This window comes from Vicia villosa, linkage group LG5, assembly GCF_029867415.1.
Source record: "Vicia villosa cultivar HV-30 ecotype Madison, WI linkage group LG5, Vvil1.0, whole genome shotgun sequence".
Lineage (NCBI taxonomy): Eukaryota > Viridiplantae > Streptophyta > Magnoliopsida > Fabales > Fabaceae > Vicia > Vicia villosa.
The window spans coordinates 96,326,858-96,398,946 of NC_081184.1; the positions used below are offsets into that span (position 1 = coordinate 96,326,858).

Sequence of the window (72,089 nt, forward strand, 5' to 3'; positions counted from 1 at the left end):
ATAATCACAGTATCAAAGATCAAGCTTCACAATGGTGCTCTTGATTGATGATTGAATGCAATTGATGTATGATCTTAGGGTCAAAAATTGGGGTATGACAGGTACCGCATTTCAAGCTCTAGAAATTGCAACCGCTATCACACTACCAGTGGAGAAGATAAGGAGGGTGGTGACATCATGGAAGGATCTACAAGACACAGATACTAAAGGATGGGGCAAGCTACCAGAGGTGTCAGAGAAGAAAGACCGCTCAGGGTTAGGATACCAACCCACCAAGGTCACAAGCATTAAGAAAGAAGAACGACCATTTCCCCCAATAATGCAAACTTTTGTAACTGGCGGGTATGAACATGTGGCTATGGTGTCCAACCAGGATTCTCGAGAAGGGACGTCCAATTTCATTCGAGAAATCAGGCCAGGAGAACAGCTTCAGAACTGGACAAGCCTGGAGATACCGGAGATAGTTTTCATTTCAAAGTAATTTGCTTTTGTGTGTTTTATTTCCCTTTTTAATAAAGAAAAACAATAACGCTCATGCCTCGCCCGAAGCATAGAGCTAGTTTGTAAGGGCCCCATTTACTTTCAAGTTCGAAGTTTATTAATAAAATTGTCTTTGCATTTTGGTATTGAAAACATTGTCTTTTCCCGCATTTATTCCTTTTCCATTTCTGAAAATGACAAATAAATTTCTTGCACAAACAAAGCACGTTCACATCTGCATACTAAAAGAAAACAAAACATAAAACATGTGCAGATCACCTTCTGACACCACCGATAATAATACTGCTGAGACTCTATACAAACTCGAGGTTCTCGCTAATCAGGCTGAAGAAGGGGATGAGGAAGACGATGAACTTTCGGAAGAGTTGTCAAGGTTAATGGATAAGGAATCCAAGAGCATGCTCCCTCCACAAGAGGCCATTGAAATCATAAACTTGGGAACGGATGAAGAACCCAAGAACATTAAGATTGGGGCAACGCTAGGTAAGGACGTAAAAGCAACGCTAATCAAGCTCCTCCACGAGTATGCAGAGATTTTTGCTTGGTCATACCGTGACATGCCGGGGTTGGATACAGACATCGTGGTACACAGGTTACCTCTCAAAGAAGGGTGTGCGCCGGTCAGGCAAAAGCGCAGAAGGGTTCGACCAGATATGGACAGTAAGATTAGGGAAGAGGTGCTCAAACAGTTCGATGCCGGGTTTCTTGCTGTAGTTGACTACCCACCATGGATTGCAAACATAGTGCCAGTTCCTAAGAAAGACGGGAAGGTGCGCATGTGTGTAGACTACAGGGATCTAAATAAAGCAAGTCCAAAAGATGATTTCCCACTACCACATATAGATATCTTGGTGGATAACACAGCACAAGCTTCGGTGTTCTCCTTTATGGATGGGTTCTCCGGATATAATCAAATCAAGATGGCCCCTGAGGATATGGAAAAGACCACCTTCATGACATCTTGGGGCACCTTCTGCTACAAAGTGATGCCTTTTGGATTGAGAAATGCAGGGGCAACATACCAAAGAGCCATGGTCACACTATTCCATGATATGATTCACAAAGAGGTCGAAGTATATGTAGATGATATGATTGCCAAATCCGGCACAGAAGAAGAGCATATTACAAATCTACATAAGTTGTTCGAGCGCTTAAAAAAGTACAAGCTAAGGTTGAATCCGAACAAGTGTACGTTTGGTGTAAGGTCGGGAAAGCTGTTGGGATTCATTGTAAGCCAGCGAGGTATAGAGGTTGATCCTGATAAAGTAAAAGCCATACAAGCGATGCCCGTTCCAAAAACAGAAAAAGAGGTGCGAGGTTTCCTGGGCCGATTGAACTACATCTCAAGGTTCATTTCACATCTAACAGCTACATGCGAGCCTATATTCAAACTACTCAGGAAGGATCAACCTATCAAGTGGAATGACGATTGTCAAGTAGCCTTCGAAACTATAAAGAACTACTTACAAGAACCACCGATACTTTTACCTCCCGTACCCGGAAGACCGCTGATCATGTACCTCACAGTACTTGAAAGATCTATGGGGTGTGTACTGGGGCAACAAGATGAAACAGGCAGGAAAGAACACGCTATCTACTACCTCAGTAAGAAATTCACGGATTGCGAATCTCGGTATTCACCATTGGAAAAGACATGTTGTGCCCTAGCATGGGCCTCCAAACGTCTAAGGCAATATATGCTGAATCATTCCACATGGCTAATATCGAGAATGGATCCTTTAAAATACGTGTTCGAAAAACAGGCACTCACGGGTAGAATTGCAAGGTGGCAAATGTTGTTGTCCGAATACGACATACAGTATGTAACTCAAAAAGCAATAAAAGGGAGTGTATTGGCAGAACATCTTGCTCACCAACCCCTCGAGGAATACCAATCTATGAAGTTCGACTTCCCCGATGAGGATATTATGCTAGTAAGAGACTATGAAATACCAGGACCCGACGAGGGACCCGAACCGGGTTTGGTATGGAAACTCATGTTCGACGGTGCCTCAAATGCACTAGGACATGGCATAGGGGCAGTATTGACATCTCCCGATGACCGGCACTTACCCTTCACCGCAAGACTATGTTTCGACTGTACCAACAACATTGCAGAATACGAAGCATGCATATTGGGGTTAGAAGCTGCAATCGACCTAAGGATCAAACTCCTTGATGTATACGGAGACTCAGCATTAGTAATCCATCAAGTCAACAAAGAATGGGACGCTCGAGATGCAAAACTAATCCCATACCGAGACCTTATACTGGAGTTAACGGCTGAATTTGATACAATCACTTTTACTCATATCCCGAGGGAAGAAAATCAAATAGCTGACGCGTTAGCGACACTTTCCGCCATGTTCAAAGTGACTTGGCCAAACCATGAACCACGAATAACGGTTAGACACTTCGATGAGCCTGCCTATTGTCTCACGATTGAGGAGCAGTCTGACAACAAACCATGGTACCACGACATTAAAAAGTACATGGAAAAACAAGAATACCCGGAAAATGCCTCAACAATTGATAAAAAGACACTGAGGAGACTTGCATCCAAATTCTTCTTAAGCGGAAGCATCCTGTACAAAAGGAACTATGATTCAGTGTTGTTGAGGTGTGTAGATAAAAACGAGGCCAAGGAGATTATCAGGGAGGTACATGAAGGAACCTTCGGAACTCATGCAAACGGACATTCAATGGCTAGAAAAATACTGCGAGCAGGGTATTACTGGTTAACAATGGAGGCCGACTGTTTCCAATATGCAAGGACATGCCATAAGTGCCAGATTTACGCTGACAAGGCACACGTACCTCCAAATCCGTTGAACGTCTTGAGTTCACCATGGCCATTTGCAATGTGGGGAATTGACATGATAGGAATGATAGAACCAAAAGCTTCAAATGGGCACCGATTCATATTGGTCTCCATAGACTACTTCACCAAATGGGTTGAAGCTGCCTCTTACACCAACGTGACGAGACAAGTAGTCACTCGGTTCATCAAGCATAATATCATATGTCGGTATGGGGTTCCAAGCAGGATTATCACCGATAATGGGTCGAATCTGAACAATAACATGATGAGGGAGCTGTGCGAGGAGTTCAAGATTGAACACCACAATTCTTCACCATACAGGCCTAAAATGAACGGCGCTGTCGAAGCTGCAAACAAAAATATCAAAAAGATAATACAAAAGATGGTGAAAACATACAAGGATTGGCACAAAATGCTTCCCTTCGCCCTACACGGTTACAGAACCTCGGTGCGTACATCTACAGGGGCAACCCCCTTCTCCCTAGTCTACGGTATGGAAGCTGTCCTCCCAATCGAAGTGGAGATCCTGTCACTAAGAGTCATAGCTGACACAAAGTTAGAAGAATCGGAATGGGTAAAAACTCGTTTTGATCAGCTTAATCTCATTGAAGAAAAGCGACTGACAGCTTTGTGTCATGGACAACTCTATCAGAAAAGGATGAAAAAAGCGTTCGATAAGAAGGTCCGACCTCGAACCTACAAAGAAGGTGACATTGTCCTTAAGAAGATACTGTTACCTCGACTCGACGCTCGTGGAAAATGGACACCTAACTACGAAGGTCCATACATTGTAAAAACGGTGTTCTCAGGAGGGGCATTAGTCCTCACTACAATGGATGGGGATGAGCTACCGCACCCAATCAACTCAGACGCGGTCAAGAAGTACTATGCCTAGCAAAAGCAGGATTACCGGACATAAGCCGAAGGCAAACTACGAAGGATAAGGGGTCGTGCAATCATCTACTTCTGAAGTCGAAGGATTATTGGGGCCCTCGATAACAAAAAGGCAACGGCAGTATTAATATCATTTCTATTTGTCATTTTCTTTCTTCGCATTTCTGTACACCCGCCAATTCAAGGCAATATCAATAAAATTTCCTTTTTTGCATACTACGCTTCATTTCTAATTTCAGTACCATTTGCAAAGGATAATTTATTTTTATAAACTTTAACATGGATTTAACATGAGAAACTTGCAAACTTGCAACACAAAAGCAAAAAGACAAAATCTCCGGAAGGCTACACACACCTTGCACTGGTGTTACCCCAGGTTGATCCTTTCACAAAAAAGAGGTCGGCAAGTCATTCGAATACGAACTGAGCCAGAATTCACAAACAATTCAAAAGAGATTAAACAAAGGCAATGGGCGATAAGGAGATGAGTGATAAGGAGATAAGGTGTCGGGGTTGTCATACATACATCATTACATACATTCATCAGTATACATACAATATATACATGTGTAAGCATTCACACATACGCATTATACAAACAACAGGGGCATGTGCATAACGCATAAACATGATGCATACGCATTTACAAAACAAAATTCTACATAGGTAAATTTCGCGACAACACTCGCGGATAACCCTATTGGTGGTACAGGTAAATTCTGCGATAACACTCGCAGATAACCCTGATAACATAGGTAAATTTCGCGATAACACTCGCGGATAACCCTATTGGTGGTACAGGTAAATTCTGCGATAACACTCGCAGATAACCCTGGTGACATAGGTAAATTTCGCGATAACACTCGCGGATAACCCTATTGGTGGTACAGGTAAATTCTGCGATAACACTCGCAGATAACCCTGGTGACATAGGTAAATTTCGCGATAACACTCGCGGATAACCCTATTGGTGGTACAGGTAAATTCTGCGATAACACTCGCAGATAACCCTGGTGACATAGGTAAATTTCGCGATAACACTCGCGAATAACCCTATTGGTGGTACAGGTAAATTCTGTGATAACACTCGCAGATAACCCTGGTGACACAGGTAAATTCTGCGATGATATTCGCAGATAACCCTGTCGGTGCAGGTGAACTTGCTAGAATTATAGCAAGCAATCCTATTGGGGTCCACAAACTACGGAAACTTACTAGAACTATAGTAAGTGGGGGTTCACAAACTACGAAAACTTACTAGAACTATAGTAAGTGGGGGTTCACAAACTGCAGAGGCTTGCTGACCATAGCAAGCCAATTACACAACCAACAAAGAGTCCTCGCTATGTAAGACTCAGGCCTTAGCAGGACATTTCACTTCACTCATACTCAAACTCAAGGCAAATTTAAGGGTTTTCCAGTATTTAATAACTCTTCGATCTAAACGACGCGAGGTCCATACACTCTTGTCATTCGATCCAAGGTAATTAAATAGGGGCAGCTGTCATACCCCAAAATTTACCTTCCACACTTCTCTCATAACAAGGTTTAAGAACAAACCCCAAAAACCTTGCTCATTCAAATGATCCAGTCAACTGATGCAAACTTAAAGGTCAACTACAATCAAAGCATGATCCAAACCATAATCATTGGGCAAACATCAAGTGTAGGGATGCATAACCACCATTTGATCAAAGATTGATCATGATTCCATTAATAGAAACTCAGAGATGAACAAATGCAAAAAGGTTCAAATTAGGGTTTCTTAGGAGAAAGTCAACCCAACTTTGACTGGGCATAACTTTCACATGGAACATCAGAAATTCCCCACTCAAAGCCTATTTTGAAGGAAATTGAATTCTCTACAACTTTGTGTCTCACAAGCCAAGGTTAGAAATGCTTCATTAAAGAGATACAAAGCAAAAGATTACAGGTCGTTTTCAGGCATCCTTCAAAAGCAGTTTTTTCCCAAAGAGGATATGATCAAGATAAAAGCTCCAAATGAAAAATATGTTCCAAAGTGGCTTGTAGAGGACCTCTTTAGGTTTCTAAAAAGTATTAGAACTCCCTCATAGCTTAAAAATTGAAGGAGATGTGCTTGATCAAAGTCAGATGATTTTGAGGGACTAAAGGTGAAATAAGAAGGCAAAAATTGAGACTCTTGCAAATGGGCCTACATTCTATGACCCAAACTTGGTCCACAAGCTATCCAAAACATATGCCATAAATTATATCATTTTATTTGATTTTACATAATTTTATTTCATTTAAAATTAATTTTTAATGATTTAATTAAATGAAAAATCAAATATTTGATAGAAAGTATATTTTGGGTGATTCTCAATCAGAGTTTATGACCAAATATAATCATATTTTCGTGCATAAATTAAATGGAAAGAATTGATACAAAACAAGCCAAGTTTAGTAACTTAAAAATCAAGAAATCAAATCAATTTCTCAAACATGGAAAGATTTGATTCAAAGGCTTTTTGATTCTTTTCTTGACCTAATTCTATTCTCCTATAAGTAGACAACATAAGCCAGTGGACTGGGGGTCGGAAAATCTGCAGAAGAGAACACTTGCAAGAACATAAAAATTCTCCAAGAAACTCAAGATCGGTTTCAGAGAATTAGGGCGTTTCAATCCAATTTGAAAGTTGCAACAGCTTCGTTGAGAGATTAGGAACGTGTCTGAATACTTACGCGTCATCAGCACCCCCAGAACAACCTCCTATAAGCCGAGGTAGGTCCTTTAAAACCTTGTTTCGATTGGCACGATTTATGCATCCATGTGTTGATTTGCTTATGTTTTATGGTTTGTGTGATGTTTGTGAATGTTCTTGTGTAATTAATTGGATTTCTGGGCATTATATACTGAGCTGTCATTGTTGACCGAATAGAGTTTCTAGGGTTGTAATTGGGGCTTTCTAATAGTCGTGAAATTGAGTCAAATTAGTAGCATGAACCGATTCGTATGATTGATACGAAGAGGATAGGACAGGTGCGCCATATTTATGTGTTGGTATGTCTTAATCGCTATTTCCCAGGTCCCCATGGCTACGAAAATTATCGTAGCTAAATCGCAGCTGATATACGCAGGTTTTTGATGTCTTCTTGAGGAAGACGATGACGTGTTTCCTTGTTATTGGGTCGTTTGAAAATTCGCGCGTGTTTCCATGCGATGTGCTGTTTATTTTATATATTATTATGAAGGCGTTTCTTGAACGCGTGCAGGCCCCAGTTGAGTTGGTAAAAGGGGATTTGTGACCCCAGGGACGTGGGTTCGATACCCAGCGTCCTCTCTTATTTTTTTTCTTTGATTTTCTTCCCTGATTCCATACAGTCTCAACCATAAGTCTTACCATGATCCCTCAAAATCTGACCATTAATCATCCTTTCATTCAGATCTGACGCCCCTGGTTGAGCCTCCATACCATATGCCCTATTAACAACCTCATATAATCACAACCTAATTAACTAATTTGTTTAATTAATATAATTGTTTGTTTAATTAATTGGTTCTCATATTTAATCATAATAATTATATTTGGTAAAATAAAAAATATATTTGATATTATTATTAAAAATTATAATTTGTTATTCGTGCCGATTAAATCGATTAATCGCTATGGTTAACAATATTTTTAATTAAAATGTTATTTAATTAAATAAAAATTGATTTCTATTATTTGGTTAAACGGCTGCAACTATTTTATTAGTTGTGGTGATTAACCGTTTTCTCCTCGATTTAATTTGTTACTCTTTTTAATCGAATCAATCGATTGCGAGGGGTAACAATGCATATAAAATTCTATAAAAATTATTAAAATATACCTTAATTCATTATTAGTGATAATCGAATCAATCGATTAAAATTGATAGTGATGCAAATTTCAGATCTTTTAACTATGGTGATCAAATCTATTGATCATTGCGGTTAATAGTGCCAAATCGGGGTTGTACGCCCACACTTTCAAATAATTCTCAAATCCATCCAAAATTACAAATTATCAAACTACGATAGGCCATTCAAAAAGCCTCTAAAAAACCATATCAAATCAAATTCAAACTTTAAATGGCGTACAACCCTTCCCGAACTACGTAGACTCTGATCCTCCCTAAGGAGGTACGTAGGCACTTGGCAACAAGGCGAGTCCCCCTCTTCAAAATCTCAATCATGTCATTATAATTTTGCTTGCCACATTTCTTTACAAACCCTGCCATGCAACCCTAATCTTTGATATATTAGCCTTTAGGAAAGGGCTGAGGGTGCCTAACACCTTCCCTCAGCCTGATTATAATAACTTACCCTCAATCTCTTATCTGTGTAGGGTTTCCTATTCGCCCTTCAGAATAGGTGGCGACTCGAAAGCTGAAATTTTTAGGCAGGTTGCTACATGTATATTGTATTATGGTGTGGCTGATGTAGCATAACTTTTTCTTTCAACACTTAGTGAACAAGTAATGTGTATTTGTGGTATGTTCTTTGCATGCCTTTCACGTTGCAGCATAATGCATGGTTGTTTCGAGTAAAAACTGATGGTAGACACTACATATTACACGCATGCATGCTGCAAGAGAAATGCTTGGCCTGATACATTCTCAACACAAGTTACCTGTGGTGCCAACATTATGAGTTTATATCTCTAGCCATGAGTCACCATTGGCTTCAAACTTATGATCAATATAGAGAGGGTATGGAACTGAGAAGGTTTGATGTTGAAAGTGTCTCGAGAAAACGCTTATGAGTGTGAGAAAAATAGCTATGAACTCCTGGGGTCATCACAACCAAGGTCCTGCGCGCGTGCCTTGGGGTTATGATCGTGCCCTTGTCAACATGTGCCTTGGCTAGGGCGCTACTTTAGTGACTTGTATCTGGTTCCACGCAAACCCGAATTCCATGATTTTTGTCTCGTTGGGTAGAGGACATAGGCTATAACATGTTCACGCTAGAAGTAGCCCAAAAGAATCCCCACGTTTCTCTAAAATTTGCTTTAGATTCGGCATGCCACATGTTTGACAGAATGCCTCGCATGTGCCTTAGATCCTGGCCCTTGTCTTTGGTCATGAGTATCTTGGCAAGGTTATGACTTTAAGACCATTTATCTTGACAACCACTTAACAAAAACCCAAGGTCCCTAGTTTATTGGATAAAGGACATGGGGAAGAGTGTTTTGATACCAAACTTGAGTTCATGAAATGATTATAACTCTCTAGAACTCATCTTGAAAGTGGCACGCCATGTGCTTGATCAATTGCCTACTGCTGCCCAGAGAACTTGCCCAGCTTTTTGCCTCGTATACAATGAGATTTTGCCAACTTCTTCCTTCAATAACTCTCAATCCATATGTCATATGGAAAAACTCCCAACTACAACATTGTAGAGGGCCATGAGATGGACATTTTTGGTGTTGAGCTTGTTTTGATTTGAGGCTTGTATCCACGTGTAAATTAGGCCCAAAGTCAACTGCTTGACTATTTTTCAAATCCTCAAATATTTTTCTAAGTGTTTTTTCTTTCTATTTTTGGCAACTTCACATTTCAACTACCATTCCCAAAATGGAAATTTTGAATGTTTCTTGATTTTATTTATTCCTTTGACTTTCTTTGACTGATTTTCCACCAAAAGTCAACATTTGACAACTGACTTTGACTTTGACCAAAAAGTCGACATTTTCTAATTTTTCTGATTTCCGATGAATTTCCCGATTAATCTGCTTCTGCTCTAATTCTCAATCAGCTTTCAACCAAATAAACTCCAGTGAATGATATCTCTTCAAGACAGCCCTATTTCACGTCCACAAACATCTCCTGATTAAATCCTTGAGCTTTGGTTTGGAGAGAATAAAGCCCTGATTTTAGGAATATACTGATGGAAATGATCCTCTGTAATCAGACTTCAGACCCTTTCTTCTGAACCAAGAGATTTTCTCAATAAGAGCTCTTTATGTCACTTTTCTTGAACAGTAACTATGATATGGATGAATGTAATGGATAGATGGCCTAAATGAGGTATGCACATGAATATGGTATGAGAGCCAATTAGGGAATAAATAAGTGGGCAAATTTTGGGGTGCGACACACATTAAGGGGCACGTCTTTCAAATATTGGGGAAATTAATACGAGGCTCGATCAAAAGGAGTTGATTTGAAATAGATCATTAGATTGAAATCATTCCAAGAGTCATTTAATCAAGGGGCATGGTGCTGCGAATTCAAATTAGTGAGGCTAGCCATCTCAAGCGCATACTACGGTAAAACTACGTCCAAGCTCATATCAAGGCAAATCTCTGCGAAGACCTAATAATTGGGGCAAGACATACTACGAAGGGGAAAGCTATCCTCATATTTTTTATAATCCCTAGTGAATCTCTCTCCTACATTAGCAATCTTCGAGTTCAAAACAAATATTGGGAAATCATGCTAGCATAACACCCTCCCATTGTCAGTAACCCTACTGATTGTTCATTTCCTAAACCATACAATTTAGAGCATTTTGGTAACCATACCGTCGTCAATAACTTTACTGTTCACTCATTCCAATCACCTGATTGAAGTCTTCTGATACCCTTACCGTTGTTCATAACCTTTCCTTTGTCAAAACGCTCTTGTTGTTACCCGGTAACCTTGTCGATGTTTTACACCTGAATATGTTTACCTTTCCCAATCACTTGATTGTTTTTCCCCGGTGACTCCATCGATGTTAGCAACCTTGCTACCTTTCCAATCACCTGATTGATGTCTCCCGGTAACCTTACTGATGCCAGTAACCTTACTGAGTGTTTATTTTCCAATCACCTGATTGATATTTTCCGGCAACCTTACCGATGCCAGTAACCTTACTGAGATATCCTTCCCAATCGCCTGATTGATGTCTCTCGATAACCTTACCGATGCCAGTAACCTTACTGAGTGTTTATTTTCCAATCACCTGATTGATGTTTTCCGGTAACCTTACCGAGGCCAGTAACCTTACTGATATACTATCCCCAATCGCCTGATTGATGCTTTCCGGTAATCTTAGCGATTCTAGTAACCTTACTTAGATATTCCCCCAATCATCCAATTGACGTATCCCGGTAACCTTACTGATGATAACAACCTTGCTGTTCATTTCACTTTTCTATCCATCGAGTTGATACTCTTCTAGTAACCCTACTAATGTTGGTGTAAAATCTAATTCCAGTTTGGTAGTCAGTTCTCGTCTGACTGTTACGTCAAAATCCAATTCTCGTTTGGTAGTCAGTTCCCATCTGACTGTTATGTCAAAATTTGATTCTCGTTCGATAACCAGTTCTCATCTGGTAATGTTCCAATTCCCGTTTGAAATCTATCATTTAATCTCCAAGCTTCTGGTCAAATTTTAGGTCTTCCGGTATTTAATAACCTTTCGATTCGAACGTGCGAGAACTGCGTACTCTCGCACCCTTCGATCAAAGAGTAAATAAATAGGGGCAACTATCATACCCCAAATTTGACCCACTAAGACTTGTCCCTTCTTATTGGCACATCATTTAAAATACGTATGTATTAAAATATATATGTATATAAGTGTGATCAAGATTATAAAATGCATGTATACTTCAATTCAATCTCTTAGGCTTAGCATCCATAAGATGTGAGGTCATTAGATTTTATTGATTAAATGAGGGTATGCATGGAGTAAAAGTGTGTATTTAATTGGGCTTATTATTCATAAAATATGAGGCCCAATTTCAAAATTCATAATTATTTTTAAACTTGGGTTTTATAAACTTTCTTGGTTTATTTACAATATTTTGGATTTTTGTAATTATTTGTTTAAAAATATAATAATTTACTTGTAAATTATTTATATATTTTTAATAACAAATATTAGCTCGTCTTTCATATGCTTTCAATTGGTTTTTTATTTCAAATAAATAACATAGCACAATTGGCAAGAAATAAGGCTTGCAAGTAAGAAGTCACAGGTTCGAATCCCTCTCTTATTTTTTACTAATGACAAAATTTTGGCTTTTGGATATGGGTTATTTCCTTTTATGGATTTTTAACCTAATTTCCATCTCTATAAAAAGGGGTCTTGGCAACCATAAAAGGGACCTTTTTCCCACTTTCACGAAGAATTTTCTAAAACACACATTTTATTCCTACGCTTTTTCTACGCTTCTCTTCTCTCTCAGAGGGTTTGCCTTAGGGTTGTCTTGAACAATCCTAACTCGCCGTTGTCGATTAACTGACAACGGCCGACAAACCCTTTCCCTTTTTTTAAACTCAAATCCCTCAGCTCAAACTCAAACATTTTTTGGCCAATGACTTCATATGAGGCCTCCCTTTTTTTGAAACCTTTTTTTCAAAACCTTTTGGCCGATGATTATCTATGAGGCCCCCCTTTAAAAAATATTTGTTTTGGCCAATGATGAATATCTGAGGCATCTTCTGTTGAATTTTAATTCTTTATAATGTTTTTTTAATATTTTAAAGGTTTTTGGCCAATGATGATACATTGAGGCCATTTTATTTTTGCTACAATTTGGTTTACATGCCTTTTGACATCTGGATATTGTTGTCTCGATTTGACAACGGCCCTATCAAAACCTTTAAGGTTTGCTATATTTTGTTTTTATTTTGGTTGTATTTTCTTTTGCTGTATTTGGTTTAGCCATGGTCATTGTTGTCTCGATCTGACAATGACCTTATCAAATCCTTTGAGGTTTTGCCCTTTTGGCCAATATTTGGCCAACCCCTTTTATTTTAAATAAAATAATTTTTCTGCTAATATATAATAAAAAACTTTTTTATAAAAACCTAAAGGCTAAATGGGTCCCCTTGAGTACAAGGGAGACAAAGGGTGCCTAACACCTTCCCTTTGCCTAATTAACCTACTTACCCAAAATCTCTTATTTTTTAAGGGTTTCTCACTTGCTAAATAAAGTGGGTGGCGACTCCGTTTGAACGTAAATTTTTAAGCCGGTTGCTACAATAGAGGCTCCCCCTGATTGGGTAGCAGTTTAACACTTGGATCCATAGGAGTATCAAGTGGTTTAATATTCAACAACCATGTTTCTTCCAAAGTATCACCAAGCCATCTCTAGATTGGGTCGCCTCAATTTCTAAGAAGTAGTGGAGTTTATCAAGATCTTTTGTTTGAAAATGATTCGAGAGATGTTGTTTCAACTGGAGTATTCCCTGCTGATAGAATCACCCTTGGGCAGAGTGACACTAAAACACAGAATGTTCAACTTCACTATGGACCATACTAAATTGTTGTACTACAGTGCTGAATCTGCCAAACTAAGCTCTCGGAGATTGCTTAAGACCATAAAAGACATGTGTAACCTACAAACCATATTTGAGGACTCCCCCTGAGCAGCAAACCCAATTGGTTGCTTTATATATACTTCCTCTTCAAGATTACCATGTAAAAAGGAATTTTTGATGTCAAGTTGATGAAAAGGCCAATGTCGAATGATAAACTCCTTTGGCTATAGACGAGAAGGTATCACTATAATTCTACCTAAAAACCTGAGTGTATCCTTTGGCTACCAAGCGAGCTTTAAATCAATCGATCTTTCCATTTAGACCAACCTTCACTATATAAATCCAATGACAACCTACTAAAGATTTCCCACGGGGTAAAGGAACCAGTTCTCAAGTACCACTGGTTTGAAGAGCACACATTTCTTCAATCATTGCTTACCTCCACTCAGGGTGAGATTATGCTTCACCTAGAGTGTTAGGAATAGAAATATAAGACAAAGAAGACAAACAAGTATACTGCAAATGGGAAAGACAATGATAACATAAATCAATATAATGTGGAGAAGGATTTCGTGTTTGACGTATACCTTTTTGAAGAGCAATCGGAAGATCGGACTCAGGTTGTTGGATTGTATCCAATGATGGCGAAGGGGTCGAAGGAGAGTCTGCAATGACCTTAGGAACATGTACTATGTCAAGGATAGGTACTACCTCAAGGATAGGTACGACAGACGTGGGTTGTCGACGGTGATATGTTTGAAGTGGGCGGGAAGTTAGGGGGTCTACTATAGGGGTTTCTAGTGGGCCAAGTTCCCTATAATTATGGGCATAATGGAATATGATACTTCCGGAAGAGGTGTGGGAGTACTTTCCTGAAGGGGGTCTGGAGTTACTTTGTTGAGGTCGAAATATGGAACAGACTCGAAGAAGGTAACATCGGTCGGTATGAGGTATTATTGTAGAGTATGTGAGTGGCAACGATAACCCTTTTGAGATTGATGATAAACAAGAAAGACACACTTTAGTGATCGAGCTAACATTTTATCAAGACCGTGGGAGAGATTGTGTACAAAACACGTAGACCCGAAGACTCGAGGAGGAATTGGGTGGATAGGAGAGTTTAGAAATAGGATTGAATGAGATATTTATTATTAAGGCCACATGAGGGCATGCGATTTATGAGGTAGCATGTCATGAGAACTGCATCCCCCAAAAAATATGATACGACGTCATAGATTCGGAGCTAAGCTAAAAATGATTATATTTTATTAATTTACATCTTGTAGTTATCAGGGCTATGGCATGAAGAAACTTGCGCCATTGTTTCTAAAGAGAATCCAAGAGTAGGCATTCGTCATCCTGGCTCAACTAGAATGTTGGCTTCAGGAGTGGAAGCTCAAATAGTGAGTGTGGACACACAGAAGCCACTCCCTCCAAAACAATTAGGAGAATTGTGGGTAAGAGGACCCAACATGATGCAAGATAATTTGTCATTCCATGCAACATTTATATAAGTGCATAAATTCGAAGTCCATTTCCAACATTATATTTTTCCATATGAAAAATTTTCTATACAAATATTTCAGGTTATTATAACAATCTAGAGGCCACAAGATTGACTTTAGATAAAGACGGGTGGGTACATACAGGAGATCTTGGATATTTTAATGAGAATGATCAACTTTATATTGTCGAGTGGATCAAAGAAATGATCAAATACAAAGGTTTCCAGGTATGCAATAAAAAATGATATCATGTTAATTGTATTTAACAAATGTTCCACAATTTTAGTAACTTAACTCATTAATGGTAATTTTTTATCCTCAGTTTGAGTGATTATTTTCTTATAATTTTAATTTTATATGTGACAATGATTTTTAGTGATCACGAGTTTCACTCTAAGTGATGTTAACTAGGTTGCGCCAGCAAAACTTGAAGGTCTTTAGTTTCTCATCCTGAAATACTAGGTGATGTTGTCGTCCCGTGAGTAACGCATGCATGACAGTTTAATTTTTGACATACTATCATATTGTTATTGTTAATTCATATTTGAATTATTTATTTTCTATATATTTCCTAATGATGAGGCTGGTGAAGTTCCAATTGATTATGTTGTTCGTTCGCCCAATAGTTCACTAACTGGGGAAGAAGTTCAGTAGTTTATTGCTAACTAAGTTATACTCATTTGGATAATTATATATATGTTGTGTGCATTTGTCAATCATTACTCATTTTTATACTCATTTACAGGTTGCACCATTCAAAAGATTGCGAAGGGTGACATTCATCAGCAGTGTTCCTAAGACAACTTCAGGAAAAATTCTGAGAAGAGAGCTTATTGTGAAAACACGGTCCAAAATATAAGATATTGCATATTCTTGTGGCAATATTTATGATAGAATGCAATTCCAAAATGTAAATAATATTAACTTCGATAATTAATAGATCAAGAAACCTACATGCATGTTTGAACATTAAGAAAGTATACGGTCTCAAACAAGTTAGTGATAGATGGCATGAAAATCTCACTACTTATCGATCACACATGGTTTCTTTCAAGCTCTATTAGACTGATCCCTCCTTTTCAAATGGCAAGTACTCAACTTTCACAACTTTACTTCTATATGTGGATGATGTTATTCTTTATGGAAATTCTTTATAGAAATTTTCCCACATCAAGAACATTTTTAACTCTTCTTCAAGATCAAAGATTTAGACATTTTAAAATCCTATCAAGCCTTGGAAGTATGACTGACAGTCAAAAACTCTAGCAACAGAATGTCTCATTGCCAACAAAATTATTTCTTATATAATTTGTTAGTTGATTCTAGTTTACCATCATCAAGACATCTCTCAACTGTATAATCCTTTCATAAACTTCACAATGATACCAACAAACTCTACCTTAACATTCCATCATATAGATGTCTGACGTCTCAATGGCCTACTCTTCTACCAACAAAGGACTCGTCCTGACATGACCTTCATCACTCATGATTCAACACTATTTTGCATCCAAACCCACAACTATATCTATCAAAGTGCGTCATATAACTAAAGTGTAAATAATACACTTTGCATAATAATACACATGATAGTCCAACCATAATTAAATTGAGAAAAATCTGATTTGAGAAAAATATTGACAAAAGGATTAGTCTGATCCAGTTTAACTTTATAAGAGATTAAATTTATTTGTTTTTTTTGGAATTATTCTAAACTCGGTAGTTTTTGTAACGTTCGGAATGAGTCTTCACTAAAATATATATTAATGTTTTTATTGTAATTTAGTGACTGGAATAATGTTAAATATTTACTTCTCCAGTGACAATTTAAGAAGAAGAAAAATGGAAATTTGTTCAAATTTGTCACTAAAATCACCCACTCAATGTCATTGAAGTTAGTCACATTTTCATTTGTTATGGTGGTCACTTTTTTAATTGCTAAATTTCCTTGACCCAATTCGATATGAAATAATAGTAACCGATATTTTTACAACTTAAAAAAGTTGATTTGTACTTCGGATGCTAAAGTTAATAGTGACTGATTATTATGCTTTTGTGACAAAAAATGAAATATCTAAAGGATAATTGTATTTTGTCTTTTTTTTTTTAGAAACCGAATATCCTCTACGTACAATTGCAAAGACTAGTTTTTTGAATTGAAGAAGATCATATTAAAAAATTCTATTTTAAAAAAAAATTACTCTGGTATAATTTTACCTATTTCCATAAATATCTATCTAACAATCCTTTTATGTTGTAAAGATTGTGAAAATATATTTGGTAATTGAATATTGAATAGGGGATACAAATGAATGCTTGTCTCGAAACTTATATTAAAATGAAGTATTAAAGAATCGATGAGTCAAAATATGAGATTGTTTAGAGGGCTATATAAAACATACACATAATTTTTTTTTGGTACAAAAAACATACACATAATTTTTTGAACACGTGATTCTCAAGAGAAAATCATATACTGTATTTAAAGTACTTTTAGAAAGACAATAAACAATTTTCCACTTATTTCAATTTTTCTATTTCAATATTTGTCCTGCAATTGATTCAAAAGATCAAAGAATATAGCTAAAAGTGTAAGAGAAATGATTATTTTAACAACATTCACTATGACATTAAAATACAATTATAATAGAAAATATAGAATTGTCTTTGACTTAACTTTTAAACGCACAAACAGTGACCATCCACACATAATGGTTTTCCATGAAGGTAACAATGAGTAGTAAAACATTGGAGTGTAATAGTACAATTGAGACCTAAAATGTGAAACAAGAATAAAAGATTTTTATTAAAAGTGATAAAAAGATTATGTATAATTCAAGAAGGAAACATTTGAAAATGGTGAAAAAAAAGATTACCTTTGGCATGAGTTGCAACAAGAAATAGAGAAAGTGAAATGACCATAACATAAACAAATTTGAAAATTGTAGTCATATTTTACTTGCATCAAACAAACACAACAATTCTATTACTTTATATAATATGAAGAGTTAAATGCTCTATGTGCTTCAATTAAATACTTTGTAGAACTTATTAAATTGCAAGACACCCTTTGAAAATTAGAACGATTATTAAATATCTCTTGAATATATTGATATATTGTTTTTGTCTATTTACCTTGCTTAATTGAACACTTGATTTTAGTAATGATATCACATAAAAACATTGTTTGTCTTTTGAATAAATCATTATTTTTAATGACTTATTATTGCTACTTTTTATGAAAGGATTATTGTTTCTCTTTATTTGTTTATTGATAGACCATAAAATTTATAAATCATAGTTTTTTTTTCTAAATCTAAATGCATTAACAGAATAAAGCACAAGATGTGCAAACATTACACCAGTTCACAACCAAACTGTCAGCCCCATAGTAACTACATAAAGATCAATTATAAAGAATAAGCAAATGGGAAGAAAACTGCATATAACTCATAACTAGGGGAAAATGCCATAAGGCATACTCAATGCACCAATCTTCAATAACAATTATCCATAATCTGCACAAATATAACAACATAAAACCCATAATGAAATGAAGCGACACAGAAACCAGATCCTGCCTGATTAGCCAGCGGATACGCATCACCACAACAAGAATAAATCCACACATCCAAGCCTACAGTAGCCTGTTTCCGGTTAAAAAAATGAAAAGCAGCAGGACCACATCAATCGCCTTAACTTGCAGTAGAACACAACTTCTGCCAAACCAAAGCACCTCATACCATCACCCTCATAAATGACCAACAACAGCAGACAACAAATTAACAAACGCCCAGTTACTGTCGAATGCTCGAAATAAGACAGATCATCAACATTAGAAATGGAGATGCTGTTATTGAATAGTATTACTTCCGACAAGATCCCAAGAAGTCAGTTAGAGCTTCCCATGATACACTCTTTTGGATATGCTATCCAGTGGTTGAGGTCGTAGTTGAAATCGACCACCCTACTCTTGATCCACTTCCAAGATAGCAATTGAATATCTTTAAAGATTGCTGATTTTTCTCTACCAATATTCATGAAGATCTTCTCATTTCGATTCCCCCACAGTGACCAAACACACGTGAACCAAATTACGGTAGTCATCTCTGAAACGATTTTTCCACCACTAAATAGCCCGCGAAAGTGATATAAATTTTACAAAACACCATTGTGAAGGACAGTGGATAGATTTAGCCATCTTAGGACCTCGCTCCATGTAAACGAGGCTATCGGAAATTCGAAGAAAATGTGAGCAACATTCACTTCCTTTCCGCAGCCGAAAGAACATGAATTTTGAGATGCAACTAAGATGTCTCTTTTGATTAGATTATCCCTAGTCGGAATTTTATTCAGTAAAAGTCTCCACACAAATGTCGACACCTTAAGAGGGGATAGATTGTACCAAGCAATTGCACAATCCTTATCCTCATTATTACTTAAAGCTGAAATATTCAAGATTGATGAGTAAGCTTCTTTGATCGAATATTTGTTATTGGACCACCTCCACCTATCCTTGACATTTTCCTTCAATTTGATTTTTCCTACCATATCTCTAATAAAATTTTCTAGTTATTATTACCCAACTCCAAAGGACTAGTCCAGTTCACGATCCACTCCCAACCACCTATATCACTCCTAATCAAATCGCTCACGGATGCATTCTTATCTACAACTAATGAGAAAAGATTTGGGTAAACGTCTTACATCCTATTTCCTCCTAACCAACAGTCATGCCAAAACAAAGAATCCACTCCGTTTCTGACTTCTTTGGACATGTTTTCATCAAACCAAAGTGACTTAAAGCCCCCAACCCCATTATCAATCGATTGGATGTCTCTCCACCAAAGTTAAGTAAGATTGTCGATACTATATGAACCTGTACCATTTATCTTATACTTAGACTCTAATATTTTAACCCATAACTTATCTTTTTTCGTTAATGATCCTCCCTCTTCACTTGCCTAATAAAGCTAAATTGAAGGCCTTTATGTTTTTTAAACCCAACCCCCCTCTTTCTTATCTCTACATACCTTGTCTCACTGGACCCAATTGAATTTTTTTCTCTCTACTCAACCACCCCATAAAATTTTTTTAAGAGAGATTCAAGTTTAGATACAATACTTTCCGGAGCCCTGAAGAAGGAAAGATAATAGACTGGGAGAGCATACAAGACGAATTTCAAGAGAATTATACGTCCACCAATTGAGAGATGGTTACTGTTCCACGACGTCAGCCTGTTCCTAATTGCGTCTACCACCGGTTTCCATTCACCCACCCTCCGATGATTGCAACCAATAGGGAGCCTTAGATATTTGAAAGGTAAAGCACCAACTCTGCAGTTCAGCAACCCTGCTTCCTCATCTAACCAAGACTAGTTAATGTTCACACCTACTAATGAGCTTTTATGGAAATTAACTTTAAGACCAGACACTAGTTCGAATAATTGTAATATTGCCTTAATCTCCCATATGTTCTTCCAGCTTCTGCTCCCCAATACAATTGTGTCGTCAACATGTTGAATGTGTGACACACTCACCTCATCATTCCCAATATGATATCCTTCAAAACAATTCACTTGAACACTTTTTACCATCATAAGATTGAAACCTTCGGCAACTAAAAGGAATAGTAATAGAGACAATGGATCTCCTTACCTCAAACCTTTGCCGACCAAAATTCTTTGGTGGGACTTCCATTTACTAAAATTGAGATTGAAGTGGTATGCAAACACTCAAATATCCAACCTCTCCATTTTTCATTGAATCCCATTCTCTCCATGACGTAGTCAAGAAAACTCTAATCCACCGAATCGAATGCTTTTTTACCTCTTCTCTTAGCATCATCTACCACTTCATTAGCAATAAGAATGCAGTCCAATATTTGATGCCCTCAAGAAAAGCAAATTAGGTTTCGGAAATGACCTTATAGACTACTTTCCTCAATCTGTTAGCAAGCATCTTAGCTAGAACCTTATGCATACATACTATTAACGAAATTGGCTGGAAGTTGGTCAATTTCGTCGGGTTCTCAGACTTAGGAATTAGGGTTATCAAGGAATTATTCACTCCTTAAACCAGCCTACTGTTTGAATGAAATTCTCCAATAAGCCTACAAAAGCCACCTTTCAAAACCTCCCAAAATTCTTTGATGAACCCAAAGTTAATGTCGTCTGGACCAGGACTCTTAGAACTATCACAATCCCATACTGCCCTTCGAATTTCTTCCTCAGAAAAGACATTTTTTAGGCAAGCATTATCATTCGCCTCAATTCTTTTGTACTCAACATCCCTTAGGATTAGTCTGCTTTCATTGTTGCTTCGGAGCATCTTGGAAAAATGCTAAAAAAACTTCCTGTTTTACCTCCTGAACTCCTTCTAGATTTGCATCTTGAGTCTCCAAACATGTAATCTCATTGATTTTCCTTCTATTTACCACACACCTATGAAAGAATCTTGTATTCGTGTCTCCTTCTTTTAGCCTTTTTTTCTAGAATTTCGCCATAAAATACTAGCCTTCATTTTTGAAAGATCAAACAATTCAACTGAAACTTCTCTTTTAGATGAAATATCTTCTAGAGATAGAATTGACAATTCATCATTCTTGTCCATCTCATTGATTTTATTTTTTGGTCTCTTCAATTTTGTTATCTAAATTTCCTATGTGAGATTTGCTCTAGTCTTTAAGGTTTCTTTTTAATATTCCACCCAAGCCGGATGTAACTACCGACCGCATACCAGAAGGCCCCGCAGTTATGGATGTTACAGTTCTTTAACCCAAAACAGCGGGAGTTACGGTGATTCTCTCATTATGGATGGAATCCATGGTTACTCTATTAATGAGGGTAATTATAGCTCCAGCAGCTATAAATAGGGCTCCCATGTGAGGAATAAGAAAGACGTATATTTTCTCGAGCTCGCATCAGCTGTGCTGCTCAAATCCCTAAAGCTAACACCACAGACTCCTGTGTGACCTTGCCGGAATCTTCTTCCAGGAGGTAATCAAAAGTGTTCTACAGGAACAAGTATTATGTTACTTTTTTTATGATTTCTCAAGATGTACTTGGATGTTTTTATTGAAAGATCGTTCTGAGTTGTTCAATATTTTAATGAATTTTTATTTTGAAATCTCGACACAGTTTGGAAAAACAATTCGCATTTTACGCAGTGACAATGCAAAAGAATATTTTTCTGATTGTTTAACTCTTTCCTGCAGTCCAAAGGCATCGCTCATCGACCAAGTTGTCCCCATACGCCTCAACAAAATGGTGTTGCTGAAAGAAAACATAGACACATTGTTGACAGTGCTCGTACCCTTTTGCTAAATGCCAATATACCTCTAAAGTTTTTGGGTAATGTTGTTCTTACTCCCAGGTATTTAATTAACCGAATGTTATCCTTTGTGTTAAATGATCAGTTTCCTCATTCCCTAGTGCACCCTACAAATCCCTTATATGTTTAACCCCTCGTGTCTTCGGATGTACTTGTCTTGTTCATGATTTGTCCCCAGGTAATGATAAAATGTCTGTTTGTGCTATCAAATGTTTCCTGGGCTACTCCCGCGTTCAAAAGGGATATCGATGTTACTCTCTGTAACATCCCATATTTTCCATTTATTAATTTAATTGAAATTTAAATTAATTATTTGGAAATTCGGTATTTAATTGGATTATTGGGAAAAATTGCGAAATAATGTTATTGGGCCAGAGTTGTGGTTTGTAAAGAGAGGGTGTTTTTTGTTAGGCCTTTTACTAAAGTTTGGTCTATTTTTCATAAAAGAAGGAAAATAGAGGAAATTAGAAAAATAGAAGAGAAAGAGCACATTTGGAGAAAGGAGAAGAACGTGAAAGAGGTGAAGAGCACAGAAAGGGGAAGAACCAAACCAAGCTCTAAGGTAAGGGGAGACTCTTCTGATTAACCTCTATTATGTATTCATGAGTAGTAGGATTGATTTGTATGTTGTTGATTCGATTGGGATATGTTAGATTTTGGGGTAGAATTGTTCATGGAAGTTCTAGAATTGGTCATGGAAATTAATCCCTAAATGGATTAGAATTGGAGAAATTGATGCAATGATGCGTTTATAATTGTTGTGTTACGTATATGTATAATTCATATGCTTTTTGGATGATTTTCTGTTATTTTGAAAGATGGAATTTTGGGTAAAAGGGGTGAATTTCGTAGCAGCAGGAAGCTGCAGAATTTTTTATTCTGGGTGCAGGGTAACGAGATACCCAGTTATGGTAACCGGTTACCCAGTCACATAGAGGTGTAGAAAATGCAGTTTTGAATGGGGTAACGGGTTACCCAGTTATGGTAACCGGTTACCCAGTCAAACAGAGGTCTAGAAAGTGCATTTTTGAACAGGGTAACGGGTTACTCAATTATGGTAACCGGTTACCACTAGAGCTTTTGAAAAAAAATTTATTTTCTAAAATTCATAACTTTCAAACCGTAAGTCTATTTTGGTCGTCATTTTGTGCGTTGGGAAGGTAATTGAGTACTCTAACTAATAAAATGGTTTAACAGGCAGTGACCCGATTTTATTTTGAAAAGCTTGATTTATTTCGTTTATGGCGTGTTTTGTACATTGTGTGCATGATTTAGTTAATGTGACAATGTGGTGATGTTGTAATGATATAACTGTGATTTGACGTTATATGTGGTGTGAATTATATATGATATAATTGTGGATGGTGTTGAAACTGAATATATCGTTCGATGTTGCTTTCGGTAAGTTAATGGTGATGACATTGTTCATTGTGATCCAGTGGTGATGTTGTGACAACATGATTATAATGTGATAATATGGTTATGATATGATTGTGTTGCAATTGTAATGATTTTTGGAATGAGGTGTGATTGTTTTGAATGATGCTGATAACATGTACATACTTTATCGGTGATGAAAATGGTGAGTTATGGTGAGACGATGCGGTGCATCGGATCGATGATGTTATAAGTATGTTATATGTGTGCATTCATTCATACGCATTTTGGTGATGGATCCCGGTGATGTTGTGGATCAAATAGTGGGCATAACTCCCATTGTGTGGAATTTATACCGGTTGGGCTGTATCTTGGCGATGAATAGATCAGTCGGATGGGTTTAGCCCATGTATGGTACCACATGCATGTAGTTGCTTTTGCATTAGGATGTATGTATGGTTATAACATGAATGGAAGATGTTCAATGTTATAACTTGGTGTAATTGATTTAATTGATGTGTTTGGTGCATTATTATTGTAAACCTGAATATATTCAATTGAGTGGATAATATGCATGATATCTTGTTATTTGTGAATTTATAACGTTGATTAATTGCGAATGAGACTCACCCTTACATGTTGATATTTTCATATTAAGGAGTAGTGGCTCATAGCTCGGTGAGGATAACTTGTAGAGCTCATCCATTAGTTGGTGTCGTGTTAGTCATGCTCTGATAGTGTAACACTGGGAACGATTTAGTTTAGAGTTTAATTTACGTACTCTATTTGATGGTTTTGATTTTGATCAATTACTTTTATACGGTGATGCGTACTTTCCGCTGTGTTAAACATTATGTTGTTTATTTGATGAGTCGTTTCTAATAATGCATGACAGTTGACACATGTTTGGTTTAAAATGAATTGTGGCACCCTTGGTTGCATGTTCTTACTCTAATTATTTTAATAATTGTCACGAGGGTTTAGAAGGGTGTTACACTCTCCCTCTATATGTTGTTTCTACACGTTTGCATATGTCACATTCTTTGAGGACATACCATACTTTCCCAACTCAGGTGTCCTTGAAACTAATTTAGACCAAGTTTTGCCGATTCCCCACTTTGAATCATAATTAAGGTGTTGGGGGCTGCAATTAAGGCTAGCCAAAGTGCTGCAATTAAGGTGACTAGGGGAAGACTGCAAGTAAGGCGAAAAATCCAACACACCCCTCACGCTTGGGCCTCAATGAGCCCGAAGCATGGACGATGCCGGAAGTCCAACAATGGATCTATGATAGACTCTGATACCATCTCAAAATTTGGGTTGGGCCTAACTCATCCCTACAAAACCGGCTTGTAAGGTGAGGAGTGCCCCCACTTATAAACACAACACATGCCATATCTCTAAGCAATATGGAACTAAATCCACCCCTTCAAAGCCAACACAATTAAGGTGTTAGGGCTGCAATTAAGGCTAGCAAAAGTTCCATAATTAAGGTGACTAGGGGCAAACCGCAAGTAAGACGGAAAATCCAACAATTATTATTTCCCGAAGGTTTTGGTTATAGTATGCATGTTATGTATTTACCCTTATTAAGAAACATAGATAAAATAGGAACATATAGTTAAGGTTCGGCCTATTTGTCATATCTCTGTAGCTCTTTGTGTAAAAGCGTAAATAAAGGCACATCTACATTTTATGGATGCGCCATTTTGCTCTAAGCATGGGGGTTGGTTTAGATTATTGTCCCTAACGCCCATTAACAACAACTTTACATTCCCCTAAGCACAAAAGTAAGTTAATAACATTATTTCCATTTACTTACTATAACCATTATTATTTCTAAATAATTTATTTTAATTTTTAGATGGTTTAGGTTGTCAGCTCGTGGAATGAGTTACAACAGTTGTCCTAGACACTACATCACTCAATATCGAAATCTCTTGGATCACTTAACACCAAACTATGCATTGCCACTAAACTAAACATTTCATAATAATTTATTTTTAATATTACCATTTAATAATCTAATTTACTTTTCCTCTACAGTTTATTTGGAGGTCATATTTAGGACTGAAACATTATCATGAAATCAACGAAGAAGATGCAACTGTTTGGACGACGTACACACCGATCATTAGGCTTATCATTATGGATATGCACCATAGTGATCGTGTGAAACTGCAGTTCGACATGCATCAACAATTCCCAGATCCCCGACGTGCCTCGTACAATGCCATCATTGTAAAATTAATGAACAATGAGCCTTTAACGATTGGAAAGACTTCGCTAAAGTTGAGTGTCGTAAATGGAGGCATTGTTGTCAACGAGTCTTAACGGACACTATCATGCCAACCGAATCTAGAAAAACTAATAATTATATGACTTGGTACACATCGGTTACGATTGAGTTTTTCACCAAATATAAGTATTTATACGACTCACACCAAACCACTTAAACACAAGAAACTTCAAAGTCTAACCAGTCACAAAATTATTAGACCACTTACTCACAACTCCCTACCCAACAAAATTACCGACCCATAAACACTCAAATCCACAACCAATACATGCCAGCCACCTAACCACAAAACCAAGAGCATACCCAATACCACCACCAACAAGATGCTTATCATCAAAACACTCATCCATATTCCACCAACACATCATCCTACCATATCCGAAACACTCAAGGTACATATAACACCAACACTTCCTCCTACCACGGCCAAAACGCCCAAACATTACAACATTGAAACATGCAACAAAAATATATCTATCAAACACCATAACAACCGTTTTTTCCTTTCTTCAACGAATCATTCACACCAGTGTCGTCATTCATTCAACCATGCCGTCTCTAGTAACCCCATCAACACAACCCAACTACATCGGCATGGGTCACAAACTCAGTTACGGCAGCGCGTATCGTATACACAAGACTACTTATAAATGCAAGAACTTATTAAGGAATCTGGTAATGGTGTGAAACCGGTGGCATGTATGACTAACTCGATCGTCATTATAAGTGTTAAAAATATTATCGTATGTAATTATATTTAAATTAAATATTAATATTTTTTATTCATTTCTTTATATAATTTATTGTTTTAATTAAAAAATACACTGAGGCGTCAGATGAATTGACGCCAACTCTTTCTCTCTTTATTTTTAAAGGCATTAAGGCAATCGTCAATTCATCTGACAATAACTCTACGTTCCATTTTTTTTTAAGTTGATTACTTTATAAATTAATTAGGAAAGTGGGTTATTTAAAAGAATTAATTTAAAAAATTAAATTATTTAAATAAAAAAAATCTAATTTCGATACCTAAAGACAATGAAAATTTCAAAATATCCTAAAAATAATCATATGAATAAAACTAAAAATCGTTCGAAAAACACAATTTATTCAATTCAATATTAGTGAAATATTTTTTTCTCATGAATTACCAACTTCGAATATGTAAAATGTTCCCATTTTTTTAAATGTTTTACACATTACAAGTCGGTTAATTCAAAAAGGAACTAAATTAGCACACTTTTTTTGGGTGAAACTTCTAAGAACCATAGAGGGAAGCATCTCTCAAAAAAGCAAGAAAAAGCAAAAGATAGAAACAATTTGGCCATATCTACAAATAAACCAAACATGCCCATGGAGGTCCAATCCAATTGAAGTTAGACGGTAGATGAGAAGAAGAAGAAGAACACAACAAAACACCCTTATTTTTTACCTAACTACAAGAGCCAAGAAGTTTCTTGCTCTTTGGTCAAATCAACATAATCACAAACTTAAAATACATTAAACCATTTTTCTTATTAATTATATCCTAACAACACATGCCAAACTTAAAAACAAAAATAAAATTGCATTAAATAAGATTTCAATGATGAGTTTTTAATATTAAACTTTATGACATTTGTTAACATTTTTATTAGACCAAAGATGCTTTTGAACAAAGATGAAAGAAAAAAAAAAAGTTAACACTACTTAATGCGTGTGGGTCCCATTTGTTTTCCACACAAGAAATACACGCAGCATGTTCATCTTTTGCCACTATTTATGTACTATAAGCGTTACTCACACACACTCACACAATAGCAGTTACAAAAACAAATCACTATTCTAAATCACTCTCTTTCTTCTTCCTCCAACAATGGCGGTAATCATTACACATTCACTATCACTTTCTTTTTCTTTCTGTTCCTGTTTTTTTTGTGTAATAATAAAATGCTTACTCTTTTTTTTTTTACAGAAAAAGAAAAATAAGGGAAATGGACAAAACAACAATAACAATGGAGCAACCAAGGAAAATGGAGAAAACAACAACAACAATGGAGGAGGAGGAAAAGAAAATGGAGAAAACAACAACAGTAACAATAACAACAACAACAATAACAACACTAACAATAACAACACGGTGTTGAAAGTCTCAATGCATTGTGACGGTTGCGCTTCCAAAATCATCAAACACCTTCGTTCCATCAAAGGTTTCATTTTTTTTTCTTATACTCTGTTTTTTCTGCTACCATTAAGACAAAACCTGATCTAAGGTTTTTGTACGTTTTCAAGGTGTGGAGGCGGTGAAAGCAGAGAGTGAGACCGGAAAAGTAACGGTCGTCGGAAAAGTTGACCCTGTGAAAGTGAGAGATAATCTCGCGGAGAAGATAAAGAAGAAAGTGGAACTCATTTCTCCACAGCCAAAGAAAGAGAACAAGAAGGAAACGGAAACAAACAATAAAAACAATTCCGATGAGAAAAAGAAAACCGACGAGAAAAAAACCAATGAGAAAGAGGTTCTGTTTTTGGTTTTGTGTTCATCAATCATTTTTATTTTCTGTAACTGTTATTTTGATGATTCTAATTTGATTTATGTTTAATTAAATGTAACAGTCGGTTACAACTTCTGTGTTGAAAATGTTGCTGCACTGTCAAGGATGCGTTGATAAAATTGGGAAGATTGTGTTGAAAACTAAAGGTGAGTTTTTTTTTGTTGAGGTTTTATGTTTTTTTTTCTGGTGAATTTGATTTTAAGAAATGCTATTTTGATGAATGTAGGAGTGCTTGAAATGGGAGTAGACAAGGAGAAGGATACTGTGACTGTGAAGGGTACAATGGATGTGAAAAAGTTGGTTGAGAATTTGCAAGAGAAGCTTAAGAGGAAAGTTGAGGTTGTACCTCCTAAGAAAGACAAGGAAGGTGGTGGTGGTGGTGAGAAGGAAGGAGGTGGAGGTGGAGGTGGAGGAGGAGGGAAGAAAAAGAACAAGGGTGGTGGAGGTGGTGGTGGTGATGGAGGAGAAGGTGGAGAGAATAAGAATGAAGGGGGAGAAGTTATGAAAATGGAGTATATGATTCAACAACCCTTTGGATATTATGGTTATGGAAATGGAAATGTGGAGGGGTATAATGAACAAGTTTACCTAAATCTGTTACATAATCATATGCATACTCAACCACCACAAATGTTCAGTGATGAGAATCCTAATGCTTGCAATGTCATGTGATGTGAGTTGTCATTATGTCAGAACTTAATTTCATTCAATTCAATATGATGGATGGTGATGAATGATGATAACTAGTCTTTTGGTGATTCCATGAGGCAGGGAAAAAAGAGGGTAGTCAGTGAGTAACTAGAGTCGTTTTTATTCTTTTTCTTTTATAATGTTTTGTGCTATGTAATGAAAAGTTTTGTTGAAACTAAATTTAAAGAATACAGTTGACATCATATGGAAATACTCTCCAATTTATGAATTTTCTTTTGTTAGCTTACATGAGTAATTTTATATTATTAATAATGAATCTATTAGCTTCTTAAAAAATGGACCAAGATGACGAAATCATCGGGTTGTTTTTATATTAAAGAATAAATTGTGGCTAATTTACATTACAATGATTATAACCAATGTTACGGCTTATGAAGCACATAAACCTCTATAAGTAGGCATGGTATGGTATCTAACATGTGCACCTCTATAAGTAGGCATGATATGGTATCTGACATGTGCACCGACACTCGACATGTGCACCGACACTCGTACGACATGTGTTGGAAAAGTCAAACAAGTGTTAAAAAAGTCAGACATGCTTCCCAAAAAATTTGTTTTTTTTACTTCGACATATTTTGAATTGGTATCTTATCTGATATCTATATGACACTCATATAACATATATTCAACATATGCCCGATATTTCATACAAGTTCTCTTTAAAAAAAATATATTTTTGTTTTCCTCGATATACTTTATAATTTTTTAGACAAATCTCATACACGATTAAAAATGTTAAACTTGTATAGAAATAATGTTATAATGAAAAATTAAAGATATTAATTTTGATTAGAATATTTTTAATTCTTTTGATATTGGATGAATAATTGAAACTTATATCCTATGATATATATAACGGTGTCGATGTACTAGATTTATGATATATAGATGTCAGAGTGTCTGTGTCCGTATAATGTTGCGGTATCCATAATAGAGTCGTGCTTTGTAAATTACGATATGCGTGGCTACAATTGGTTTTTGAAACCCAGGAATCTATAATTATAATTTTAGTTTTGGTTTGGTATTGTTGATGTCTTCCCACCAATTTGTTCTTGAACTTGAGGAAGGAAGTTGCTGACAATGTTCCTAAGAATAAATGAAAGAAAAATATTTGGGCATTGAGTGTCGTTATTAGGTGTGTTGTATTGTGAATTCATCCAATCAATGTGTTGTATGTTGGTGTACTCATTACTCACTAGGCTTATTCTTTGCAAGTTTCTTCTCTGTCCTTTGGTTTGGTACCATTTTTATACTAATTTGTATTCTGCATCGACCAGAGTCATTGTGCATTCGTTAGTGGGTTTCAAATCCGTCCTTTCCAACACCTTTAATTTTTGTCCTATATGTTAACTGATTTTCTTCACCTACCCTTTCCAACTTGGCCATTTCTTCTTTAATTCCAATGACCCCACGGTTATGCTAGTACTTGCCTTGTGAGTGGAATTTCACTAGGGTACTAGGGCTAAATGTTTGGCCTATGGTATGAATTTTATTGAGTTACTAGGAATTGTTTTTTTTTTTTTTACAGCAAAACAGTATATTAGATGACAGAAATTAGAGGAATTACATAAGTTATGTTTGGCTGAATTGGGAGATGCCCCAACCATGTTCTACAACCAACAATTTTTGATAGCTTAACTAAACTATAAACAACTTAATTAAATCTACGATTAACATAACATAAATAACTTAATAATTTGAGTCTTCCATATTAGACACGAATTCCTGAGAATCTTAGATGATAAGATTAATTGCAGCTATTATCGATTTTGAACTAACACATTTTACCAATACTTCGGCTAGAGAGATTACGGTGACATTGTTTCAGTTCAGATGTTTAACTATCTGAATGCTTCAGTTAGAGTTGGGTCTACACCTATCTCTACGACAAGATGAGAGGATAATTGAGTTGGTTTGTCCTATGGCAACCAAATTTCATTTTGTATAAGATTTAGAAGCTCGGAGATGATCATGTTGTTTCTTGTAATTTTGGGAATAATTTCGCTAATAAATATGGATTCCTCATAGTCTCGGGCCAAGTCAATGGGGGAATCCTGACAGCTCCTCTCCCCACTAATATTTTCTTTTCAAATTCATTCATTTTTTACTTTTGAATGTCTTTGATGTTGTTTCGTTCATGCTTTATCTTGAACGTCGCTGATATTTCCTTTTCAAATTCATTCATGTTTTACTCTTGAATGTCATTGATGTTATTTCGTTCGTGCTTTATTTTGAACGTCGCTGATATTTCCTTTTCAAATTCATTCACATTTTACTCTTGAATGTCTTTGATGTTGTTTCGTTCAGGCTTTATCTTGAACGTCTCTGATACTTTTTTTCCAAATTCATTCATGTTTTACTCTTGATTGTCTTTGATAAATTGTTTCGTTCATGCTTTATCTTGAACGTCTCTAATATTTTCTCTTCAAAGTTAAATCATGTTTCATCTTGATTTCCTTTTATTCTCTTGCGGAGTTCTTGTTTCTTTTCCTAGTTTCTCCAGCAATAGTTTATCTCTCGTGGCGCTATATTCCCCACAGAGAATCGAGTCTATTTCATATTATACCAGGCAAAAACAAAAAGTCTATGCATTATTTTTCATTTGCATATGAAGGACAATAATTGGGTCCTTATGTATTGAATTACCTTTCGCCATTGATACCATGAAGACTAAAGTCTTTCATGTTATTTGGCTCGAGATAATTAAATAGGGGTATCTGTCATAGCCCAATTTTTTACCCTGAGATCTCACCCCATTTACAAATCCGCCTTTGCATCGTTTTAAAGTAAAAAAAAATCGAAAATCGCATTTCATGCATTTTCAATGCCTCAAACGTATTTTTGAATTATTCTATTGTCTTCAGAATAAAAGTTTGGGTCTACAGGTTGACCGGTAAAAGCGATTCGACATTGTGCGAAAATTAGAAAGAAAAATATTTAGAGTTTTGATCTTTAAATGTCTACTTTATGAATCTACGTTTCACGTAGATCATGTTGGTGTGTTCGTTTTATTTTTCGGTGCAGTTTGTAGTCATATTTTTTTCATTAGTGTCTGTTTAACCGGGTATTTTAAAAGTTAAATTTTGATCATTTGTAGTCTTTTTTATTAATCTTTGTTGCGTGTAGTTTATTTTATTTTTTTCTGATTAATTAGGTGTTTGTTTTTTATCGTTTTTTGTTATTTTCGGTCCCATTTTTTATTCATAAAAAATTAAAATTAAAATATTTTCTTCTTAATTTTATTTTAATCTTTTATTTATACTAACATTTTTTATTAGTTGTATTTGTCATTATAGCAGAAAAAACATGAAAATGTTGTACTTTTAACTTGTTGGACTAAGTTTATTTTTATATAAAGCTAACAAAAGTTGTACCTTTAGCTTGTTAATTAAGCTTACTTTGATTTTATTATCCATTTTTTCCTCTAAAACTCATCACAACATTGAATCTACACCATTTATTTGAATTTATCAAAGGTCCACAATGTTCCAAAACCATTCACATGGAATCACCAACTTGCACCTCATTTTTCTTAATTCCTAAAACTACTCTTTTTATAGCCTATAAATAAAGTCTTTCTCATTCACAAATGAGACCATGAATCATTCACTAAACTAAGCTGAAACTCTTCATTCTTTCTCTTGAATATTTTATTTTAAGTTATTTCATTCTTATTAAATAGGTAGGCTCTTATGCTTGTTCTTTATTTAATTCTATTACATTATTACTCTTGCTCTTTTTATTTAATACCTTAATCATCACTATTTTGTATGAAAACTCAATTGATTTTAAATCAAGAGTTGAAAAGTGTTCTTGAACCTCCATCTCCATCTTCTTCTTTTTCTATTTTTCTTTTTGGATCAATTGGACTTTGATGATTCATCTTGTTCAATTAAGTATGGATTAAGGCTTGATGAACTTTCATCATTTCAAATCTACTTTAAGGTGGTCATGAGATTACTTTGATTACTTCAAGTGTCATTTCTTAAAACATATAAGGATACATACATTGAAACGCTTCCTTGAAGCTACATTGGTCCCAAATATTAATCATTAACACTAATTGTATATTGTACTAACTTTACTCTTAATGCAATTTATCTTGTACATTGCTGGCCATGACTTGGAAAATGATTCTCTTTGAAAAATAGAGTGGAAAAATATCGTGCGTTGGTCTCTATTTTGTCAGTAATCTATTTCCAAAACAAAGTGGCTGAAGACAGAGCAAGTCAGAGTTACCCTCATAAATCCAGTGTTTCAGACAAGACATATCCTCCTTGTTGCTGATTAGTCACTAGGACTTGTTTCTTTCTGTTTGCAATTTCCTTGTTTTGTATTGTGTGCTGCATGGAACTTTGTTTGTTTTTTAATGTTAATTTTAATGAAATGAGCATTACAAATTTGAATCAATCCATTTGCATCCATTGTGCACATCTTTATGGTTTTTCTTTCAAAACCCAAAATATATCTCTCATTCACTTTCTTTACCAAACTTGTACTTATGCAAAGATTAGAGGGAGAATGATGAAAACGAAATACCTAAATTGCTAAATGGTATACTTTCAAATAAAACTTTACCGACGTTTCTTTCTATACGAAAAAACCCTTAATTTTAAACCTGGGGCAGGGTAGTTCTCATTTAATTCTATTGTACATTCAATTTCAAGAAAATCATTCAGTATACCTTTCAATAAAGGTTGCAACTACAAGTTTTCCTTCGCACACATCAAAGAAGTGTCGAAGATGTTTTACAAATCAAAAGCCAGGATGGTTTTCATCAATCATTAAGCTAGGAAGTCACTATCTGTCTTCAAAAAATAAAAGCAAACGTCTGCTAAGTCAAGACCTATGAAAGAGACTTAGGCAAAACTGGGGCATCCCGCTAACTATAATTTCAAATGAAACAGTTTAGGAAAAAGTTAGGGATATCAAAAAGAAAAACCAGTCAAAAGAAAAGTGAATAAATTCCTCAAAAAACAAAATATTGTGACTATCAAGAGAAAGAAGTGACTTCCATCTCAAGAATTCCCTTGACCTGTGAGCCATCATCATTACTACATATGCAATTCCAGAAGCCTCTTAGAACCTGAATGCATAAGTTGAATTAACTTAGCTTAGGACCGAAGATCATCACGAAGAATAGGTGGGTTACAATTAAATTTTGAGCCTTATATCCTTTGTTTCTGTAACTGTGAACCAGCCACATTACAACCCTCAAAAGACATAATTGAAGCAAGGTTTATTTTAAAATCATACTACAACAAGGTTGCGTAAACAGACTCCTAAATATTTTTGCAAATCGTTTGTTTTCTATCACACCCTTGCTTTATCTTTCAATGTTTAAACCATTGTGTTTTGACCAGTGATCCATTTTCTATACATCAATAACATCATTACAATAATTATTTTGATTTCAAACGTTGCTTGAGCATTACATTTAAGTTATCATTTTTGAATGAACACTTTATTTACAAGTAAGCACTCATCTTTCAGGAAATTCAAATAGTCGAGAAACTTGGTCAGTGATCAAATTAGAGGCATGTTACTTCAAGGTATTTTTGCTCAAGATGTTCATTTCAAGGTTTGTTGATCAAATGATCTCTTCAAGACTCATACTGGGGCAAGCCTTCCCAACAGTCATTTCAAAAACTAAAGCCATGATCAATTCATCCACAACAACAGTTCAACTGAAGCCATGATCATTAACCTACAACAATATGTCAACCAGGAGCAATCTTCTTCAGTAATCCCAAGTATAGTTTCTCAAAGGATCATAAATATGATAAAGTTACCAGTGTAAAACAAGTGTGTTCAAGCATCTTCCTAAGCAAATTTGGTAAAGTTCCACGTGTTGAGGAATTAGTGTTCCAATCTTCCTTCACAAAAGAGTCTACCTCAGTTGTCATAAACAATTGCATTTCATTGATCATTCATATATCATGCATAGAATAATTCAACATTATGCATATAAAAAAATTCATGCTCATTTATATTTTCGAGGTCCTGTTGCTATCAATATCTTACCTTGTGGTCTAAGTCCAACTTACTTGGTATTTATCAAACTTTTGATCATCCTTACAATTACTATCTGTCTGATGTTCTGTTATTTCTTCTAAGAGCCTATTTTCTTCTATCCATGGCTTCTCCTGGATGTTCTCGATCTTTCTTCTTCCAAATTCTTTCACGCTTTACTCCTGAATGTCTTTGGGAAGGTTTTCATAGATCAATGATGCTTTATCTTGATTTTCTTTGATGTTGTTCATTCATGTTTTACTCTTGAATGTCTTTGATGCTGTTTCGTTCATGCTTTATCTTGAAATTCAATAATATTTTCTTTCCAAATTCATTCATGTTTTACTCTTGAATGTCTTTGATGTTGTTTCGTCCATGCTTTATCTTGAACGTCGCTGATATTTCCTTTCCAAATTCATTCATGTTTTACTCTTGAATGTCTTTGATGTTGTTTCGTTCATGCTTTATCTTGAACGCTGTTGATATTTTCTTTCCAAATTCATTCATGTTTTACTCTTGAATGTATTTGATGTTGTTTTCATCCATGATTTACCGTGAACGTATTTGACATTCTTTTTCAAAATTCATTCATGTTTTATTCTTGATTGTCTTTGATAAATTGTTTTTTTATGCTTTATCTTGAACGTCTCTAATAGTTTCTCATATTATACCAGTCAAAAACCAAAACTCCATGCATTGCATTTCATTTGCATATGAAGGATCAAAATTGGGTCCTTATGTATTTAATTATCTTCCGCCATTGTTACCATGAAGACTAAAGTCTTTCATATTATAAGACTCAAGATGATTAAATAGGGGTAGCTGTCATACCTCAATTTTTGACTCTAAGATCCCACCTCATTCATAAATCCTCCTTTGCATCGTTTTAAAGTAAAAAATAACCAGAAATTGCCTTTTATGCATTTTCAACGCCTCAAGCGTCTTTTTGAGTTATTCTACTGTCTTCAGAATAAAATTTCGGTTCTACAGGTAGACCGGTAAAAGAGATTCGACACTGTGCAAAAATTAGAGAGCAAAAATATTTAGAGTTTGGATCTTTAACTGTCTGCTTTATGAATCTACGTTTCATGTAAATCATGTTGGTGTGTTTGCTTTATTTTTTCAGTGCAGTTTGCAGTCACATAGTGTCTATTTAACCGAGTACTTTAAAAGTTCAATTTTGATCATTTGCAGTCTTTTTTATTAATCTTTGTTGCATTTAGTTTATTTTAATATGTTCATTTTATTTTTTTCCAATTAATTTGGTGTTTGTTTTTTATATCGTTTTTTGTTATTTCCGGTCCCATTTTATATTCAGAAAAAAATTAAAATTAAAATATTTTCTTCTTTATTTTATTTTTTTATTTTTTATTATTTTATTCATTTATACTAACCTTTTTTATTAATTGTATTTGTCATTATAGAAGAAAAAAATGGAAAAATTGTACTTTTAACTTGTTGGACTAAGTTTTCTTTAATCAAAAACTAACAAAAGTGGTACCTTTAGCTTGATAATTAAGCTTACTTTGATTTTATCCTCCATTTCCCCCTAAAAATCATCACAACATTCAATCTACACCCTTTATTTGAATTTATCAAAAGTCCACAATGCTCCAAAACAATTCACATGAAATCACCAGCTTGCACCTCATTTTTCTTAATTTCTAAAACTACCCTTTTTAAAGCCTATAAATAAAGTCTTTCTCATTCATAAACGAGACCATGAATCATTCACTAAACTAAGCAGAAACACTTCATTCTTTCTCTTGATTATTTTCTTTTAAGTTATTTCATTCTTTTTAAATAGGTAGGATCTTATGCGTGTTCTTTATTTAATTCTATTACATTTTTACTCTTGCTTTGTTTATTTAGTACCTTAATCATCACCATTTTGTATGAAAACTCAATTGATTTTAAATCAAGAGTTGAAAAGTGTTCTTGAACCTCCATCTCCATATCCATATCCATCTTCTTCTTTTTCTTTTTTTCTTTATAGATCAATTGAACTTTGATGATTCATCTTGTTCAATTAAGTATGAACTAAGGCTTGATGAACTTTCATCATTATAAATCAACTTTCAGGTGATCATGAGATTACTTTGACTACTTTGGGATGGTGATAATCTTGTCCTAAGGTCTTAAGAAATGTTTGATTGATGTAATGATCTCATAAGCTTCCTTGACTGAGATCTTGAGCCACCCATGTTTGCACTAGTATCATATGTTAGGATAACGAACTTTGAGTGTCATTTCTAAAAAATCTAAAAATATTTTATTTATTTAATCAAGTCTTGATTTTATTTTATTTAGTGTATTAAATAAAAAACCAAAATATGTTTCTTTCTTGTTTAAACCATTTAGGTCTTGTTGAAAGTTTGTGTGACCTAATTTCTTGATAAACTCTTGATGCCATGATACCTTAACTTGTTTACTTGAGCATGACTTTTGTTTCTTTGGGGTTTATACCGTTTTTAAGTGAAGATTAATACCATGAACATGTTTGATTCAAATTATTTTATTCTTTAGTAAATGTGTCATACCCCAAAATTTGCCCATGCTATTTTTCATACACAAAACCAAATCATAAGACAAAGCTCCAAAACACAGTCTCCCACACAGAAGCTCTAAACTAGGGTTTGATTTATTCAAAGGAAAATCAGTGAATCAGGGGCTCCAAAGCATCTCATATGGCTCAATACATTTCACACTATCTCTATGACAAGTATCAAAGCTCATCTCAAAGAATTGGACACTCAATTGTTTAGAAAGTCAACAGTCGACTCTCAAGGGCAAAACAGTCATTTCAAGTCAAAATACAGTCAAAGTTCAAGATATTTGGTCAACAACATCCTCATAACCCTAAAATCATCATTTGATCAAGGGTTGATCATGATGATGCAAGGAAAGATCAGAGAAGTCAAAAGTCAAAAGCTACTATTTTGGGCATGAACTGAAAAAGTCAACCAAACTTTGAAAATTCACCAAATATTCATACTTCATCAGAAAAATTCCCACCAAAGCTCATTTTAAAGGGAATTCATTCCTCTATCCAATGGTCCAAGAATCAGAGCTCATAGGTCAATGGTTTAAGAGATATGGCTTCATACATTACAGGTCCTTCTAAAGGATCGCAAAAAGTCATTTTTTCTCAAAGCTCATAACTTGAGCATGGTAAACTCAATTGAGATGAAACCAAAAGGAGTGTTTAAAGGACTCTTTGAGCTTTCTAAAAAGTATGAGAACACTTTCATATGATTAAAAATGAGAGAGTTATAGCTTGCACAAGTTGGGCAATTTTGAGGAAATGCACTCAGCACAAAATGAAGAATCTTGGGTTTTTGAATCAATGGACCTAAAATATGGACCTCAAATATTTCTATGGGCTTTAAAATGATCTTTAAATTAATTATTTTAGATTTATAATATTTATCTTATTTATTTGAATTTTCATTCATTTAAATATTAATAAATCAAATATAAATATGAGATAATTAATTTTAATCATGGGATTTATTTTCCAATCATATCCAATGTCCCAAAGTCAAATAATTGATTAAAATTTTCGTGAAAGCTTGATTGGCAAGAGAAGGAACCAAAAATAGAAGGATTTTATCAAATTTCCAAATGATTGAAAACACAAATATCCAAGCCCATTCTTTTAACCTAATTGTCTCCTAATATATATCTAATGATAATACAAGGAGCGGGGGACGGAAAAAATAGGATTTGAGAGCAAAGAACTAGGGTTAAGCAAATTCCAAAATTTTCACATCTAGGGCATACGAGTTCTTATCCTTCCAGCCACTCCCAAGATCAAACAATCATCCTACATCCCTTCTGAGGTAATATAGGGTGAGAATTCATCATTACTAATCTCTGATCATGCATGGATACGTATATCATATTGTTCACATTTGTTCTTGTTCTTGAATTTTTGTAAATCATGTTTTATCGTGTTTCAATGTAAGTTAACCATATATTGGAGTTCATGATGATATTTAGAAGCTATCAGAACCACTGGTATGAAGCTTTGAAGCCGGGAACAAGCTACACCATTGTTAGGGCAAGGAAGAACTCGTTCTTCGTGTGCTATGATACGCTCCATCTCCGACCCAACCAGTACCACCAATGAGTTCGTAACGCCTTAGTTAGTGAATCTGGGTGTTCATGTTTCTGATCTAACGCGTTGTCTTGAGTTTGTAATATTCGCAGGTATAGCTATGAGAAAATTCGTAGCTAAGTCCAAGCATTTTCGTAGCAAATTCTCACGGTGAATTTGAGAAGAAGATGAACAGTACCATTGACTAAAGGCTGCACGCGTGGATTAATGTTAATGGCCGGTCAGACTTTCCAAACTCTCTCTTCATTCTACTGGACGGTCAAAGAGTCCAATAACTCTCTCCCTTTTCTGATTCGTCCGTTCAGGGGAAGTGGGGCCCATGCGCGTTCTTTTTTGACTTATGCCATTACTTCATTGTTTAATATTTATTTTGTTCAAGTTAATTGGCTAACAAGAAAAAGTCCTAGCGCAGTTGGTAAATAAGAGACTACTATTCAGTGACAAGTCCTGGGTTCGAACCCAGGCGTGCTATTAATTTTTCTTTGAATTTTCTTTGTTACAGATTCAATGCCACGCTCATATGTGAGACCATGATGCACCTTCAATCGTCACCATCAGATCTTCAGCAAAGCCAGATCTAACGCTTATGAAGACGAAGGACAACCATGCACCCTCAATGGAGCATCACACCAGATCAGCGCCCCAGCCAGCTAAGTTTTCTAAACCTAATTTTTCTTTTCTTTTTATTATTATTATTATTATTATTATTATTATTATTATTATTATTATTATTATTATTGTTATTATTATTATTTATTATTATTATTATTATTATTATATAACTACTTTTATAATTCTTTTTGTGTTCACTTATCTTTATTTATATAATAATTTAGTTTTTATAATACTTTTATATGTATTTATTTTTAATCGAAAACTCGATTTTTTATATAATATTAAAAATAATTATTTTTTTTAGGCTAATTAAACCCTACGCCTTAAAACCCTGATTTTATCATGATCACTGCTATTGGTAGGTGTTGTCCACTAATGCATCTTTTAGCCTTACAAACCTTGTAGGTCACAATAAGTTTTCTTAACAAACCTTCTAGGGTTTGTAAACTTTCAGGATTTGTAATCAATTAAGGTTTAGATCGGTCAATGCACTAACCTTTTTCTTTCTTTGTTCAAATTTTCAGGATTAATCAAGATTCTCCGATTACGCGTCATGCCAATAATAAAGCTAAGTCCTTATTTAATAATTTTAAATATTATTTATTTTTACCCTATATAATCTAAATTAGAGTTTATTTTCAAATGATAAAGAATTCCGCCTACACTTAGCCCTATTATTTTCATTGCAATTTTCAGGGTCTATCAAGAATTCAAAGAATATCAAGGCTCAAGAGAAATTAAATTAATTATTTATCTTTTTTATTTTCTGTTTCAATTTCCCCCATCCCCGCAGGTGTTTATTGTAATAGCGTAGGAATTTATTTTCTGCCTTTTATTTCTGCCATTTTAACTGCGTGGTTAGTAATCTTAGGGAGTGCAAGCCTTGAAAATAAATTAGATCACTAATTATAAGATAAAAGTATCCGAATATTAATCACGTGATTGTTGCACCCACACACCTTTAGGGTAATTCCTCTTGTTGCCTGTTGCCTTAACGATTCTGTTGCCTCTAATTATACTAAATAGTCAAGTCCCTCGATACCGAGGATACCTAAAGCAATGTTGCCTGTCGCCTTCAAAGTTATTGAAACTCCCTCGATGTTGCCTCGGTAAATGATTTGTCCCTATTGCTAAGGTATCCTCGCCTGTTGCCTAAAGGTTAAAATGACTATTTTATCCTTCCCTTAGATTACCTGCCCTCTTTATGGCATGGGACAGTCTTATGGCGAATGATTACTCTCGATGACCCGCACATCCAATTGAAAGGCTTCCTGCCCTCTTATGGCATGGATAGATCCTTTCACCTGAAAAGCTAAAAGAACAAATTTTCAAACTTAGGGTAGTTGCTATTAATTGCTTGCTCTAAAATTCAAACTCTTTTTCCCACTAATTTTCAAATACTTTTCGAAAAGACAACGCTTGTTTACAAGCTAAAGTTCTTCTTCAAAGTTTTTACTATTCACACCCTATTTTTTTTAAACAATTCAAACATTTTGAAAACAAAGTGAGCTAAGCAATTAAGAGCCCATGGAAAACCATGGATACAAAGGGTGCCTTACACCTTCCCTTTGTATAACTTACCCCCCGAACTCAATCTCTTTCAAAAAGGTTTTTTCTGTTCTTTTAGCCTTTCTTAAAATTGGATAAAATAAAAGTAGGTGGCGACTCTTGCTTACCGCGACATTCCGATTAATAAAAAGTCAGTTCACCGTATTACAGAACTGGCGACTCTGCTGGGGATGCTTTCGATTAAAAGAGGGGTTACCTTAAATCTAGGATCACTTTAAATTGTTTGATTTGTTTGATTTATACTTCAAAGGCTGTTTTGGGTATTCTGCTGAGTGAAAGATCCTACACCCGGATCTAGTGTACCTTAGGTATGTGGCATGAGACCAGGGAGGCTGTACGACATGTATCGTTATGGTTGAACTGGTGGCCACCGTTAGTGCGACGCTTTGGTTTGTCCTGATGGCCCTTGAATATGATCGAGGAGACATTTGGCTACCGCGTGGTGTCACAAGCACTAATTCGCCCTTAGAACCCTAGTTGAACTTGACTTTGGCCTATAGGAAGTAGCGAGATGGCTGGCTTTGGATTCCTGACTGAAGTCGGTTGATACTCGATGCTACACTCATTGAGATTGGACTCAAGGGATGCTTTTGGCTGGCCGATTGTGCGCTATGTTGAGACAATGCCCACGAGAAAGATCAGGGATATGAGCACCATAGAACCCGATCTTTATCTAGGACAGGTTGAACCAACTAAACTTCAGTGGGGAGGGTACCTACCTACGAACTTCACGCGAGCCTTTAAACCTAAGGACACTTGTGTGACTTGTCTGTGCTTGCTACTAACCCTTTGGTTTTCTTGCAGGTTTTTCTCGTGGGACTCACTAGTCCTTACTACCTTACGCTTTGCCTAATGAACCGCATTCACATGACATCATGACATCATAAGCATAACATGATCTAACTAACCCTTTCAAGGATCTTAGGGATTTAGGGCGCACAATTTCAGGTACCTCTATCAAAGGTTGATTTCCCAATCAAGGGGCAAGAGGATTTATTTTCCTCTGGCCACATACCTTCCAATTCAAAGACACAGTACCTATCAAGGGGCAAGAGGATTTATTTTCCTCTAGCCATGCATTTTCAAATTCAGAAGTATCCCAAATCAGAGGCTATGACCCACTGGATATGGTGAGCTTGATTCCCATAAAAGAACACCAAAAATTAGAGTTCTTCAAACGAAGAAGCGACCAAATCATTTTTAAACGTTGCTAACTAAATTTCCAGAGATCCTTGAAAATAATTGCATCTGCATTCATAACATTGCATCACAGGTTTCCACCACAGGTTTCTCACCTCCTCGCTGTTTATTTCAGCATCATGAATCTCGAGCAATCAGTCAAAGACCTTCAAGCTCAGAATGCCCAGTTTCAAGATTTGATCTTGAACTTGTCCAAGGGGCAAGAAGAATTAAAGCCACTCCTGTTCTTGGGGTACAATTACAATGCGAGATGCGCTTATTATTCGAACAATCCTGGTTATGGTGTAAAGGATGGTAGACCATTGAAGTGTGCCATTAAAAATTTAATCATGACACTCAAATCAGAAAAGACCACGACAATGAAGTCACGACAAATGAGTCACGACAACAAAGTCACGACAACTGAGTCACGATAATGGAATCACGACAACTGAGTCACGATAATGGAATCACGACAACTGAGTCACGATAATGGAATCACGACAACTGAGTCACGACTACAAAGTCACGACAACTGAGTCACGATAATGGAATCACGACAACTGAGTCACGACTACAAAGTCACGACAACTGAGTCACGATAATGGAATCACGACAACTGAGTCACGATAATGGAATCACGACAACTGAGTCACGATAATGGAATCACGACAACTGAGTCACAACAATCAATTCACTCATATGATCCTGACGCTCAGGGCAATCAAGCCAACGAATTCTAACACCTACTATAAACTCAATGCAAGATGCGCGTACCATTCCAACATTCCTGGACATTACATAAACAATCGATGGACATTGAGGAATAAGATTCAAGATCTAACTGATAACAGGGAAATCAAATTCAACCCTCCTGAAATTCCTGTGGTGATCACCGTTCCTATGCCTAGTGATGACAAGACTGATTGACGTCTAGACGGACGAACTTTTGGATCATTAGTTCTACTTTCATTTACAATTTCTTTTCTGTTTGTTTAAACATTCGACTCATGATAGACATTATCTGTTTTAATAATCATCATCAGTGCATTGCATATGTTTGTCTTGAATAATTTATTTCGCTATCACTCATTTTAAAATTATGTCTTTACTTTGCATATGTTTTATGATACTCAACTCCTGCTAAGCTGTAGGCCTCTTGAGAGAGGATGACGAAAACGATACCGCAACCTCATACAATATGCTTTTGAACGGACTATGCTGACGATGTACAGGCATTTGTTCAATTCCTAAACAATGGAGATATAAGGATGTTAATCCCTCGTCAACCCCTTTGAGCCTAAGAAGTAGAAGTTTCTTTCTTGTAATAATTAAAACCCTTGATCATAACCTGGGGCAGGGTAGTTCTCAGTTAATTTGGCTGAGCATTCTATTTTTAAGAGAATCAGTCAGTACACCTTTCAGCAAAGGTTTCAATCACAAGCGTTCATCCGCACACATCAAAGAAGTGTCGGAAATGACAACCAAAAGCCGATAATGGTTCATCAATCATTAAGCAAGGCAGTCAATATCTTTCAAAAAAAAAAAAAATGAAAAAACATATATACAAAGAAAAGCCTGCTAAGTCAAAAATCAAAAAGATGACTTAGGCAAGAATCAAGGCATCCCGCTGACTGTAAGCTCAAAAGAGGCAGTTCAGGCAAAAGTTAGGGATATCAAAAAGATGAAAAAAGAGAAGTCAATAAATTCCTGAACAACACAATGTTGTGACTACCCAAAAGGAAGAAGTGACTGCCATCTCAAAAAGTTCTCTCTGCTGATGAACCATCATCATTATCAAAGGTGCAAATCCAAAGTCTCTTGGAATCTGAATGCGTAAGTTGAATTAACTAAGCTTAGGGCTGAAGAACATCACGAAGAAGGGGATGGGTATAAATAAATTTTGAGCCTTTATCCTTTGTTTCTTAAACCGTTAACCAAGCCACGTTACAACCCTTGAAAGTCCTAACTGAAGCATGGTTAGTCCGAAAGCATACTGTCACCAAAAGGTATCCCGACTCCTTAAGGTTTGCCAAAAATACTGAGTTGATACTTCATTTTTACAAACATCACGTTGTTACAAATATCATGTTTTTACAAATATCACGCTCTTACATCTCCTGCTTTAATGTTTTTTCAAAACTCAAGACAAATGTATGCATTGCATCTCATGAATTCATTATTAAACATATTCTGCTACATAATCTCAAATGTTAGCATCAGAAAGAATTTGCACAGGGTACAACTAAATGACTAGAAGTTATCCTGATAGACAAGATTACTCCGAGAAGCAATGTCTCCTACGTATACAAGGGGCATGACACGTTTGCTCAATCAATCTGGGGCAATCAAGTCAAGATTCCAAGAATCTCTCAAATGCCAAACAATCAAAAGCATGTATCCCAAGTGGATTTCAAACTATTTCCCGATCAATCTGGGGCAATCAAGTCAAGATTCCGAGAATCTCTCAATAATGCCAAAATAATCAGGGGCATGCATCCAAGTAAATCTGAATCTATTTCCAATCAACATGGGGCATTGTCATGGGCCTACGATTACGAGGGGCATGACGCCCATAGTGCACATCTCATAAAGTCCTCGCGAGGCGAATCTTTCCAAAGTCCCTGCTAGCAGGGGCAAATCTATGCAAATACAGTTGGGCATCTTGATCAATACTCAATGGTGTGTCCTAATCAAATCCAAGGACGGTAGTTACTATAATACTGGGGGCAACATTCAAGACATCCACGTCTTCCCACAAAGCTGATTTCGCAAGATCATATCCCCACAGAGTAATCACTAAAAAGATATCTTCAAATACTCTTGTCCCGACAAAGACAGGGCTCCTCAACAGAGTTTATATCTTCAACACTATCGATTCTCCAACACTTTGCTTTTCTCCGACAAGGCTTACCAATGTCTTTTATCTCCAGTCAGGGTACATCAAGTTACTGGTCATCCCCAAGCAAATCATAAATCCCCAACTGAGCACCTTCAAGATAAGATCAAACATCAAAATTACAATGACGTGGAGATCCACCTTCTCAATCAAGATGTGTCCAAATAGCATAAATCATAGTCATACGTCTGCATACACGTTCGTACATAATACATAAAGCATAGCGACAAGTGCGTACATAACATGCTAGGATCTCATTTATTTTGAGAATCCCGTCACATAAACGCATTACATGCATCATGACATTGCATAAAAATTAACCTTACCTTTTCCAGAATGCAGGTACAGACAAATGAACGAATTCTCCAACTTTCCAAGATCTAATTCAGTTACTACGAACGGTACTGACACGGTCAACGCTCAGAGATCTAATTCTATCATCACGAACGGTGTAGACACGATCAATGACCAATCAAGTCTAATTCAGTTACTACGAACGGTGCTGACACGACAAGAGAGTCTAATTCTATCATCACGAACGGTGTAGACACGATCAATGACCAATCAAGTCTAATTCAGTTACTACGAACGGTGCTGACACGACAAGAGAGTCTAATTCTATCATCACGAACGATGTAGACACGATTATCTCTCCAAGATCTAATTCAGATATTACGAACGGTACTGACACGATCAAATATCAGAGGTCTAATTCTATCATCACGAACGGTGTAGACACGATCACTGACGTCCACAGTCTAATTCAGTTACTACGAACGGTGCTGACACGACAAGATAGTCTAATTCTATCATCACGAACGATGTAGACACGATTATCTCTCCAAAAGATCTAATTCATTTACTACGAACGGTAATGACACGATCAACGCGCAAACAACATTTCTCAAACTTCAACTACCGGATGGCATCTTTAAAGCCCATCTCCGACAAAAGTCCCTACTTCAACTAGGGCAAATTTCTTGGTATTCTAGTGTTCAATCATCTTCCACCTTCAGATACCGACTGGCATACAAACCACTCTACATCTTCAGGTTTAAGATAATTGAACAGGGGCAGCTGTCATACCCCAAAATTTGCCCATGCTATTTTTCATACACAAAACCAAATCATAAGACAAAGCTCCAAAACACAGTCTCCCACACAGAAGCTCTAAACTAGGGTTTGATTTATTCAAAGGAAAATCAGTGAATCAGGGGCTCCAAAGCATCTCATATGGCTCAATACATTTCACACTATCTCTATGACAAGTATCAAAGCTCATCTCAAAGAATTGGACACTCAATTGTTTAGAAAGTCAACAGTCGACTCTCAAGGGCAAAACAGTCATTTCAAGTCAAAATACAGTCAAAGTTCAAGATATTTGGTCAACAACATCCTCATAACCCTAAAATCATCATTTGATCAAGGGTTGATCATGATGATGCAAGGAAAGATCAGAGAAGTCAAAAGTCAAAAGCTACTATTTTGGGCATGAACTGAAAAAGTCAACCAAACTTTGAAAATTCACCAAATATTCATACTTCATCAGAAAAATTCCCACCAAAGCTCATTTTAAAGGGAATTCATTCCTCTATCCAATGGTCCAAGAATCAGAGCTCATAGGTCAATGGTTTAAGAGATATGGCTTCATACATTACAGGTCCTTCTAAAGGATCGCAAAAAGTCATTTTTTCTCAAAGCTCATAACTTGAGCATGGTAAACTCAATTGAGATGAAACCAAAAGGAGTGTTTAAAGGACTCTTTGAGCTTTCTAAAAAGTATGAGAACACCTTCATATGATTAAAAATGAGAGAGTTATAGCTTGCACAAGTTGGGCAATTTTGAGGAAATGCACTCAGCACAAAATGAAGAATCTTGGGTTTTTGAATCAATGGACCTAAAATATGGACCTCAAATATTTCTATGGGATTTAAAATGATCTTTAAATTAATTATTTTAGATTTATAATATTTATCTTATTTATTTGAATTTTCATTCATTTAAATATTAATAAATCAAATATAAATATGAGATAATTAATTTTAATCATGGGATTTATTTTCCAATCATATCCAATGTCCCAAAGTCAAATAATTGATTAAAATTTTCGTGAAAGCTTGATTGGCAAGAGAAGGAACCAAAAATAGAAGGATTTTATCAAATTTCCAAATGATTGAAAACACAAATATCCAAGCCCATTCTTTTAACCTAATTGTCTCCTAATATATATCTAATGATAATACAAGGAGCGGGGGACGGAAAAAATAGGATTTGAGAGCAAAGAACTAGGGTTAAGCAAATTCCAAAATTTTCACATCTAGGGCATACGAGTTCTTATCCTTCCAGCCACTCCCAAGATCAAACAATCATCCTACATCCCTTCTGAGGTAATATAGGGTGAGAATTCATCATTACTAATCTCTGATCATGCATGGATACGTATATCATATTGTTCACATTTGTTCTTGTTCTTGAATTTTTGTAAATCATGTTTTATCGTGTTTCAATGTAAGTTAACCATATATTGGAGTTCATGATGATATTTAGAAGCTATCAGAACCACTGGTATGAAGCTTTGAAGCCGGGAACAAGCTACACCATTGTTAGGGCAAGGAAGAACTCGTTCTTCGTGTGCTATGATACGCTCCATCTCCGACCCAACCAGTACCACCAATGAGTTCGTAACGCCTTAGTTAGTGAATCTGGGTGTTCATGTTTCTGATCTAACGCGTTGTCTTGAGTTTGTAATATTCGCAGGTATAGCTATGAGAAAATTCGTAGCTAAGTCCAAGCATTTTCGTAGCAAATTCTCACGGTGAATTTGAGAAGAAGATGAACAGTACCATTGACTAAAGGCTGCACGCGTGGATTAATGTTAATGGCCGGTCAGACTTTCCAAACTCTCTCTTCATTCTACTGGACGGTCAAAGAGTCCAATAACTCTCTCCCTTTTCTGATTCGTCCGTTCAGGGGAAGTGGGGCCCATGCGCGTTCTTTTTTGACTTATGCCATTACTTCATTGTTTAATATTTATTTTGTTCAAGTTAATTGGCTAACAAGAAAAAGTCCTAGCGCAGTTGGTAAATAAGAGACTACTATTCAGTGACAAGTCCTGGGTTCGAACCCAGGCGTGCTATTAATTTTTCTTTGAATTTTCTTTGTTACAGATTCAATGCCACGCTCATATGTGAGACCATGATGCACCTTCAATCGTCACCATCAGATCTTCAGCAAAGCCAGATCTAACGCTTATGAAGACGAAGGACAACCATGCACCCTCAATGGAGCATCACACCAGATCAGCGCCCCAGCCAGCTAAGTTTTCTAAACCTAATTTTTCTTTTCTTTTTATTATTATTATTATTATTATTATTATTATTATTATTATTATTATTATTATTATTATTATTATTATTATTATTATTATTGTTATTATTATTATTTATTATTATTATTATTATTATTATATAACTACTTTTATAATTCTTTTTGTGTTCACTTATCTTTATTTATATAATAATTTAGTTTTTATAATACTTTTATATGTATTTATTTTTAATCGAAAACTCGATTTTTTATATAATATTAAAAATAATTATTTTTTTTAGGCTAATTAAACCCTACGCCTTAAAACCCTGATTTTATCATGATCACTGCTATTGGTAGGTGTTGTCCACTAATGCATCTTTTAGCCTTACAAACCTTGTAGGTCACAATAAGTTTTCTTAACAAACCTTCTAGGGTTTGTAAACTTTCAGGATTTGTAATCAATTAAGGTTTAGATCGGTCAATGCACTAACCTTTTTCTTTCTTTGTTCAAATTTTCAGGATTAATCAAGATTCTCCGATTACGCGTCATGCCAATAATAAAGCTAAGTCCTTATTTAATAATTTTAAATATTATTTATTTTTACCCTATATAATCTAAATTAGAGTTTATTTTCAAATGATAAAGAATTCCGCCTACACTTAGCCCTATTATTTTCATTGCAATTTTCAGGGTCTATCAAGAATTCAAAGAATATCAAGGCTCAAGAGAAATTAAATTAATTATTTATCTTTTTTATTTTCTGTTTCAATTTCCCCCATCCCCGCAGGTGTTTATTGTAATAGCGTAGGAATTTATTTTCTGCCTTTTATTTCTGCCATTTTAACTGCGTGGTTAGTAATCTTAGGGAGTGCAAGCCTTGAAAATAAATTAGATCACTAATTATAAGATAAAAGTATCCGAATATTAATCACGTGATTGTTGCATCCACACACCTTTAGGGTAATTCCTCTTGTTGCCTGTTGCCTTAACGATTCTGTTGCCTCTAATTATACTAAATAGTCAAGTCCCTCGATACCGAGGATACCTAAAGCAATGTTGCCTGTCGCCTTCAAAGTTATTGAAACTCCCTCGATGTTGCCTCGGTAAATGATTTGTCCCTATTGCTAAGGTATCCTCGCCTGTTGCCTAAAGGTTAAAATGACTATTTTATCCTTCCCTTAGATTACCTGCCCTCTTTATGGCATGGGACAGTCTTATGGCGAATGATTACTCTCGATGACCCGCACATCCAATTGAAAGGCTTCCTGCCCTCTTATGGCATGGATAGATCCTTTCACCTGAAAAGCTAAAAGAACAAATTTTCAAACTTAGGGTAGTTGCTATTAATTGCTTGCTCTAAAATTCAAACTCTTTTTCCCACTAATTTTCAAATACTTTTCGAAAAGACAACGCTTGTTTACAAGCTAAAGTTCTTCTTCAAAGTTTTTACTATTCACACCCTATTTTTTTTAAACAATTCAAACATTTTGAAAACAAAGTGAGCTAAGCAATTAAGAGCCCATGGAAAACCATGGATACAAAGGGTGCCTTACACCTTCCCTTTGTATAACTTACCCCCCGAACTCAATCTCTTTCAAAAAGGTTTTTTCTGTTCTTTTAGCCTTTCTTAAAATTGGATAAAATAAAAGTAGGTGGCGACTCTTGCTTACCGCGACATTCCGATTAATAAAAAGTCAGTTCACCGTATTACAGAACTGGCGACTCTGCTGGGGATGCTTTCGATTAAAAGAGGGGTTACCTTAAATCTAGGATCACTTTAAATTGTTTGATTTGTTTGATTTATACTTCAAAGGCTGTTTTGGGTATTCTGCTGAGTGAAAGATCCTACACCCGGATCTAGTGTACCTTAGGTATGTGGCATGAGACCAGGGAGGCTGTACGACATGTATCGTTATGGTTGAACTGGTGGCCACCGTTAGTGCGACGCTTTGGTTTGTCCTGATGGCCCTTGAATATGATCGAGGAGACATTTGGCTACCGCGTGGTGTCACAAGCACTAATTCGCCCTTAGAACCCTAGTTGAACTTGACTTTGGCCTATAGGAAGTAGCGAGATGGCTGGCTTTGGATTCCTGACTGAAGTCGGTTGATACTCGATGCTACACTCATTGAGATTGGACTCAAGGGATGCTTTTGGCTGGCCGATTGTGCGCTATGTTGAGACAATGCCCACGAGAAAGATCAGGGATATGAGCACCATAGAACCCGATCTTTATCTAGGACAGGTTGAACCAACTAAACTTCAGTGGGGAGGGTACCTACCTACGAACTTCACGCGAGCCTTTAAACCTAAGGACACTTGTGTGACTTGTCTGTGCTTGCTACTAACCCTTTGGTTTTCTTGCAGGTTTTTCTCGTGGGACTCACTAGTCCTTACTACCTTACGCTTTGCCTAATGAACCGCATTCACATGACATCATGACATCATAAGCATAACATGATCTAACTAACCCTTTCAAGGATCTTAGGGATTTAGGGCGCACAATTTCAGGTACCTCTATCAAAGGTTGATTTCCCAATCAAGGGGCAAGAGGATTTATTTTCCTCTGGCCACATACCTTCCAATTCAAAGACACAGTACCTATCAAGGGGCAAGAGGATTTATTTTCCTCTAGCCATGCATTTTCAAATTCAGAAGTATCCCAAATCAGAGGCTATGACCCACTGGATATGGTGAGCTTGATTCCCATAAAAGAACACCAAAAATTAGAGTTCTTCAAACGAAGAAGCGACCAAATCATTTTTAAACGTTGCTAACTAAATTTCCAGAGATCCTTGAAAATAATTGCATCTGCATTCATAACATTGCATCACAGGTTTCCACCACAGGTTTCTCACCTCCTCGCTGTTTATTTCAGCATCATGAATCTCGAGCAATCAGTCAAAGACCTTCAAGCTCAGAATGCCCAGTTTCAAGATTTGATCTTGAACTTGTCCAAGGGGCAAGAAGAATTAAAGCCACTCCTGTTCTTGGGGTACAATTACAATGCGAGATGCGCTTATTATTCGAACAATCCTGGTTATGGTGTAAAGGATGGTAGACCATTGAAGTGTGCCATTAAAAATTTAATCATGACACTCAAATCAGAAAAGACCACGACAATGAAGTCACGACAAATGAGTCACGACAACAAAGTCACGACAACTGAGTCACGATAATGGAATCACGACAACTGAGTCACGATAATGGAATCACGACAACTGAGTCACGATAATGGAATCACGACAACTGAGTCACGACTACAAAGTCACGACAACTGAGTCACGATAATGGAATCACGACAACTGAGTCACGACTACAAAGTCACGACAACTGAGTCACGATAATGGAATCACGACAACTGAGTCACGATAATGGAATCACGACAACTGAGTCACGATAATGGAATCACGACAACTGAGTCACAACAATCAATTCACTCATATGATCCTGACGCTCAGGGCAATCAAGCCAACGAATTCTAACACCTACTATAAACTCAATGCAAGATGCGCGTACCATTCCAACATTCCTGGACATTACATAAACAATCGATGGACATTGAGGAATAAGATTCAAGATCTAACTGATAACAGGGAAATCAAATTCAACCCTCCTGAAATTCCTGTGGTGATCACCGTTCCTATGCCTAGTGATGACAAGACTGATTGACGTCTAGACGGACGAACTTTTGGATCATTAGTTCTACTTTCATTTACAATTTCTTTTCTGTTTGTTTAAACATTCGACTCATGATAGACATTATCTGTTTTAATAATCATCATCAGTGCATTGCATATGTTTGTCTTGAATAATTTATTTCGCTATCACTCATTTTAAAATTATGTCTTTACTTTGCATATGTTTTATGATACTCAACTCCTGCTAAGCTGTAGGCCTCTTGAGAGAGGATGACGAAAACGATACCGCAACCTCATACAATATGCTTTTGAACGGACTATGCTGACGATGTACAGGCATTTGTTCAATTCCTAAACAATGGAGATATAAGGATGTTAATCCCTCGTCAACCCCTTTGAGCCTAAGAAGTAGAAGTTTCTTTCTTGTAATAATTAAAACCCTTGATCATAACCTGGGGCAGGGTAGTTCTCAGTTAATTTGGCTGAGCATTCTATTTTTAAGAGAATCAGTCAGTACACCTTTCAGCAAAGGTTTCAATCACAAGCGTTCATCCGCACACATCAAAGAAGTGTCGGAAATGACAACCAAAAGCCGATAATGGTTCATCAATCATTAAGCAAGGCAGTCAATATCTTTCAAAAAAAAAAAAAAATGAAAAAACATATATACAAAGAAAAGCCTGCTAAGTCAAAAATCAAAAAGATGACTTAGGCAAGAATCAAGGCATCCCGCTGACTGTAAGCTCAAAAGAGGCAGTTCAGGCAAAAGTTAGGGATATCAAAAAGATGAAAAAAGAGAAGTCAATAAATTCCTGAACAACACAATGTTGTGACTACCCAAAAGGAAGAAGTGACTGCCATCTCAAAAAGTTCTCTCTGCTGATGAACCATCATCATTATCAAAGGTGCAAATCCAAAGTCTCTTGGAATCTGAATGCGTAAGTTGAATTAACTAAGCTTAGGGCTGAAGAACATCACGAAGAAGGGGATGGGTATAAATAAATTTTGAGCCTTTATCCTTTGTTTCTTAAACCGTTAACCAAGCCACGTTACAACCCTTGAAAGTCCTAACTGAAGCATGGTTAGTCCGAAAGCATACTGTCACCAAAAGGTATCCCGACTCCTTAAGGTTTGCCAAAAATACTGAGTTGATACTTCATTTTTACAAACATCACGTTGTTACAAATATCATGTTTTTACAAATATCACGCTCTTACATCTCCTGCTTTAATGTTTTTTCAAAACTCAAGACAAATGTATGCATTGCATCTCATGAATTCATTATTAAACATATTCTGCTACATAATCTCAAATGTTAGCATCAGAAAGAATTTGCACAGGGTACAACTAAATGACTAGAAGTTATCCTGATAGACAAGATTACTCCGAGAAGCAATGTCTCCTACGTATACAAGGGGCATGACACGTTTGCTCAATCAATCTGGGGCAATCAAGTCAAGATTCCAAGAATCTCTCAAATGCCAAACAATCAAAAGCATGTATCCCAAGTGGATTTCAAACTATTTCCCGATCAATCTGGGGCAATCAAGTCAAGATTCCGAGAATCTCTCAATAATGCCAAAATAATCAGGGGCATGCATCCAAGTAAATCTGAATCTATTTCCAATCAACATGGGGCATTGTCATGGGCCTACGATTACGAGGGGCATGACGCCCATAGTGCACATCTCATAAAGTCCTCGCGAGGCGAATCTTTCCAAAGTCCCTGCTAGCAGGGGCAAATCTATGCAAATACAGTTGGGCATCTTGATCAATACTCAATGGTGTGTCCTAATCAAATCCAAGGACGGTAGTTACTATAATACTGGGGGCAACATTCAAGACATCCACGTCTTCCCACAAAGCTGATTTCGCAAGATCATATCCCCACAGAGTAATCACTAAAAAGATATCTTCAAATACTCTTGTCCCGACAAAGACAGGGCTCCTCAACAGAGTTTATATCTTCAACACTATCGATTCTCCAACACTTTGCTTTTCTCCGACAAGGCTTACCAATGTCTTTTATCTCCAGTCAGGGTACATCAAGTTACTGGTCATCCCCAAGCAAATCATAAATCCCCAACTGAGCACCTTCAAGATAAGATCAAACATCAAAATTACAATGACGTGGAGATCCACCTTCTCAATCAAGATGTGTCCAAATAGCATAAATCATAGTCATACGTCTGCATACACGTTCGTACATAATACATAAAGCATAGCGACAAGTGCGTACATAACATGCTAGGATCTCATTTATTTTGAGAATCCCGTCACATAAACGCATTACATGCATCATGACATTGCATAAAAATTAACCTTACCTTTTCCAGAATGCAGGTACAGACAAATGAACGAATTCTCCAACTTTCCAAGATCTAATTCAGTTACTACGAACGGTACTGACACGGTCAACGCTCAGAGATCTAATTCTATCATCACGAACGGTGTAGACACGATCAATGACCAATCAAGTCTAATTCAGTTACTACGAACGGTGCTGACACGACAAGAGAGTCTAATTCTATCATCACGAACGGTGTAGACACGATCAATGACCAATCAAGTCTAATTCAGTTACTACGAACGGTGCTGACACGACAAGAGAGTCTAATTCTATCATCACGAACGATGTAGACACGATTATCTCTCCAAGATCTAATTCAGATATTACGAACGGTACTGACACGATCAAATATCAGAGGTCTAATTCTATCATCACGAACGGTGTAGACACGATCACTGACGTCCACAGTCTAATTCAGTTACTACGAACGGTGCTGACACGACAAGATAGTCTAATTCTATCATCACGAACGATGTAGACACGATTATCTCTCCAAAAGATCTAATTCATTTACTACGAACGGTAATGACACGATCAACGCGCAAACAACATTTCTCAAACTTCAACTACCGGATGGCATCTTTAAAGCCCATCTCCGACAAAAGTCCCTACTTCAACTAGGGCAAATTTCTTGGTATTCTAGTGTTCAATCATCTTCCACCTTCAGATACCGACTGGCATACAAACCACTCTACATCTTCAGGTTTAAGATAATTGAACAGGGGCAGCTGTCATACCCCAAAATTTGCCCATGCTATTTTTCATACACAAAACCAAATCATAAGACAAAGCTCCAAAACACAGTCTCCCACACAGAAGCTCTAAACTAGGGTTTGATTTATTCAAAGGAAAATCAGTGAATCAGGGGCTCCAAAGCATCTCATATGGCTCAATACATTTCACACTATCTCTATGACAAGTATCAAAGCTCATCTCAAAGAATTGGACACTCAATTGTTTAGAAAGTCAACAGTCGACTCTCAAGGGCAAAACAGTCATTTCAAGTCAAAATACAGTCAAAGTTCAAGATATTTGGTCAACAACATCCTCATAACCCTAAAATCATCATTTGATCAAGGGTTGATCATGATGATGCAAGGAAAGATCAGAGAAGTCAAAAGTCAAAAGCTACTATTTTGGGCATGAACTGAAAAAGTCAACCAAACTTTGAAAATTCACCAAATATTCATACTTCATCAGAAAAATTCCCACCAAAGCTCATTTTAAAGGGAATTCATTCCTCTATCCAATGGTCCAAGAATCAGAGCTCATAGGTCAATGGTTTAAGAGATATGGCTTCATACATTACAGGTCCTTCTAAAGGATCGCAAAAAGTCATTTTTTCTCAAAGCTCATAACTTGAGCATGGTAAACTCAATTGAGATGAAACCAAAAGGAGTGTTTAAAGGACTCTTTGAGCTTTCTAAAAAGTATGAGAACACCTTCATATGATTAAAAATGAGAGAGTTATAGCTTGCACAAGTTGGGCAATTTTGAGGAAATGCACTCAGCACAAAATGAAGAATCTTGGGTTTTTGAATCAATGGACCTAAAATATGGACCTCAAATATTTCTATGGGCTTTAAAATGATCTTTAAATTAATTATTTTAGATTTATAATATTTATCTTATTTATTTGAATTTTCATTCATTTAAATATTAATAAATCAAATATAAATATGAGATAATTAATTTTAATCATGGGATTTATTTTCCAATCATATCCAATGTCCCAAAGTCAAATAATTGATTAAAATTTTCGTGAAAGCTTGATTGGCAAGAGAAGGAACCAAAAATAGAAGGATTTTATCAAATTTCCAAATGATTGAAAACACAAATATCCAAGCCCATTCTTTTAACCTAATTGTCTCCTAATATATATCTAATGATAATACAAGGAGCGGGGGACGGAAAAAATAGGATTTGAGAGCAAAGAACTAGGGTTAAGCAAATTCCAAAATTTTCACATCTAGGGCATACGAGTTCTTATCCTTCCAGCCACTCCCAAGATCAAACAATCATCCTACATCCCTTCTGAGGTAATATAGGGTGAGAATTCATCATTACTAATCTCTGATCATGCATGGATACGTATATCATATTGTTCACATTTGTTCTTGTTCTTGAATTTTTGTAAATCATGTTTTATCGTGTTTCAATGTAAGTTAACCATATATTGGAGTTCATGATGATATTTAGAAGCTATCAGAACCACTGGTATGAAGCTTTGAAGCCGGGAACAAGCTACACCATTGTTAGGGCAAGGAAGAACTCGTTCTTCGTGTGCTATGATACGCTCCATCTCCGACCCAACCAGTACCACCAATGAGTTCGTAACGCCTTAGTTAGTGAATCTGGGTGTTCATGTTTCTGATCTAACGCGTTGTCTTGAGTTTGTAATATTCGCAGGTATAGCTATGAGAAAATTCGTAGCTAAGTCCAAGCATTTTCGTAGCAAATTCTCACGGTGAATTTGAGAAGAAGATGAACAGTACCATTGACTAAAGGCTGCACGCGTGGATTAATGTTAATGGCCGGTCAGACTTTCCAAACTCTCTCTTCATTCTACTGGACGGTCAAAGAGTCCAATAACTCTCTCCCTTTTCTGATTCGTCCGTTCAGGGGAAGTGGGGCCCATGCGCGTTCTTTTTTGACTTATGCCATTACTTCATTGTTTAATATTTATTTTGTTCAAGTTAATTGGCTAACAAGAAAAAGTCCTAGCGCAGTTGGTAAATAAGAGACTACTATTCAGTGACAAGTCCTGGGTTCGAACCCAGGCGTGCTATTAATTTTTCTTTGAATTTTCTTTGTTACAGATTCAATGCCACGCTCATATGTGAGACCATGATGCACCTTCAATCGTCACCATCAGATCTTCAGCAAAGCCAGATCTAACGCTTATGAAGACGAAGGACAACCATGCACCCTCAATGGAGCATCACACCAGATCAGCGCCCCAGCCAGCTAAGTTTTCTAAACCTAATTTTTCTTTTCTTTTTATTATTATTATTATTATTATTATTATTATTATTATTATTATTATTATTATTATTATTATTATTATTATTATTGTTATTATTATTATTTATTATTATTATTATTATTATTATATAACTACTTTTATAATTCTTTTTGTGTTCACTTATCTTTATTTATATAATAATTTAGTTTTTATAATACTTTTATATGTATTTATTTTTAATCGAAAACTCGATTTTTTATATAATATTAAAAATAATTATTTTTTTTAGGCTAATTAAACCCTACGCCTTAAAACCCTGATTTTATCATGATCACTGCTATTGGTAGGTGTTGTCCACTAATGCATCTTTTAGCCTTACAAACCTTGTAGGTCACAATAAGTTTTCTTAACAAACCTTCTAGGGTTTGTAAACTTTCAGGATTTGTAATCAATTAAGGTTTAGATCGGTCAATGCACTAACCTTTTTCTTTCTTTGTTCAAATTTTCAGGATTAATCAAGATTCTCCGATTACGCGTCATGCCAATAATAAAGCTAAGTCCTTATTTAATAATTTTAAATATTATTTATTTTTACCCTATATAATCTAAATTAGAGTTTATTTTCAAATGATAAAGAATTCCGCCTACACTTAGCCCTATTATTTTCATTGCAATTTTCAGGGTCTATCAAGAATTCAAAGAATATCAAGGCTCAAGAGAAATTAAATTAATTATTTATCTTTTTTATTTTCTGTTTCAATTTCCCCCATCCCCGCAGGTGTTTATTGTAATAGCGTAGGAATTTATTTTCTGCCTTTTATTTCTGCCATTTTAACTGCGTGGTTAGTAATCTTAGGGAGTGCAAGCCTTGAAAATAAATTAGATCACTAATTATAAGATAAAAGTATCCGAATATTAATCACGTGATTGTTGCACCCACACACCTTTAGGGTAATTCCTCTTGTTGCCTGTTGCCTTAACGATTCTGTTGCCTCTAATTATACTAAATAGTCAAGTCCCTCGATACCGAGGATACCTAAAGCAATGTTGCCTGTCGCCTTCAAAGTTATTGAAACTCCCTCGATGTTGCCTCGGTAAATGATTTGTCCCTATTGCTAAGGTATCCTCGCCTGTTGCCTAAAGGTTAAAATGACTATTTTATCCTTCCCTTAGATTACCTGCCCTCTTTATGGCATGGGACAGTCTTATGGCGAATGATTACTCTCGATGACCCGCACATCCAATTGAAAGGCTTCCTGCCCTCTTATGGCATGGATAGATCCTTTCACCTGAAAAGCTAAAAGAACAAATTTTCAAACTTAGGGTAGTTGCTATTAATTGCTTGCTCTAAAATTCAAACTCTTTTTCCCACTAATTTTCAAATACTTTTCGAAAAGACAACGCTTGTTTACAAGCTAAAGTTCTTCTTCAAAGTTTTTACTATTCACACCCTATTTTTTTAAACAATTCAAACATTTTGAAAACAAAGTGAGCTAAGCAATTAAGAGCCCATGGAAAACCATGGATACAAAGGGTGCCTTACACCTTCCCTTTGTATAACTTACCCCCCGAACTCAATCTCTTTCAAAAAGGTTTTTTCTGTTCTTTTAGCCTTTCTTAAAATTGGATAAAATAAAAGTAGGTGGCGACTCTTGCTTACCGCGACATTCCGATTAATAAAAAGTCAGTTCACCGTATTACAAAATGATTGATATTTTTTTAGGGTTTAAATGGCTTGATCTTTGAAAATATTTTGGTATCTCTTTCATGAGTTTGTGAATGCCTTTGGTCCATACTTGTTTCTAATTTTCCCCCTTAATTCAATTCTTTTATTTTCTTTTTTTTTTAATTTAATTTAATTTCTTTATCAAAATTTTGATTTTATTTTCTCCTCAAACATAAAAATGAGGAAATATATTTTGTTTATTTTATTTTGATATTTATACATTTATATGAAATATATTCTATAATCATTAAAAATGTGTTTTCTTTGAATTAATTTGTTTAAATTTTGTAATACTTGTTTAATATAATATTTTTGATAAAATGTTGATATTAATACTGATTGGATGGATCTTCGTGGCCTGCAACAATCTGAACTTCTGTTGAACTGGGGGGTGTACCTGCAAGGTACTCCAATGCCAAAGTGAGAAGAGAGAGCAATTAGAGTGTAAGTACAAGGTAAGGGTGATAATGAATGAGGTTACCTGATCCTCTATTGAAAGAGGGTATTTATAGCCCCCGACGCTGGGCCAAGATTGTTAGAACAAGAATTGTTCTGATCAATATTCTTAGTTTTCATGATAACATTATATATGAATTTTGTATAAGACAATGTGGTACTCTAATCCTATGCATTTTCTATTTCAGGAAATATATAAAGAGTATGCACAATTCAGCGCAAGAAGCACTGACTTAGAAGGTTCAAGTATGCAACATCAGAACATGCTCTCGCAAGACATCAGAAGATGGTCAAGCAGAATCAGAACATGGTCTATGAAGCATCAGAAGAACTTGATGTAATTGCAAGCTTCTCAAGCATATTTGGTTTTGATGAAGACAATGTGGACATCAAGCTTTCATAAAGGATGTGCAAAAAGTATTTCAAATCTTAAAGCAAATATACATCATTTCAAAGTCTTGAAGAAATTGTGAAGATTCAAAATCGAGCTAAAGCGTCAAAGGTATAAACAATACTCACTTTGACATATAATTGTTCACAAATATATTTCCATGCATATCATAAACATACTACAAAATGTCATACTTTAAATTTCATTTAAAACCTTTTTCATAAGTAAAATCTCAAATAAAGGTTTTAGGAACCGGGTTGTCCCTATGTGGGAACCGGTTTCCAGCATTCTGCATTTCTTCAATTCTGTGTTTTAGTACTAGGAACCGGGTTGTCCCTAGGTGGGAACCGGTTCCCAAGTTCAAAATTTCAAAAATTCTGCTGTAACGTTCAGCAGGAACCGGGTTGTCCCAGGCAGGAACCAGTTCCTACTGAACCAGTGTGTTTTTCCATTGCATGTTTTCATTCAAACGAATTTGTATTCTTTCCAATTGATTATTGCATTGCTTCATGGAAAAATTACCTTTCAAAAAGGTGTTTAACACATTATATATACTACATCTTTCATAATCATTAAACACCTTCTTCATTAACAATTCATAAACTTTATATTCTTCATCTTTCAATATTTCCAAGTGTTCATCAAATCATCATTTTCAAGTGAAACTTTTTATACACATTTTCATTGAGAAATTATTCAAATTTTCATGCATACATTGTGAACACTTATATTCATTTTGAGAATTGTTTACTTGAAGAAGAAGATCAATCCAAGATTGATATTGCTCTCCATACTTCATCTAAAAACTCTTGTATAAATTCAAAGAATATTTTTTCCTTACTATCCAGGATTGTTGGAATTAAGTGGTGTGTTTGAAGAGGATTGTTCTTCATTCACATTAGTGTTGATTGATCTTAAAGGTGTTAAGAACCTTTGATCACCCTATAGGTTAGATAGTAGGCATAGGCTTGTACAATCATTCTAACTATAGTGAAATCTATTTCGTGTTTAAAAGGGGACTGGAGTACTCTCGGATTGTGAGGGGAACTAGTATATATCGTTGTGTTCTTTATCTTTCCGCTTTTACCGCTTTCATCACCATTACCAAGAAAAAGATAAGAACCATCCAAAACCTTCAAACATTTAACCAAAAGTTGTTAAAAATATTCTCATTAAACCGACTAAGTTTTGAAAACCTAATTCACCCCCCCCTCTTAGGCATATTTGATACTTACACTTGAGTTCAGAAGCAGGAGCACTGAAGTTCTTATGGTATCACGCTAGAAGCACTTCAAAGTCAGAAGACAAGAAGATGCTCTGCACCAAGCTGAATGACTCTGATATTCAAACATTGTATCTACAAAGATCAGATCAGAAGCAAGTACAAGATGACAGGCTACGCTGACTGACAAAAGGAACGTTAGAAGCTATTAAAGGCAAAGTCAGTTAAAGCAGGAAAAGCAAGGCTCGAGGTAGTTGACAAAAGAGTGAAACATTAAATGCAAAACTGTACGGATCATGCAACGCATTAAATGCTCCCAACGGTCATCTTCTCATAACGCCTATAAATAGTGAAGTTCTGATCAGAAGCAAGGTTATGAATCACTAATTTACGAACAAACTTGCTGAAACACTGTTGAATCAAAAGCTATTAAACTTCATCTTCAACCTCACTACAATTGTAATATCTTAGTGAGATTTAAGCTTAGAACTTAAGAGAAATATCACATTTGTGATTATAGCTTATTAAGAAGCATTTCTATACTCTTGTAAGAATTTATTTTACATTGATTTGTAAAAGGTTCCTAGAGTGATCAAGTTGTGATCAGTAGACTCTAGAAGACTTAGAAGTTTCTAAGTGTTGATTTCCTAGAGTGATCAAGGTGTGATCAGAATACTCTAGAAGACTTAGAAGGTATCTAAGTGGAAAACCATTGTAATCAAGGTTGATTAGTGGATTAAATCCTCAGTTGAGGTAAATCACTCTAAGGGGGTGGACTGGAGTAGTTTCGTTAACAACGAACCAGGATAAAAATCATTGTGCAATTTTTTTTATCTTAAGAGTTTTTAAAGTCACACTTATTCAAACCCCCCTTTCTAAGTGTTTTTCTATCCTTCAATTGGCATCAGAGCGCCAGTTCTAAGGTGCAAGCACTTAACCGTGTTAGAAAAGATTCAGGGTGAGAAAAACACTAAGTCAATATGGTTGATGGTATTCCTCCTCCTACTACATCTACTTCAAATGATCAACACAGCAATGGAAATGGATATTCTAGACCACCAATATTTGATGGTGAAAACTTTGAATACTAGAAAGATAGATTGGAAAGTTACATTCTTGGTCTAGATGGTGATTTGTGGGACTTGCTTGTGGATGGTTACAAACATCCAGTGAATGCTAGTGGAGCAAAAATGTCAAGACAAGAGATGAGCGATGATCAAAAGAAACAATTTAAAAATCATCATAAGTCTAGGACTATTCTGCTGAATGCTATTTCTCATACTGAATATGAGAAGATATCAAACAGAGAAACTGCCCATGACATCTTTGAGTCCTTAAAGATGACTCACGAAGGAAATGCCCAAGTTAAGGAGACAAAAGCTCTTGCCTTGATCCAGAAGTATGAAGCCTTCAAAATGGAGGATGATGAAAACATTAAAACAATGTTCTCAAGATTTCAAACTCTAACTGCTGGATTAAGAGTTCTTGACATAGGTTATACAAAGGCTGATCATGTGAAGAAGATCATCAGAAGCTTGCCCAGAAGATGGGGCCCAATGGTGACTGCATTCAAGATAGAAAAGAATCTGAATGAAGTCTCTTTGGAAGAGCTGATCAGCGCCCTGAGGAGTCATGAGATTGAGCTGGATGCTAATGAACCTCAGAAGAAAGGTAAGTCCACTGCGTTAAAATCTTTAAATAAAAAATGTACTAACACATTTCAGGCTGAAGAATAAGATTCTGAAGAATCAGAATAAGAAGAAGAAGATGAACTATCCATGATCTCCAGAAGGGTAAACCAACTCTGGAAAAGCAAACAAAGGAAGTTCAAGAACTTCAAAATTTCTAAGAAGCCTGAAAGAGGAGAATCTTCTGGAATCAGAAGATCTGACAAGAAGAAGGTCACTTGTTTTGAATGCAATGAGCCAGGACACTAAAAGAGTGAATGTCCAAAGCTTCAGAGGGAGAAGCCCAAGAAGAAGTATCATAAGAAGAAAGGTCTCATGGCAACATGGGATGATTCAGATTCATCAGAATCAGACTCTGAAGGCGAGCAAGCAAACATTGCGCTGATGGCCACAGTTGATGATGGATCAGAATCTACATCAGAATCAGATTCTGAAGAGGTATTTTCTGAACTTTCTAGAGATGAGCTAGCTTCCAGTTTAGCACAAATTCTTGAAATCAAGGCTAAGCTTAGTATCAAATACAAAAAGCTGAGAAAGCTATATGCATATGAAACTAAGAAGCTTGTTGTAGAAAATTCTAAACTTAAAGAACAAGTTTTAAAACTATCCAAAGATGCTGAGCCATCTTCTGGTTCAGAAAAATCTATTCCAAGCCTGAACAATATTCTGAAAGAATATGACTTGAGTTTCAGGAAGTTCTTATCTAGAGGTATTGGAAGAAGCCAACTTGCCTCTATGATATATGCTGTAAGTGGAAGCAAGAGAGTAGGCATTGGTTATGAGGGTGAAACCCCATACAAACTTGAACCTGTAGATGATATGAAAATCACATACAAACCATTGTATGATCAGTTCAAGTATGGCCACTCACATGATATTAGGCTCACGTCATATGCTCAGTGCTTTCACATAACACACACTAAGAAGCATGTGACACAAAACAAAAAATATCATGTTGCTCAACCTAAGAATTATCATGTTGTTCCTCCTATTGTTTATCATGCTAAACCCAAGTTCAATCAGAACTTGAGGAAAACTAACAAGAAAGGACCCAAGAAAATGTGGGTACCTAAGGAGAAGATAATTTCTGTTGCAGATATCCTTGGCTGCAAAGAAGAAAAAGGAAAACATGTCATGGTACCTGGACTCTGGGTGCTCGCGGCACATGACGGGAAAAAGGTCTATGTTCCAAGACCTGGTGCTTAAGTCCGCTGGAGAAGTCAAGTTTGGAGGAGATCAGAAGGGCAAGATCATTGGCTCAGGAACCATAAGTATTGGTAACTCTCCTTCTATAACTAATGTACTTCTTGTAGATGGATTAGCTCATAACTTATTGTCCATAAGTCAATTAAGTGACAATGGTTATGACATGATCTTCAAGCTGTGAGTCAGAAGGATGGCTCAATCCTATTTACAGGCAAGAGAAAGAATGACATTTACAAGATTGATCTTCAAGATCTTAAGAATCAGAAGGTAACTTGTCTTATGTCTGTTAGCGAAGAGCAATGGGTCTGGCACAGAAGATTAGGCCATGCTAGTTTGAGAAAGATTTCTCAGATTAACAAACTAAATCTGGTCAGAGGACTCCCAAATCTGAAATATAAATCAGATGCTCTTTGCGAAGCATGTCAGAAAGGGAAGTTTTCCAAACCTGCATTCAAGTCTAAGAATGTTATTTCTTCCTCTAGGCCGCTAGAACTTCTGCACATTGATCTGTTTGGCCCAGTCAAAACAGCATCTGTCAGAGGGAAGAAATATGGATTAGTCATCGTAGATGATTATAGTCGCTGGACATGGGTAAAATGTGAAGTTTTTGTCTTGAAATTCTAATTTCATAAACCCTGATCCAAGATCCTTTGATATTTTGATCTCAATTCAAATATCATGTTAATATAACTTGATTGCCATGATCCCTCCTTGTTTATCCACTTGTACATATCCTTGTTGATTCACATATTTGTACCTTTACATTTTGGTTATGTTATTACCTTTGTGTGTGTATAAATATATATATATATATATATATATATATATATATATATATATATATACACACACACACATTGTCTACTAACCCCACATTCATGAGATATTTATCCATCCATTATGTATCATACTCATATATACATGATATGATCTTGAGGTATGTCATCCCTTTTATTCATAATCCTTATATACTTGAGCTTATACATTGGTATCTTTTTTTATTCGTGATACACATGCCATGTCTCACACACCACTTGAGATGCTTCCCTTTAATGCTTTCTCTAGATGTATGATTCCTCATTGTTGCTAAAAATCCAAAGGAATGGGGTAGTATTGACTAAAATTGTCAAGATACTCACCTTTTCTATCGTTTATTTATTCATGCTTCATATTTGTAAAACTTTGCACCCAAAAACATTTCTGCCACTTGGCTCTTTATTTTCAAAGAGGTTCCTGTAGAGTACTACAAATGTGAGGGGTGCTAATACCTTTCCCTTGCATAACTAACCCCCGAACATAAGATCTCTGTTTATTTTATTAGTTTTGATTTTAAGAACTTCTTAGGGTTTTATTTCGCTTTTTTCCCCATTTCCTTTGGAAACAATAAAGCACGGTGACGACTTTCACTAAAATAACAATATGGATAAATCTAATGGCGTCGGTCTAAATTTTTCACCGCTACCTGTACGAACCCTAGTTGAAGGTTCCTATGCCCAAAAGGAAATCGAGTTGCGTCCCGAAGATATTTGACATGCGCCGCCGACAGCGCAGATTGATCTCTTTGGTTGTATTCTTTTATTTAACTTTACACGTGGGAAGAGCTTACTCAACTAGTCGCTCGGCTTGGTCTATCCTTTAGACCATTGCTTTGGGGGATATCACTGCCCGAGAAGATCATCTACAATGATATTTGGATAATCCCATGGCTCATTTAAAAAAACAACTAGCATCCCTTGACCAAAACATTTTTTGTACCCTTGCAATCTATCTCACATAATAGTGTTGTTGTCGTATTCCTTGAACAACACTCAGTTAAAGAATGTCAGAAAAATTCTCTATGATAGATTACAAGTGCAGAAAATAATTTTCAGCTTCAAGTTAAACCAAGAAGGTATTCAACCTTTGAAAATATTAGAAGTTGGATGCATTCAAGATATGCAACAAAATTTGGACTTGTTAAATATTCTGTGTAAACAATGTAAATCTAAAAAAAAATATTTACTTCAGTTTTCTTCTAATACCTAGGGTTAAACATATTTTACCTCGGTTTTCATTAAAACCGAGGCAATAATTTTGGCGTGATTTTTTAGGATATTGATCACTGTCCTTAAACAAATATTTGTCGTCCATTTCATTATTATCAACGCTCAAGATACTATCATAGTGATTTGCGTGAAATATAATAAACTTCCATTACAAAAGCATTTTGAATATGAAAAAGAGCATTTTAAATTCCATTGTGAAGTATCATGAAGAGCTTGAAACTATATACATCCACCACTTTAAGATTTTTCATGAAAAGATCTCTACGATGGACTAAAAGAGCATAAAATTATTTGAATTTAAGGTTTGTGTTCTTATATATTTATTTGCGCAGAAAATCATTTATCTATCTAACATTTTTTTTGTTTTATTTAAAAAAAAATGCAAACAAAAGCAATTGAAAGTATCATACACCCAATATTTTTTCTTCCCCAAAGTTATATGATTTGAAGATCTAAAATCTAAATCTTCATAATTTTATTTTATGTAAAAAATTTAATATTCTGGGTAAACAAATTAATTCATTAATGTTTTGTGTAAATAATATAACAAGTTAAAAAACCTATCTTACCCCTTGATTTTATTGAAAAATCGATAAGTATTATGCGCTAGTTTTGAAAATAATTGGAATGCAGATGTTGGGGATTGAACCCTTGTGCATATAACTTAAGCCATATGTTTTATATTAATCAAGGGGTAAAGTGGTAACTTTTTATGACGCCCTTCGTTACCTCGCTGTTGTAGCCGATGTTAATAGCATTTTGGGTCCGAAGTGAAACATGTTATTTGTAGTAGTGATTCATTAGTGAGCCTCCTTAGGAGCCATGGGTGGTATCAAGTCAGGAGAGATATGAACACCTAGAGAGTTTGAAAACCATACTATTTTGGAAAACAAACATTCAAGGAACAAATGATCTAAAGATTCAATGGTTTGGTTGCACATCGTGGGGAGGATTTTTTTGACAGTCTCCAAAGGAAGTTCTAGACTTTATTTAGTACATGGAATTTCCAAATCTCTTTTCAAAGTTTGGTATTATGAGAGTTTAAGTAATATGGAGATTCATGATGATTTATGTTCTTTAGAAGTTTGTGAGTATATTTACTTGAATATTCAACGTTCTTATCCCAATTCCAAATGATTTTATCTTTCGATAGTCTCTGAGATATATGGAATGTTGGGGATTTATTTAGCTTTGAAATGGTAAACATTGGCATATATCAAGTATTTATCCCATTGTTTAGTGTTTGCGTCTACGAGCACTAATATGAGGCATGTGCCCACTAGACCTTACACAAAACTTCTAACTTTAAAGTGGTTGATTTGGAACCCAAGAACCCTTCAATATTTTCACTTTTAACCTATTGGTCAGTTACGTTGATTTTTTAGCTCACACTTTTGCCTCCAATTCCTCGGCACTAAGGATGCTTCACCAGGCGTTGTTTATATTGTTTTTCAAAGAGTACCTTGTTGAACTTTATAAAGTCTCTGAATCTCATTCCACATTTTATTTTATTCTTGATAATTGATCCCAGGATATCTAGTGAGTCTTTCTTTTTTCTCATCTTAAGACCCCTATCGAATTTGGCTAACATTGATTAAATATCAAGACAAATACCATCATGTATTTTGTAGCAGCTCATAATATAATTTGGCACTTTTTGGGCCACGTCTTTGATCTCGATAGAAATTTTTTCTTCCAACCTTTAATCTTCCTCCAGACATGGTTAATGGAAAGGGAGAAACTCACCTTTTTAGATCTTCCAAAAACCACAAGTAAACCCATGTATTTGGAATGAGTACCCACTATCTTTACTTCCATCTTGTTATAAATCATTTATTTTTCTTCATGTGTCATATTTCAACTAAAGGATACCTCTGATTTCTCCAAGTTAACCCTTGGTCTAAAGCTCTTTAGTAGGTAGAGAGAACTTTGAGAGTATAATCTTCTTTGGTGATATTTGCTTTTGCAAAGATCTAACTATTGTCCGCGAATAAGAGGTGGGATATATTAGGAGCATGTTTTTTGATATTTTGATGGCATAAACTTTGTCATTCCTAGAATCCTTATGCGCAAGACAATATAGCATATTAGAACATAAAATAAAAATATTAGGTGAAATGGGGTCACCTTGTCACAAGCCTCTTTTTAGAGAATTTTTTTTCCCGGTTGACCATTAATGAGGATCTAGTAAGAAACTAAGGAGATACATCTTAGGATACTATAAAGGAGCTTTCATAGGAACCCCATAGAAATAAGGGAGTCTTTTATGAAGGGCCATTCTAGTCTCTCATAAGCCTTTGCATTTTGAGTTGAAGTGTCCTCATTCCTTTTTCCTTTATTCTTTGTTTTAACCCAATGGAAACACTCTATAACTATGAGTTTGTTATCACTGATAAGCTTTACTTTGACGAACACAACATGTTCTTCATCCACAACCTCATGAAAGATGGCCTTTATCCTGTTTGCAATTGTTTTTGTGAATATTTTCATAACAACATACATAAGCTGATAGGTCTAAAATCTTTAGGAAATTGAGGGTTTAGGAATTTTAGGATAAGAACGATGTAGGACATGTTAATTTTCTCAGTAAGGGTTTTGTGGTTGAAAATTTCTAGAACAAGCCTTTGCATATATTCATCTACAACATGCTTGTACTTATAATAAAAGAGAGACGAGAGACCATATAACCCAGGGGCTTTAAGTAGGTACATGTGGAGAATCGGTGCATGGTTTATTCCTAGAGTAAAAACTCAACATGTTTTTTCTTCAACTATATCAACCTTTCCATCTCGTCTTTCTCAATTTTCCAACTTTTGATGTCTTTTAGACTTCCTTCCATGCTTATTATCTCTTTTCAAATATTTTTTGCTTGTAGATCTTCAAAATCGTTGTAATTTCTATGGAGAGCCTTAATTTTTTCTCCTATGACCCTCTAGTGTTTCTCCATGTATCTCTAGTCCGACACTCTTCAAAGAGGAAAAGTGTGTTCTCCTCTTTTTGGAAGAATACTCACGGGCTTCCAACAGTACCATGATGTGTTGGGATTTTAAGAGGGGTTTTACAAATTTTTGATCCTCTTAGCGGAACAATCCCGATGAATGGATCTAATCTAATTAACGGATCTTGATTAAATTATTAATCACAAACCAAATACCAATAACAATTCAAGAATTACCTCTTGAAGCGTGTCTCTACGTAGTCCACGCAAGTGCAGAGTGGAAGGAGGTGTTAGCCGTTCTTTCTCTGAGAAATTGACAATTAGCTTTTGTAGGGGAAAGAACTCCTCTATTTATAGAGAGCTTCTATAACCCTAATTCTCTTATTTTGGGTTTTTTTCAAAATAAGCCCAACCTTATTTAATTAAACTATTTTAATAATTAAATATTATTTATATTTAATCAAACTCTTTTAATTAAATAAAATAAATATTAATTAAAGTAAATCATATTTGATTTAATCACATGTCAATTCTTATTTATTTAATTAAATCATATTTAATTAAATTATATGTGTTAATATATTGAATCATTTAAATACTATTAACACATAATTAAATTAAATCATGTTTAATTTAATCATCCATTCAACTATAAGCAACCCTATGCGTGTGACCCTGTAGGTTTTCGTAACGTTGGCAATAATATTAACTCACCTATTTAATATTATAAACAGTGAGCGGTATTTAGCAACACTTCACTGCTACCCAAGTGACGAGAATTTCGTGTGATCTAACATAACCTTTATGTGATAATGAACATGTGTACAATTATCCTTTTGCCCTTATATCTATATTGAACACAAGGCATAGAGTGTGTCACCCTTGTATAGTCCAATATTTTATTCCTTGATCCCCGAGTATACTTGATAACAACAGATAAGCCCAATATCTGATATCGACTTATTTGAGCACGACCATGCATTTTCCAGTCATACTCTATCAAGGGGCCACAAATATTACTCCCGTATATGTAGGAGGGGGAAATCCCACCTAGGTCACTCATGTCCCTCAGCATGATTTGTAAAGTACCCATCAACCATCTTTATGGTCATCCTATTACGGACAATGTTTGATTGACAATAACGTACTTGACTCCACATCTAGGGTTCATGGTGGTTTCAGGTCGAAGGGAGGTATGCACCACAATCACTATGAGAATAACTTATGACACTTACATAACAAACTATGTAGTATCCTCATGGTGGGCCAATCCAGTATAAATATTACTCGTAATATTTATACCTATGTGAAGACTTGATATCTCATATCCATGACCCGTGAGATACGATCATCAGTCTACTCACATAATAGTCTTTATGCATTACTGTTGTCCTATTTGACAGTAAAGCTCGACTACGAATACTTTAAGAATAGCGTCCTTATGTTTAATGAGGTCTCTCGATTAAGTCACACTTAATAGGTCATTAATAGACTAATTATTCTAAGGACTTTATCATGTCATATACAAATAACATAATAAATGCAATGACTAATAAGTATATATATTAACAAATAATATATATCAAGATCATGATACAAAAGCATATTAAGCGAATATTGATTGGCTATTAGGGCTTACTCCAACATGATGGCAGCATGGTCGGGGATTATTCTTGAAAGGTGAATCACTTTTGTTTGGAAAAACCTATTGTGAAAGGCTTGATGCCTCATATCTCTATTTAGCCAACATTGGACGTTCTCTTTGTGATATTTTATCTCCTTATCCTAAGTTGATTTTGGATTTAGTATTTACCCCCTTTTCTTATCCTCTCCATTGATGGTATCATTTATGTCACAAAGACATAACCAATTCTCCTTGACAATGCTAACAATGTGTCTGATTAGATCCCAAGTTTTTTTACTGTTGTTTTCCTCAAGGTAGCCATAATACCAGATAAAGACCCAGTATCCCCCTTCCCCATAAAACAACATCAACAAAAATATGATTTAAAAAGTATGAAGAGATAGAGATATAAACCTTTTCTTTCCACATGAAAGCAAACCTTTCTGCTTTGACGCGACCATTTCCCTTTCAAAAACTAAAAAGATTTGACCGAACCCGGTTTTCAATTTTATTTTATCCAACTCATCATCCTTCAACTTTAATTCCATCAAGAACCCTACATGGGGGTTTTCCAATTTGGTAAGCCTTAACAAGGCTCGAATTGCTCTAGGATGCCCCAAACCCTAACAAATCCAATTATGATTTTCATTGAGTTAAGTAGTGTTTGTCATCCAACATCACCTCTTGATTTTGATTAATTTTGCCTTCCGCTTTCACACCATGATGTCTCTCTTTTTAATTTCAATTCCTATGATATCTTATATGTTACCCTCTGAGATAGTAAGCTTTATCAGTTGTCATTTTCCAAGTTTCTGCTCCCTATCACTTGTTTTTGTAGTTTTTGCATGTCTAGGATTTTTCTGATGGACCCAAGTTAGCCTCTATTCATCATTTTGTTTTGAAATAGAGACAATTCTTA

The 72,089-nt window shown here is 35.7% G+C and overlaps 1 protein-coding gene and 1 pseudogene across 1 annotated transcript; both read left to right on the forward strand.

Moving 5' to 3' along the window:
* Positions 1–14,366: 14,366 nt before the first annotated feature.
* LOC131605040 (probable CoA ligase CCL7) lies at positions 14,367–15,737 on the forward strand (annotated as a pseudogene).
* An 11,952-nt stretch (positions 15,738–27,689) lies between these two features.
* On the forward strand, positions 27,690–29,394 carry LOC131606896 (heavy metal-associated isoprenylated plant protein 3-like). The gene is made up of 5 exons (XM_058878987.1): positions 27,690–27,829; positions 27,923–28,157; positions 28,240–28,463; positions 28,561–28,645; positions 28,726–29,394. Exons 1-5 carry the CDS (start codon positions 27,824–27,826, stop codon positions 29,169–29,171), a joined length of 996 nt encoding a protein of 331 aa, XP_058734970.1. The 5' UTR covers positions 27,690–27,823; the 3' UTR covers positions 29,172–29,394.
* The last annotated feature ends 42,695 nt before the right edge of the window (positions 29,395–72,089 follow it).

Coding starts and splice junctions, on each gene's coding strand:
- LOC131606896 (XM_058878987.1), top strand. Junction 28,464..28,560: donor AAAAAACCAATGAGAAAGAG/GTTCTGTTTTTG, acceptor TAAATGTAACAG/TCGGTTACAACTTCTGTGTT. Junction 28,646..28,725: donor GATTGTGTTGAAAACTAAAG/GTGAGTTTTTTT, acceptor TGATGAATGTAG/GAGTGCTTGAAATGGGAGTA.